This window comes from Melospiza melodia, chromosome 3 (assembly GCF_035770615.1).
Source record: "Melospiza melodia melodia isolate bMelMel2 chromosome 3, bMelMel2.pri, whole genome shotgun sequence".
NCBI lineage: Eukaryota > Metazoa > Chordata > Aves > Passeriformes > Passerellidae > Melospiza > Melospiza melodia.
The window spans coordinates 57,784,839-57,835,566 of NC_086196.1; the positions used below are offsets into that span (position 1 = coordinate 57,784,839).

Genomic DNA, 50,728 nt, shown 5'->3' on the forward strand with positions numbered 1-50,728 from the left:
AAGGTCTCCTAATGGCCCTCTTTTTCTTTTTAAACTGAAATGCATACACTTCTCTCCCTCCTTATTTTTGTGACTTCATGACACTTCTGCAACTGCAGTTTCAACCGAACCACCACTTAATATTTTCTTTCTCTGGGAAATTCTGGAGTGTCTCTCTTCATATTAAATTATTGCTGCTCTAGTAGAGAATAGAAGAGATCCCGTTATATTATGTTCGGTCCATTAAGTCTCTAATTACTTTGATTTTGATATTGAAAAGCTCTAATTAATTCTTTTAATGTGTAATATTGTTAAAGCCCTACAATTGATTTAATACAATTTTAAAGGAAAAAACAGAAAATATTTATTTCCGATGAAATATATAGTAGAATTAAAGGATGAGAATACTTAGATATTACTTAAGTGTAAGAGATGTATAGAACTAATTGCTAGTATATCGTAACCAGGCATTCTGAGTCCAGAAAATTAAATTAAGATCAGAATCTTAAACCTTACAAAAATCTCAGCTGAAACAATTTTATCAGCTGAAACAATTCACAGTGAAAGATCTCAAAAAGCCCAAACACCTGCCTTTTGTATCTGAGTCTTTTTAGTATTTGGCTTTAAAAACACCACATACACTGTCAAAATTGATTCCTTCTGTGTAATTACTGAAAGGCAGTGTTTAATTCCTTGTTTTCAAACTTGCACCCTTGTAATTTGGATAAGTATAACCACATTGCTAAGCATCCTGTCTCTTTAAACAATCCTGTGCTTGAAAATAATCATTACACCACTGCAGCATCTTCTTCATTGTTTCACCTTTACATCCCTGATACATGCCAACAGTATGACCTTCATTTTAACACAGAGCTTTCTTCATCTCAGTATTTGCTTACTTTTGGTGTAGCTTACTGAAAATGCCAGACCACAAGGATCAAGAAGTGCTTGTAGAGGATGCTACTGCATGATCTTCACAACGATTTGAAAAAAATATTATCAAGCATGCAACACCTTCCATTTTAACTTCTTGAGGCAGAATCACAGATACTCAAATGCAATACAAAGGCAAAGGTGGATGCCAACTGGATGCACCAAAGCAGCAGCCACAGCCCAGTGCTGGGGCAGCACAAAGCAGCAGAGTGCTTGTGGGTCTCACACCTAATCAGATATTGACTTATAAACCGGGAAGAAAGGCTGTGCTGCAGGATGCCCCCAGGGAGCCCAAACCCACCTCCAGCTGCGTGTCATTCAAAAACTGCTTTTGGGGTCTTCTCCCAGCTTTCCAGAGCAGACAGTCTGACTCAGTGCTGGAGCCCTTCCTTGCACCCAGCACAGTGTTCCAGGCTTCCCAATTCCCTGGGGAGGGGAATTGCCAGGGCCAGGTACCCCCGTGGGTGCATCAGGCCCCAGTGTGCAGACACCCACATCTGTACAGCAGCCAAACTGGTGCCTGGGTCTGGGGAGCTCCACCTCAGAGCTGCTGCGCTGCTGCAGCTGTGACTCCACTGGCTCCCAACCCAGCCATAACAATTAGACTTGGCAATCATTAACTTAGCTGAGTAACAACATAAGCTTTCTAATACAGCTTGTCCACCAGGTTTTCAACAATCCTAACTGCCTGAAACCTGAGGACATCTGGTACACCAAGCAGCCTAATTTTTCCAGCTCAGCTGAACATTTTCCATTTGCATGCACTTTGCATACATTTTCAGCTGCAGCATCTTCCCTCTTCCCTGCATCTTCCTTCCTGCTTCCTTCTCTATTTGCACAACATCTCAGTGCTTTCTTCCTGTGTTTTGACTTTGCAATCCCTGCATCTCAAGCCCACTTCCACTTATCTCACTTCCAGTCTTTGCTGGTGCCACAGAGCTCTCTTCTTTGGTTTTGCCATCCTGCTCCTTTTCTCACTGTTGGTTCCACTTTCTCTCATCCCCTTAATTGCCTCATGCTCATTTTACCTTGTTAATTGCTCACTCTTGTCTGGCTCTTTCTCATTTCAATAGACGCAACTATTAATACTCTTATTGCTTACAAGCCACCAACTCCTCCATCATTCCCCTCCCCAGCTGGACAGGGGAAAGAAAATACAATGAAAGCTCGTGGGTTGAGATAAAGAGTGGGAGAGATCACTCACCAGCCATTGTTGTGGGCAAAACAGATTTGTTTCAGTGAAAAGGAATTTAATTTCTTTAAAATTATATCAGAGTGAGACAATGAGAAATAAAAGCTAAATATTAAAACACCTTGCCCCTACCCCTCCCATCTTCTGGGTTCAGCTTCATTCCTGAGTTTCTCTACCTCCTCCCCTTCCTGCAGCACAGAAGGATGGGGAATGGGGGTTGCAGCCAGTTAAACATGCACTGACTCTGCTGCTCCTTCCTCCTCAAGGGCAGGACACTTCCCTATTCCCCCGCCCCAGTGTGGATTCCCTCCCAGAGGAGACAGTCCTCCACAAGCTTCTCCAATGTGAATCCTTCCCATGGGCTGCAGTGCTTCATGAACTGCTCCAGTGTGGGACTTTCCAGAAAGTCCTTCAGGAACAGGCTGCTCCAGCATGGGTTCCCTGTGGGATCACAAGTCCTGCCAGTAAACCTGCTCCAGTGTGGGTTCTTCTCTCCATGGTGTCCTCAGGTCCTGCCAGGAGCATACTCCAGTGTGGGATTCCTACAGGGTCACAGCCTGCTTTTGGGCGTCCACCTGCTCTGGCATGGACCACAGGGGACTGCAGGGGGACAGCTGCCTCATCGTGGTCTTTACCACGGGCTGCAGGGGAATCTCTTCTCCAGTGACAGAAGCATCTCCTGCCCCTCCTTCTGCACTGACCTTGGCGTCTGCAGAGCTGTTCCCCTGACATATTCTCACTCCTCCCTCTGGGTAGAATTGTGCCTTTTCTTACTTTCTTAAATCTGTTACCCCATAGGAGCTACCACCATTGCTATGAACTGGCCTTAGCAGGCAGCAGGCCTGTCCTGGAGCTTCCAGGCATTGGCTCTGTCAGACACAGGGGAAGCTTCTGGCAGCTTCTCACAGAAGCCACCCTTGAGGCTCCTTCACTACCAAAACCTGGCCACACAAACCCAGTACAAACATCCACCTCTATTCTCTTTGCTTTGTAAGCTCATTGAAAGGCTGGACTCCTCCTCATGAAACTCCTCCTCCTCATCGGGCCCCTGCCCCACATTCAGTCAGCACTGTTTTTGTGGAAGCCTCAAAATGACCTCCTCTTAGGCAGCTCCAGCTCTCCCCTCCATCTCCCATCACCTGTCAGGCACTTGCCACAAGTCAGCTCCCCCTGAGACGTTATTCTCTCTCATTTGAAGCTCTGCCCTCCCCTCTCCCTTCCCTCACTTGACCACCATGCCTTTTGGAGGCTCCTCTTCATCTTGCTCTCCAGACTCTAGAATGGGTGGTATAAAATTGTGTTCTTGTCCTCTTTCTCATCTATCTCCATGTAATCCCTACCACAAACATAAATTCTCCTGCCAAGCAGCTTAAAAACCCAGTGCTCTATTCAGATTGAGCTCTAAAAGAGAGATCAACCCAACCAAAAGTAAAAGGGTACAGCATAGGTGTCTCTACCTACAATGGCTCCATATAGGCTCCCATTACAGCTAATCCTATAGGAGGTATCTAAAGCCAGCCAGGACAGGCACTCAGGAAAAAGCTGTTTCCTTTCCCCACCTAAAAAGGGAGTCCAGCTGAATGGATTGGTGACTGCACTGTAGACATTTAAAACTGGGCAAGATGACTCATAGACCCTTTTTTCCAAACACATCCTTGCTCAGCTCCCTGATGCCTGCTCAGATAAGCCTTGCTGTCAGTTGAAGCTCAAGCTTGGCTAAACCAGCCAAGTTCATCCCACGGCCCCTCAGCTGCTGGTCAGGCCAAGGTTCACTTATGCCTCTGACAGGGGGGACAACTTTGGTCCAGACTTCTTCTCATGTCCTTATCCAGATCATACCCAAACCTTGAAAGCACTGTTCCACAAATAATTCCTGACATGAAGCCCTTCTGTCTCCATGCGTGGAGCTAAGGCTCTCACCCCTGCTGAATTGCCACTTTGAATTGTGCTTACTGCCAAAGCACTTGTCCTTCCCTCAATAAATGCAGCCCTGTCTTGCACACAATCACTCTACATGTCTTTGCAAAGGATGTGGGTCTGGCTGGTCCTCCCATGCTGCCAGGCCTATCTTTGCACTTCTCCCTTAGCTCCCTGCTCTCTGTCACATCAGATGAGAGCTGACTGTCCTTGCTTTCGAGCCCACCCCAGATCTGTCTCTGTCATGCACAGCCTCCCATATGTGACAGCCAGCTCTGCCATCACCCATCAGGTGGTGACCAGGGCCAGGCTTCCACCTATGCAAATTCTGTCTCACTGACACCCTGGGACTGTGCACAGCCTCCCCCAAGGTCAGGGGCCAGGCTGGCCTGTGCAATCCTCATGGTGGGCTCCTTCTCCGTGACCTGTGCTCTTCTATGATGCCAATTAATAGATCTGAAATGGCAACAGCAGCCACCAAATCACAAAAAAGATTTGCATAATAGTATAAAGAATGGCAACTCAACATTAAGAGTGTGAAAAGTGCATATTATATGGCTCTAAGCAGATATTTACTATATGTATTATGTTGTATTAATTAGTAGTGCTGTATTAACATTTCAATGGTATGGTAAATGTAGTTTTGTAGTTAAAATGCAACTTTTGTAGTCAAAATAGAAACTATGTATGTGGGATATTTTTTTAAAGAGAGGAATGAGGTACTTGCACCGAGATAGCAGCCACAGGGTACCTAAATCTTTCAGAGAACAAGAATTTATTGCTCCATTATCTTCCCACGTCACTCAGCCCTGAAGATGCTGTCAGGATTAAGAGGAAGAAGTTGACACTGACCAGACAGAATCCTTTGTTTGAATGGAATTTATGCATCATGTATGAGGTGTTTTTAAGGGTTAATCCTCTGTTAATGTGTGTCCTTTTTCGGGCTTATGCTGCCCTGAAAGAGGTACCTGGACTGTCCATAACTCTTTCTTTTTATTGTCTCATTTTGGCCTAATCCCAATTGTTCAATGTTTTTTTATATTACTATTTTTAGAACCATTTTATTACTATTAAACTTTTAAAATTCTAAAAACAAGTGATTGGCATTTTTCACAAGAGGCATAGCTGCAATTTAGGGATAATGTATGCTGGAAGAAATTAAATGCCTTTGCCACCCCTTTGATGATGCTGCCACTTAGAAGCATTACACATTTCATAGAGTCATAGAATGGCTTGGGTTGGAAGGGACTTTAAAGATCATCTTGTTCCAACACCCCTGCCATGGGCAGGGATGCCTTCCACGATACTATTTCTTTATCAATACCTGAAAATATAAGTCAAAGAATGTTTTGACCACATTAAAATACATACACTGAAAGGAGTAGCATTAGACTTGTACTTTTGACTTCATATTAAAGTTTTCTCCTTTCAGTGACTAAAAGTGTAACATTATTTTATATTAATTTCTTAGGGTTTTACATACAATTTCTTATTAAAATTAAGAGGAAAACTGCAGCTAAATAGCCTACCCCTTTAAATCCTTTTAAGTGGGTGACCTAATGACTGGCCTTTCAGTATCTGAAGGGAACCTACAAGAAAGATGGACAGGGACTTTTTAAAAGAGCATGACAGGAGAAGGGGGAATGGATCCAAACAAAGAGTGTAGGTTTAGATGAGATCGTAGGAAGAAATCTTATACTGTGAGGGTGATGAGGCCCTGAAACAGGTTGTCCAGAGAAGCTGTGGATGCTCCATTCCTGGAAGTGTTCAAGGCCGGGCTGAAAAGGGCTTTGAGCAACCTGGTCCAGCGGGAGGTGTCCCCGCCCGTGGCAGGGGGGCTGTAACTCGATGATCTTTAGAGTCCCTTCCAACCCAAACCATTCTGTGATTCAATGAACTCCAGGCAGACCGCGGGGGAAGGGGGAGGAGTGGGTGAGCGGCTCCTGCCATGAGACGGACACAAGCAGGCAGGGCCAGCTTTGCCTTCCCCTGCCGGCGGGGCAGGAGAGCAGAGCCGGCCCCACGGACGGGCTCCGCAAGGCGCCGGTCCTGCCGGCCCAGGAACTACAGCTCCCAGTGTGCCCCGCGACAGACAGCATCCACCGGGGCAGGAGCGGAAACGGCGGCCGCACAGCACGCCGGGATCCGTAGTCCAGAGGCCGCCGTCGCCAGCGCCTGGGGCCGTGTCCCGCGCATTTGAAAATTCCCGCGGAGGTTCGCTGCGGATCTCGCGAGAACTCGGCCCGTCCCCCCCCTCCGTCCCGCCCCCCGCGCGGCGGGTGAGCGAGCGAGGTGGGTGCGCGGGCGCGCGGGGCCGGGCCGTGCCGGGCCGGGCCGTGCCGTTGTCGCCGCTGCGGGAGGGACATGCCACCGGCACCGGCACGTACCGGGAGCGCAGGCTCGGCTGGGCTGGGGGCAGCGGCGCGCACAGGAGGAGGCGGCGGAGGTGGCGGCAACGGCGACCCTCGCCCGCCCGTCTGCCTTCGTTCCTCCTTTTCTTCCTTCCCCCCCGTACCAGCGCGTACCGGGCGCTCCCGAGCCGCATAGGCCGGCACCGGCGCTGGCGCAGCGCGGGCCCGCGGGGGCCTCGGGCGGGCCCGGCCGCCCGTCCCTTATGTAAGTGACCCCCGGGCTGCGGCGCCGTGTCCGCCACACGTGCCTCGGCCCCCGGCGGCGGGGGAGGCCCGGGCGGCGCGGCCTGGGCGGCGCACATGGGGAGGCTCCGCCAGCCTGGGGGGCGTGGGAGATGCGGCGGCTGCCGCCAGGAGCTTTCCCTCCTGCCCGGCCACCCGCTCACGCCCTCTGTTCTCGCCCCTTGGGCCCTGTTCTGGGAGGGTTTTTCTTTACTTCTCTCTAATTCCGCCTCCCCCTCCCCCGCCGGGCTTCGGGGTTGTATTCCATGAGGAGGCGGGAAATGCGCTCTGTGCCTAGAGCGGCGAGTGCGGGACGGGGGGTGCGTGCAGTGGGGAGGCCACGGCTCTGGAACAATCCAGTGCGATTTGTGGTGGTCTCTGCACGAAGCAAAACATCGCGAAGCAGAGTTGCTGCTGGCTCAAACAAAAGTGCTCGGTGCCTGCCTTAATAAACTGTGAGCCCACGTCTGGAGCTTCTGCCGACGGAATGCTTGGTGTCAGTCTTTCAGGTCTAGTGATTGCTTCCTCATCGTGGCTGGGGAAATTGGAGGAAACTGAGGGACGTGTTTGTGTCGGCATGGCTGCGCCCCGTCGGGGGTACCGGGCTGAGCGTGGCCGTGCCGGTGCCTTTGCAGGGCCCGTCGGTGTGGCTGGTTGTGCCAGCCTTGGCTGGCAGCTGTCCCCTGCGCTTGGGCACACAGCTCTGTGTCCTGGCGAGGACAGCTCCTCATTCACGTGCTGCCTCAGCTCTCCTTCCTGCATCGATTTGCCTGGGATTGGCTTTTTCAAGCGCGATCAAGCTTCTGTGAATTTTATGTCTTCTGCCTAGTAAGGTGTTGGACAGTTTTGGAGGAGCAGTGGTGACAGGTCTTCCTTGGTGTGACGCTAGTTTGGTGGAAAGAATAGAATCCTTCAGCTGGCAAGAGAGAGTCACCCTGTTGCATGGGTTGCAGGTGTTTCTTTAGTTGTTCTTGTCAGGTTGCTGGTTGTAAAAACCTGTGGGAGAATTAAATGTTCCAAATCCATCTGGATACAGCCTGCTCTAGGTGATGGCTCGAGCATGGTGTTTAGAAGAAGTGACTGTGAGTGATTCTGGCAGATCTTTCTCTTTGATGTGAATCTGGAATTTGTGCTGGGCAGGGCCAGCAATGGGATGGCATACCAGTGTGGTATGCTGGAAATGTTTTCCAAAATACAGTAGTAGAACAAAGGAGCAAATACGGAGATGAGAGATGGCAGCAAGGTCTCTCTTTTGATGTCAGTGAAGTCAGCATGTCCTGTGAAATCTTGTCTTCAGCTGTGACTGACCATATTTTTAGCTTTTTCTTCTGTGAGCCCGTAATGTTGTTGGCCTTTTAAACTGATTTTTGTGGAATATCATCAGTCAAAATTGTCATCTCAGAACTCTGACTTGGCTGTATGTAATTCTGCATGAACACACACTTTCTCTTTCTTTTCCCTCCTTCCCTCTCCCCCCTCCCAAGCTTTTTAATCCAAAAATTTATGACATTTCTGTCTTTGGAAATAGTTCATGGTGCTTGGAAGTTATAAGTTCCTGGGGTGAAAAAGAATGGTCATTTTGGCAACTTGCACACAGGCTGCATTGCTGTAGGATACAGCTGGGAGGTTGAACTCTGGTTTATTCCTGAAAACGGAGTAAGCATGTGACATTTTACCCTAATCTGATTTCTAACACAAGTAAGAATGGGATTGTAGTTATTGTTTCAAAGAGAGCTGAAATGCAGTTGCTGTTGGATATATCTCTTAAGGTTGAGAGGCTTTGTGCTTTTAATGTAGATCTGAGTATTTCCCCTCTGATTTGATTTCCTAGCAGTTCTTGGTTTAACTTAGCAACATGATGCAAGCAAAGCATCCTTATAGAGAGGTCAGTATATGTTGTTCATAATTTGTTATGAAGTTTCTCAACCTTGTTTCATGCCTGATTTCTAAAACCAAAAAGAGGTGTTTAAAATGGTCATTGCCTTACTGGAGCAAAACTGAGCATGCCTGATGCTCTAGTATTTTCATTTTCTACAAAAATGGTTTAGCTTTTGGAGCTCTACTGATTTGATGGTGCTTACTGGTGTTCCTGGATGGATTTTTTTTTTTAGTGTTGTGGGCAGGAGTACGCTGTGTTAACATATGAGCGTTCCATCAGGGAAGAATTCTTTTTGGGATGGTGAGGAGTTAGTTTTTTAAACTGAAATTTCCCCAGTAGAGGATGTTAGAATTTGATTTCCAGTTGAGCCCTACAAGGTTCTGTGCTCTTGTCACAGCAGGTAGGCAGTGTCTCCGGCAGGATGGCTCAGGGTGACTCAAGGAGAGCACGCAGCTGAGCAGTTTCCTTGCATGCCCTTACCTGCCCTACTGCAAGATATTTGCTCACTCTTTTCTTAAAATTATCTTGCTATTATTGTGGTGTATGGTACTAATAATCATATACTTACTACACAGACATCTCCTTTCTTATTTACAAAACAAAAGAAAAAAAATTATTCGCTACAATAATTCTGGAATTTTGTGCTCTTTTCTAAAATTCCTTAGTATATGTTGTCAGAGTCAATGCTTTGTCAGGTTGGAGAAATGGGCTGACAGGAACCTGGTGTAGTTTAACAAGGGAAAGTGCCAAGTCCTGCACTGGGGAAGAACCACCGCAGGCACCAGTGTGTGTGGGGGCCTGCCCAGCTGGAAAGCAGCTTGGCAGAAATGTCCCTGGGACACCCAGCTGGCCATGAGCCATCCCTGTGCCCTGCAGCTGAGAAGGCTGATGGTATCCTGGGCTCATGAGGAAGAACCTTTGCCAGCAGGTGAAGGGAGGTGATCCTTCCTCTAGTAGTGCACTGGTGAGGCCCCAGCTGGAATGCTGGGTCAGGTCTAGGCTCAGCAGCCTCTCAAGATGAGAGATGAAGGTGCTGGAGAGAGTGCAGTGAGGGACCACAAAGATGGTTGGAGGAGATCGGAGCAGCTCTTCTCTGGGGAAAGGCTGGGAGACTGAGACTGTTGAGCCTGGAAAAGAGAAGGCTCTGGGCCTCTCATCAATGCACATAAATACCTGAAGGGAGGGTGTAAAGCAGATGGAGCCAGCAACATTCCGGTGGTGCCCAGTGTCAGGAACACGAGCACACACTGAAACATTTCAAAGATGCTATACCTCAACCAGATGTGTCTGAATTAGTATTTGGTACTATGGGTTACTCCTAAAATATATCCACTAAATTGCAATTAAACTAAGCAAGAATGCTGGTCAGATTGTGAGGCATTTTACTCTGGAGCCCCTGGATACAGTGCAGAAGTTGTCACTTGAAACTGATGGCAAGTACCAAAAGAGAAACTCAGCAAAACTACTGCAAGTGAGTTGTCCCACTTGGAACCTGATCTGTGCTAGTAGTGAATGCTGGCAGAGTGGTCAGGCTGGCTGGCTGCAGTAGTGGCTTTGCCATCAGCAGCATTTTTGTCAAAATGTTGACTTGTGCTTAGTGCAGGACCCTGATTTACCCTTTCTGTGCTTCATGTGCTTGTTGTCCTGCTGGCAGCAGATACAGTAGTACAACCCAGCACTGGTGGCCTGTGTATAATACCTTGAGATGTCATGAAGAGAGCAGTACTGTTTGAACCTGACAGTTGAATTTGCCTTGTCTGTCAGAGGCCTTTTCTATAAGCCAGATGACTTGCAAAACATAGATACTTAAAGTAATTTGTATTTCCATGCATATGGATTATCTCATATTTAGCCACCTGTTTAATCCTGTAAATTAGTTCAGCTCTTCAGTTTCTCCAGGAAAAAAAAATCTGTCTTGACATACTGAAATGTGAACTCTTGTGGAGCACATGTAGGAGCATGAAACTGTCTGAAGTCTAGAAATTTTTTCTCTTAATACTGCAGAGATGTGATAAGGAAAGGCAATAGGAAGGAAGGGACTGGAATAAGAAATATAAAGATTTCAGCAGAGAAAACAATATTTTGAAGTGTTGTGTTATATTCACCTCTTAAATGTATGGAAAAGTACTTCTAATTGATCAGCTATGAAAATCAGTATTACTTGAAAGTTTTAGCAATATGTTTTCTGGAAAAATTTGAGGATGAATTTGGTCAAGAACTTTATATTCCTGAATGCCAAAAATAAGCATGCAAAAAGTAAACAAGATATGGCTGGTCTGTGACATCTACTAGAAGACAGCTGACAAAAATAATACTGTATTAAATCAAGGGAAAGGGCAGAGAGTTATACCTCTTACCGAGAAGCTTTTTGAAATACGATTTTTCTGAGATCACATCTTGCTAACCTGTATGAGTAAGCCTGAACTCGGTGTGTTGTTCTCTTCCCTGGTATCTTGTTTATCCCTCTCTGTCACTTTTTGTTGGTGATCTTGTATGCATTGGAAATGCTCAAGATTCTCCTTTTGCTCTGCTGTGAGATTAAAAACTGTCCCAAGTGCCATTTCTTTTGAGCAAAAAAGAGCTGCAGACGATGCCTGGGAGATTTGTCACTGCATACTGATGAAGCTTGGGTCAGTCTCAAAGATATTTATGGCTGACATGAGTCTCTTTGCCTTTTTTTCTTTGTCTCCAGTGAAGAATGCGAGACCTAACGGCTCAGGTAACGAGCAGTCTGCTGCAGTTTCCAGAGGTGACTGTTGAGGCACTTGGGGAGGATGAGATCACCCTAGACTCTGTGCTGTGTGGGAAGTTTTCTGGAGGTGAGCATTTTTGTATTTTCCTTTAAATTTGGATTTGGTGTGAAGTTGTTACTGTCTGAAGCACAGGGTCATGGCATCAGGTTGGTTCTGTTAAGTAAAATGGATCAGGTGTTCTGACAGTGCTAACAGGATATTTTAACAATTAGAAGCATTGAAAGTGCAACAGCCTGCTCCAGTCCTGTGCTGTTTAAATAATAGAGCTGACCATGCCCTCCTCAGTTCTGAATGAAATGGAAGGCAGTTTTCAAGGAAGAAATAGTGTTGTTTTGGGACAAATTTCTTTTTAGCAGCTCATGTGTTTCCAAGGTATTTAATAGGATGCAGATTGAGGACCCAGTGAGAGTTGCTGAGAACAGCTAAGCAGATTAGGCAGTTGACTTTCTAGGTGATCTGAAGGTACAGCTGGATGCCTCTGGATGTCTGGGCTTCTGTTAAGACCAGGTAGAATCTTACCTACCTGACTGTAGTTGCAGTAATGGAGCTCATCCTTCCTTTGAGCTTGAAGTCCCTCAGTAGAGGAGCAAGAGTTAAACTCTTTGGTGAAACACCACTTGTTAAATTCTTTCTGGGATCAGCTCATGTAAAAGTTGGAATTGCACATGCAGTGCCCATTTTAAGATAATTTCCTGTCCAATTTCCTGCCCAGAGTAGTCTTGTGTCAAGCAAAATTCTTAAACTGGAGCTGGATTGGTTTAGATGGGCTGCATTTGAAGTATGCTTGTATTCCTGTAGATATTTGGGTGTTTTTTAGCAAAACCAGGCCAGTTATGGTGTACAGACTGGAACTCAGTCTATTGTAATCTTTATCCCAAGGAGTGAATGTTCTTGAGAGCAGGACTGACAAGTAGAAATGCGAAAGCATGGGGTCATTAATTTTAAGAAGTGTTGGTCGAGGATTGCAGTGGGTGATTGAAAATGATTGTCCAGGTGTGGGTGGGTTGGCCTTTCCCTCTGTTGCATTTGAGGGAAGGGCAGTGCCCCGGCTGTTGCTGCAGTTGTGCTGCTGGCACTTGGTGAGCGCTGCTGCTGTCGCCCTGCAGGCAGAAGCGGCCTGGCGTGGCTGGCGTGCGGCCCCCAGCTGGAGGTGGTGAACTCGGTGACAGGGGAGCGGCTCTCTGCCTATCGCTTCAGCGGGGTCAGCGAGCAGCCGCCCGCCGTCCGCGTGGTGAAGGAGTTCTCCTGGCAGAAGAGGACTGGGCTCCTGGTTGGCTTGGAGGAAGCAGAGGGAAGTGTTCTCTGCCTCTACGACCTTGGGATCTCAAGAGTGGTTAAAGCAGTTGTTCTTCCAGGAAGGGTATGTATCTTTTTGGGGGAATGAAGGTTTTGTGTTGTTTGGTGCTGCATAATCCTGTTTCATGAAAAGCTCTTGTGCATCTCTTTGTATGACTTATCCTTTTTATATTGCTTTAACATATTGTCAGTTCAGATTATCCAGTCAAGAGAGCCTTGATGTAAAATCTTGGACTTGGCAGTTGCATTATCCTTTGAGCTTACTGATAGTAAAAAAAACCATTGTAGAGCATATAATCACGAAATTCTCCACTTTAAAAAAAAAGGCATTGAAAACCTTTATTTTTTTTCAGACCAAAAAGGAATACTCAAATTGTCTATAATATTCCTTTTCTAAATGGCTAATTTCTGTCAGGAATACTGTCCTTAAAGTATGTCCGACTCCCAGCATTGTGCCGTTAATGACTTTGATACATTCCCATCAATCTCAGACTAGGAAGCAGGTGATGTGGGAACAGAACAGATGTTTCTGTTAACTTAGGATTGGAAAAAAGATTTTAGTGAGTTATCTGTCAGATAGTTGGCAGATTTACTTTCAGTCTGCAGTCCTTGAGTCTCTGCTTGTTGAATATTGTGTTTGTGTAGATGGGATACAGTGGTGTAATGTCAATAATTTTTTCTGCCTTCTGTAACTCAAATTCAAATGATGCTGTGTCCCTGGGCCTCATTAATGTAATGGAAATGAGAATCAGATTAAGTTATCAGAACATAAAGATTCACTGTGTTTTTATCATCTTAGAATCTGCCGCTAATAAATACTTATTTACTACTCAGTTTTCCCTAACATTATTTGGTATGACTTACCAGAGTACAGATCAAAGTCTTTTTAGTAGTAGTAAGCATTTGTGTTAAGTTCTAAAGATACAAGTAATGTCAGTGTTCCAGTGTGTTGTTTTGCTATCTGCTCAAGTTGTAGATGGAAAAGCAGGCTGTGTGCTAGCATGAACTTAAAATAAGTAAATTATGTTTTGGTAAGTGATGTTAGTGTGTTAGGTTTTACTTCTTCTATCTAAGTAAGCTGGGAAAAAGCAAAGGTTAAGAGGTAAGAACTATGTTGCACATTGAATCCATAGCTGTGGAAGTGTTTTGAAATAGAAGCTAGTTCCAACAATCAGTTATGTTAGAGAGTTGTTCTATACCACAAAAACTGATTCAGGAGCAGAGATGAAGCCCCGCAAGAAAGAGTTGGTTGTTGGGTGATGAGGGATAGGAATTTTGAAATAAAGCCAAAGCTGCTCTGAAGGTTTTGCTCTTATGCCCTGAAAGCTCAGAATTACAAGTATGTTTGGTCTGTTGCTTATGTTTTTCTTCCTGTGTCTTTGGTATTGTGTTAGTTCATAGTCAGGACACAGGTATTGCTAATTGGAGTCTTAACTTTCAGGCTGTGAGTGGGAGTAAGGGTAAGCAAAAACAAGAAGATAAAACGTGCACTTGGCTGCTGTCCATGTGTTTTGAATTCTTTCAGAAACTCATATTTGTATATTATGTAATGTATTGTTTGGGGGGGATTGATTTGTATGAATGTTTCTCTGATTTTCAGATTGGTTATTTTTAAAGGTAAAATGTGGTTCTTAACATTACTTTCTGCAGTTCTGTCTTTAATCTTTTAAACCTTTAATGAGCACTGTGTTTTTGGGACTATTTTCTCAACAGGTACAAGTTCTGTTTACAGCTAAGTTGTACAGTTTAATTTAGAGCAACTGCTCCAAGGTGTCAACTTGTTAGTGCATTAATGCAGGATGTTTATTGTGCCTGTGTGAATGCTTTTTAGTGTAAGAATGGATGTTGAGTCGTTCAGAGAATAAATAAATCAGTTAAAAAACCCAGGCTCAGGAGCTTAGAAAGAATTTTGGCATAATGTCTTTGCATGTGTCTGTGAGTGTCTCTCTATGCCCTCTTGATGTGTGTATGAGATGCAACAGGAGACTGAAAATGTTGATGAGTGTGATTTGAATTGGATTCTGAATTAAAAACATGAAGTACATCAAATTGGTTTCTAACAGTTGCATGTTTCAGAACTGTTGCATGGTATTTTCCCAAATTTTCCTGGTTCGTATGAGGCAGAAGGGCAGCATTCAGATTCAGTGAGCTGAGAAAAGTTTTCTTTGTTCTTTCCCAGAATGAGTTGGCAAAGCACTAGGAGAATAGGAAAAAGCAGTGCATAGCATAGTGGAAAAATGTGTCATTTCAGGAGCTTCTGCATGGAAAATTGAAGTAATCAGGGAACATTTTTGGAAGCCTATGCAAAACTAGTAAAGATTCATTTGGAGCCAGTTGTACAATGAGGAAAATAACTTGAACTCACAAGCAACACTTCAACTTCGGCTAATTGCACAGCAAGATTTCTTCTGTTTCCTCTTTGGTCACCAATGCTTAGAACACACGAATCGGAGTAATCAAAATACTTTCATTAGTCCTCGGAGCAGCAGAGAGGATTAAAAATTTAATTTGAATCATGAGAAATCTGAAAGAAAACCAAGTTTACTGAATAGCTAAGGATACTTCTAAGGTTGGAGTTCTTGTGTTCAAGGTGAAAGGTGGATTGTATAGTAGGTGGCCAGGCAAATACAGTCATAAGCATACAGGATAGATACAGGATAGGAGAAAACCTCAGGGACCCTATAAGTTTGGATATTTTTCCCATTTCTGGGGTAAATAAGCTACATAACAAGATGGACTACCTTGTGACACTCACATCTTTGTTTCAGACAAACCTGTGTTGCTGATGTAAAGCTGTCTGCTTTCATGGTGCTGCATTTGTAAGAGGCCAGAAGATAGCCCCTGTTCTTGTGTTGTCCTGCTCCTTGAGTGCAGGAGCCCTGGTGTGCCTGTGTCTCTGCTGGAGCAGTCAGTGTTGTCCTGGGTGTGCTGTGGGTGCTGCAGGGTCTGTTCACCTTGTGCTGAGGTCGTGGGCAGTGCTTGGCCTGTCAGGGAGCAGAGAGAGCTCCTGCCCCAGGCTGAGCAAGTTCTTGTTTGGTCTCTTGCTGTTTGTTTAGGCTGCCTTTTACAGTTTGCCTTGCCGTCTGTAAGAGTGCTGGTGTGCATTTAGAATTTTTGTTGGATATTATCAGTCAAAGTGAGAGCCAGGGTAGATTTTAGTTATTCAGCATCTCCCTCCAACTCTTTCTAGGAATGTTTCATCCCCATGGAAATGGTGTATCTGGTGTACCCCACAGCCACTAGCTTGTATCATTGCAGCTCTGATTTAGCTTACAAAATGCAGGGTAAAGAAGGCCTGGACTGTATCACAGTGCTGATTGATTGACTTTGAGTAGTGGGAGAACTAGATCTAGCTTTGCCTTTATTATTTAAGTCCTTTACACATGGTAAACCTTCTAGCATGTAATTGATTTCATGTCTGTTCTTAGATGCAATTATTTCTAAGTAGGAAATGGAAACTGGTAAGCTGTAAAGACGGAATATGCCATTGAAGTGGAGAGAGCTTTCTTTCTATTAATTTCCTTTCTGCTTGATACAGTAGGGAGCAATGATTTGGTTTTAAGTCTTATGAACCTGTATTTCCTGTCCTGTTTCTGATGTGCTGGTGCTGGCTTCCCTTCTGAGGGTTCCTCCTGGGGCTGTCACAGGCTCTGACTTGAGCGTGCCGTTCCCTGCAGGTGACTGCCATCGAGCCCATCAGCAATGACGGCGGAGCCAGCGTGAGCACGCGGCACCTGCACCAGAGTCTGCGGTGGCTCTTTGGAGTGGCAGCAGTGGCCACAGATGTTGGCCATGTCCTTCTGGTTGACCTTTGTTTGGATGATTTATCTTGCAGTCAGAATGAAGTAGAAGCATCAGGTAAGCTGCAGTTTTTAAACTTGAATTTAGAAGTAAGAAAATGTGTTTCCTTTCAAAACCCAGCTCGTATCCCAGTGAAGATTCCAGCGTGCTGACTGACTGCTGGCATTTCTGACACTGCCCACTGCTGACTGCAGACAGCAGTTTGACATGGTGTGGTTCTGAACTCTGATTTCTGTGATCCAGAAATGGAGTGGCTTAACGCTCCTGCTGATGTTCAGAAGGGCCCTTGCTGCCCACATCCCTTTTTCCCTGTGATTCTTGCCAGCTGGGAGGTAGGAATTTTTCCATTTGAGTCAGTGCAGCTGTGTGATAGGAAGTTGTGTTAGAGGTACCAAATTCCTTGGGGGTGTTCTTCTGTTCCCATCAATGCTTGGGGTAGGCTTTAGGCTTGTGTTTTACAATAAATCTGGCTTATCAAAAGTCCTTCATTTGGGTGAATGAATCCTGCAGTTTGTGTTTTCAGATTGCAGACACTGTTTTGGGTGTTGTAAGAGTGGCTTCAGGTGTTCGTATCCCTTCAAGTAGCTTCCTCATGAGGTCCAATAAAGGAATTTGTCTACAATGGTTACATTTGTACCCTGTTTTGAAATAGGAGAGAGAATACCTGTCCCATTGGAGAGTCCTTCTGTTCTCTGAATGAGTGCAGAAACAGGAATAGCTAAAATAGATGCTGCACAAATGGGCGTTCCATTTGCAGAACTAGATTATATACATTGTATAATCACATCAGTTTAAAATGCAATTGAAGTGGCATAATGCATTCATTTCTTGCCTGCTTTTATGTGTTCAGATCTAGAAGTTGTCACTAGAATTCCTGCTGAAGTTCCACAAAGAAGAGAAGCTGTGACCAGGGAAGGGAGGCATCTCTGTTTTCAGTTGCGAAGTCCTTCAGGAACAGCAGTGTCAACCCTGTGCTACATAAGCAGAAGCAACCAGCTCGTTGTGGGATTTTCTGATGGCTACTTGTCACTATGGAATATGAAAACTCTGAAGAGGGAGTAAGTAGTCGCTTCCACTTGGTTGCATTTGGAGGTGCAGAGGTCTCAATTTTTTGCTTCAGGAAGTCATCCAGTAGGGATGTGATAGAGCTGATTTTTATAAGTCTGTTCTGTCCAGTCATATTTTGTGGACTCAAGCAATGTGTGTGTTTCCCTGAGAGATTTGGAATGATTCACAACCAGTTACTGCAATTAGGGCATCCATTGAAAGGTTTCACTGTATGAATAATGTGATTTTATTGTGATCATATTCTTTAAAGTGTCCATGATGCATCTAGTTAGACATGATAATTCAACAGTTGATCTGTGCCTGAAAACACATTGTTTCCTACATTTCAGCCTTGATGAAATTGGTGGTTGACTCATTCCCGGACCAGGAATATGTGAATGAAAGTTTGTTTGAAAGATTTGGAGATCAGAATAAGGGATATATACATTTTAAGCAATAGTGAAATTTAGAGGTGATTTGAAATCTGCCACTTGAAATACATGACGACATTCAGATAGGCGTTACTTAAGGAAATCTATAGTGCCTCACCAGAAACTATGTATGTGTTGTGGATGCATTATGGATGCATAAATAGACAGTGGGCACATAATTACATGCAAAAAAAAAGATTGTGAAGATGCAATTGAAGTTCAGAAGTTGAGAAGGCAAATACTTAAGAAGTAGTGGCTTGTCAGTCATCAGTTGTTTTAAATGGAAGTATGACCATCTATACTTTGAGGATAAGTATGCAAACTGCTCTTTTTTCCCAGAAGATGCTTCTACCCTTCTACAAACAGCCAGAGCTAGCAGGCTCTCCTTTTTTCTATATTTTTCTTTTAAACCTGTAGGCACCACTCCCAGCTTGAAGGAGGAAGGATTCCTGTCTATGCAGTTACTTTTCAAGAGCCTGAGAATGATCCCCGCAATTGTTGCTACTTGTGGGCTGTTCAGTCTACACAACAAAGGTGAATATAATCCTACCATAAGTCACTGCTTTTTTAATATTTGTTCACATTCGGTTGTTATCTGTGTACTCATTTTGTTTCTTTAACAGTACAGGAGATGAAAAGTGTTAGGCTTACAGTGCAATTTTTTCAGGATATTACATTTGCAAAAAGGGGCTTGACTCTTTACTACCTTGTGGAAGAAGGCAAAGGAAACAGTAGCTATGTTTTTGTACTTGCAGTCTCAAATTATTTCCCTCGTTTCTTGGTGACTGCTTCAAGATTTGTGTGGTATTCCCACCATGATATTCAGTACCATTTAAAGTGGTTTAGGCTGCAGATGCAGAGCAGTAAACATCATAAGCAAGCTACTTAATCAGCACAGCTGTTCATAGACTGACCGTGTTCTTAAGTTCAACTTAAAAGCAGTTTTCATGGAGAATGCTTTATTGTTGTGAGCTGTTTCTAGCAATTCAGCAATTTTTTCGTTCATGTTGCATATTAACGCTTTCCAAAGAAAGGCATAGTTACCATTTGCCCCTGAAGCTGTTCATGTCAAAATTTCCTCCTTTCTGTTTTAATGGCTAAATGTGATCAATTATCATGTTTTGGGAGGCAGTGTTTTTCTTTTCAGCAAGGGCATGCTCTTAAGTCAGTTTCAGCCTAGATCTAATAAAATGATAATGAGAATTGTAAAGCAGCTTTGTAACCAAGTTTTCTCATTTATGCCTTTTTCAGTGAAGGTGATGTTGTGGGTTTACATCTGTTGCAGTTAGCATTTGGTGACAGGAAACGCCTGGCATCCGGACAAGTCATGTATGAGGTAAGACAGGCCAGTATGTGAGAAGATAAAAATAGTAATTTGTCTAAGTAAGGATCAGTTAAGTTGACCAGATTAATATTTACCATGAAAGATCAGTGAGACTTAAGAAAAGTCCTTTGATGAGTCTTTTTAGGCATTCTTTTGTCCATACTTTTCAGAACAAGTCATAGAATCATGGAATGGATTTGGTTGGAAGACCTTAAATATCATGTATTCCAATCACTTGCCATGACTATGGATGCCACCCACTAGATAAGTTCTCTCAGGGCCCCGTCCACTCTGGCCTTGAACACTTCCAGGGATGGGACATCTATAGCATCTCTGAGCAGCCTGACCTCCAGAAACTCACCACTCTCACAGTAAAAAAATTCTTCCTAACATCTAATCTAAATCTCTCCTGTTTTGCTTGAAAACCCCTTCTCCTTTGTCCTATCACTATCTGCCCTTTTAAAATGTCAAAGCCTCTCTCTTTTTTATGAACTCCATTTATGTGCTGAAAGGCTGCCCTGAGGTCTCCCAGGATGAGGTTGGACTTCTGGACTATGAGTGCATATTGCTTGCTGTCCATCAGAACCCCCACCAGAATCCTTCTTGGCAGGGCTGTTCTCAGTCACTTTTCCCAGTCTGTAGTCATGTCTGGGATTGCCCCATTCCAGGTGCAGCACCTTGCACCTGGACTTGCTGACCTTCATGTCCTGAGATTCCCATTGGCCCATCTCTCAGGCTTCTCCAGATCCTTCTGGATGACATCCTGGCCTTCTGTTTTGTCAGCTGCGCCTTTCAGCCTTATGTCATCTACAAACTTGATTAAGGTGCACTTGATCTGACTGTTTGTGTCATTGATGAAGATATTGAAGAGCACTGATCCCCACACAGGTTTCTGAGGGATACACTCAACATCGGTCCAGATAGACTGTTTGCCACAACTCTCTGGCTTGGTCCTTCCAACCAGTTCCTTATCCACTGAGTAGTCCACCCTTCAGATCTGCATGTCTTCAATGTAGGGATGGTGATGTCATGAGGGATTGTAGAGAGACCTTGTAGAAGTCTGGGTAGATGACACTGGTCAGTTTTCCCTCGTCAAGTGTTTCAGTCACTCCATGGCAGAAGATGGCCACGTTGGTCAGACACAGTCTGTCCATGCTGAAGCCATACAATTTTATACTTCAGTGTCATGAGTTCCACCTAGATTCATCTGCAAGGAGCCCTTACACATCTGATTCCTGAAGAGGAAATGGCTGTTACAAATGAAATTACTCTTAATTTAAACATCACATGAATGGCATGTAGGAAGAGAAGACAAGACTTTGAATAGCTTTGTGTTACCAAACTGTAGATTTGAATAAGCTTCTGTCTATCTCCCTTTCTTTCAATATGGTCATATATTTCTCTTCATACATTTCTGATCTCTATTTTATAACCTTGTTTTTCTTTTAAACTCTGTCAGCCTGACTTCAAATACACCTACAGAAATACCTACAATGTCTCTTCAGCCTTGATTCTGAAACTCAGTAGCTGTAAAGATGACTCTTGTTTTGAGTTTTGAATGGGTTGTCTCTTAAACCTACTCTTTAAGCCAGCAAAAGATGTACAATGGTATGATTTGGTCAGTAAAATCTCCGTAAATTTTTAGAACTAGTTGCAGATATGCTGTGGTATAGAATAGATAAAATATAGAAGGGATATCATTAGGTCTCAGATAATCTAACAGAGGCAAGAGGCACCTCTATAATGTTTTATAATGTTTTATAATGTTTAATTCTATTCAGCATTTCTATATGCACGAAATTCTACCAAGATCTTTTTGATGGGAAAGTAATCTTAATTCACAGCAAGTCGTTCCTCCTGTTTGACACTTGTCCTTATATGTTCTCAGTAGTACAAAATGAAATTGAGGTAATCCTTGGATTGTGGTTCAAAGATATTTTTTTAAAATAGGGACTTTGAGTTTTGAATTTTTTGAATGAGTTTGAATTTTATGCTTTTTTCCTTTTGTCTGTAGGAGAGGGCCTTCCTGATTTGGAAGTGTTGCTTTTGAACAGATAAGGTTGGGTGTTGGGAGGAGGTGGTGTTTCTTTAAAATACATCATCTGTCGTGGTGATGAAGTAGAAATACCTTCAAGTGGTTCAACACGTCTGAATATGCCTGTCATATCTTCTTGTGCAGTTTTTAAGTGACAAAAATATACAGTGCTCTAGAGGAACAGAACACCTTGTTTACTGGGAGGTTTTCTGTGTTTGGTTTTGGGGTTTTTTTAAGGGTTTTTGTTGCAGTTCACTCCCACATCTTGTAGTGCTCTAAGCACTTTGGCAGGTTGATAGGAGAAAGTTTCTTCAATCTTCTCAAGCTTTGCTTTTGAATTTCAGTTTTGTTTTATCCTCTTAAAAGAAAATTTTTAGCTAAGTCTTAGTAGTGACAAGGGCAGTACCTTTTACTGTGTGCTGCACTGGGGAAAAAGCAATTGTCTCTGTTTCCCTCATGGCTGCTACTTTTTTCTGTCTGAACAATTTAATGTTAAAATGTGAGACCTTTAATTATTTGGCAGTTATTTGTCTTGGTTGTCTTTTCTGAACAAGATGTGACAAATGTCAGTTTATACCTCAGAGATTTGAAATGTTTCATCAGTCTTTAAAAATGGATTTACTAGAAATTCCACTTGACACTCTTAAAAAAAAAGCACACAAAGTGATAAAAAAGGTTACTGTGTTTGTGACCTGAAAAACCCGTGATGTAGTTAAGGTAAGAGTTGGATCCCTCTGCAGACTGTACAACCAGTAGTAAATTCACAGGCATATGTAGAAAGATTATAACAGGAACCAATCTTAGAAGGCTGTTAAGAGAGCTGAACATCTGCACCCTCTGAGGAGGAAAGACAGGTTCTTCAGCTGGCTTACAGATAAACCACTTAATAGTGTACTTTCATCCTGAGACCTGATAGCATCTACTTCCAAAAAATCCCCACAAAACAATTCTTAATCCATTCCCAAGGGATGCATCACGATAGGATCTGTGCTCACCAGTGGACACTTAAGTGTTGGAATTCTTATTGTGGTCACAGATTGGTCAGTATGACATGATGGCTCTCTTCTGGTTGGTCTTCAGTGACATAAAATTCAAGAGTAGTTCCCATTTGCCAGGCCAAGCTTGAGTAAACAAGGAGCAATTAATTTACTGCTGCTCCTTGTTCACTGAGTATGTGTCATAGGAGCTTAAAACATTTGTCTGCTTACATCACTGCTGTACATCCCAGGAATCAGACCTGAGGCTATGAAACCATGCATTTTTGACTTTATATCATGGTAGAAGTCACAAATGGACCTTTTGGAACATGTGGCACTGTATTTTTATAAACGTGTCAGACTTGAGTCTCTGTTGCCTTCAAGGCTGGTTTAAATCTGCTCAAGTAAGAAAACGGAAAGATACTCTTAAATTAGACTTGCAAAGAGCTCTTTTAGATCATCTCAGCAGCTGCTGTATCTTGCAGATCAGTTCATGGTCCTGGAGCATATCCTTACCTTTGTTCTGCACAAGGCTTGAGTACAGTCTCTGTGTTCGTGTCAGTGTCTGACCAGTGCATGTCCTTTGAACGCTGTCCTGTTTAACTGATCTGGAATGTCATTTCTCAATATCTTCTATGCACTGGAGTTCCTTAACTTAAATTTGCTTACCCCGGTGTGGAGAACCTAAAACAAGCTGCTTTGGTTAGAAGTTGTCTTTGGCAGGAACTATTTGGTATTACTTTCTCCTTCCCCTCTGCACTGAAAGGTGGAATGGCTCTTAATATATGAATGAAAGCAGAAATTTCTAGACATTAAAATTAATGCAGGATAGGTTTATGGCATTTTAGTGCTTTATCTTCTGGAACTGTCTTTTGGAATGGTGAATTTCTTGTTCAGGACATCATCTCTGTTAAAATTGGTTTTAGTGATCAGTTATCCTACAGTGAAGATGAGGTTCTTGGCTTAGGCTTCATGTTAGTTTTTCAAAGAGATGGTTTTGGTTTTGCTTATCTGCCTTGCATACATCTGTTACTTCCAAAATTCCTTAATAAAATAGTGTGAACTGTGCATGTTTGAGAGCAAAGTTTTGCTAAGGAAATGCTAATATTTGAAAATGTGCAAAGCCTTTTCAGCCAATATCTGTTAAAATTTGACACTTAATTCTTTTGAATGTCAGATTTTTCTTATTTGCTATCAGAAATAAGTCCATTAGAAATAAATAAGTTTATTAGAAATAAACAGTACAATATGCATGTTATATTAGATATATACATTCTTTCTTAGTGGATCTCATGAAAATTAGCTTTTTTTTTTTTTTTTTTTTTTTTTTTCTCCCCACACAGGGTTTGGAATACTGTGATGAAAGGTACAGTTTAGACCTCACTGGTGGAATCTTTCCCTTGAGAGGGCAGACAAGCAATACTAAATTACTCAGCTGTCAGACCATAGAGAAATTTCGCAACCATGCTGACAGAGAGGATAACGTTAATGAAGGTTTGTTCTGATGCCCCTGCTTGGTTATTCTGAACTGCATGGTTTGGAAATCTGAGCAATGAATGCTGTTCTGTACCCACAGTCCTAAAGTCTTAAATATTCATCTAGCTGATCTTGCTGAGCTTATTTAAAAAGTAAAATTGTTTGCTGAAGTTATGTGGGACTTTTTTATCCCTCTGAACATCATATTTTAAGGGAAAAAGTAGGCTTTATTTTATGTTGGCTGAGATGCTGGAGCAGTGTATGGGGTCATCTGTATAAGGGTGGTCAGTCAGTTTGTTCTGCCAGTTGTCTGCATTGAACAGTAAGATCCTTCTGTCTCTTGCTTAGGAATGTTACCTGAATATTTTTAATCCTGCTCAAGCCTCTGGCTGCATCCATTTTGTGCCTGGTCACTACTAGTGTTGCCTAGGGCTCAGTATTGGAGCCAGTTCTATTTGATATCTTTTTTTGATGACCTGGATGAACAATTTGATGAGCTAATAATTGTGTATTTGGTTTGTTTTGGAACAGATACAATTTGAAAGAGAGGCAGTATGATAAAAACCTATCACATTGACATTTGCTACTCTGTATATTGTTTTTATCATTCTTAATAAAGTCTTGTGTTTCTTGAGTGCAATAATAGAATTAAGCCAAAATAGAAAGTGATACTTTAAAACCACCAAATATCTCATATTTTCCACAGTAAGAAACAATGTCTTGTCTTTGACAGTAATCTCTCCTGACACCAGTGTATCAATCTTCAGTTGGCAAGTGAATACCTATGGTCAGGGAAAACCATCTACTTATTTGGGAGTGTTTGACATCAATCGCTGGTATCATGCCCAAATGCCAGACTCGCTGAGGTAGGTCTTAATTAAGAGGTTTCAATATCCCTACAAAAGGTTAATTTGAAAATTGCTATTGAGCTTATGCACTTGTTTTCTTTAAGGCCAGAAGAATTCCTTCATGATTGCCCCTATTTTGCCCTGTGGTCACTGGATCCTGTAATAAGCATGACTTCTCCAAACCTCATTTTGGATATTCTGGTACACGAGCGTAGTCTGAGTCGGGGAGTTCCTCCTTCTTATCCACCACCTGAACAGTTCTTTAATCCAAGCACCTATAATTTTGGTAGGTATTTCACTGCTTCTCTTTTGAATAGTAGCAAGCTTTGGTGGAGGTGAAATGCCACTTGAGTGGTTCTCTTTCTTGTTCATTGTTTGTCACATGAAAACCAAACCAAAAAAATGCCCACAAACCTTCTCCAACCTGGTTACTGTGTCCTGACAAGGCACTTAGTCTTGTGAAACATATCTGACAGGCAGCTGAGTTTTGGATTTTGGAGCGTCTGTAACATGGCCTGGGAAGGGGTGATGCTCCCAAAATGAAAAGCCTTTGAGCTGAGGCCCAAAGCACAGCACTAGATAGCTCTCAAGTTTCTAGAGACAGAGAGTAACTCCTTTTTATGGGATGTGTGTAAGTGATGTGAGGAAGGAAAGTGGTGCTGGAGGTTTGTCTTTGCAGACAGCAGTATTTATAAAGCATAAACTGGTGAGAAGGTGCCAGGGTCTGTCAAATGTTCCTTGTTTCTGCAGATGTGACCTGCTTGCTCAGCTCGGGAGTTGTTCACATGACTTGCACCGGCTTCCAGAAGGAGGTGACTTTTTTTACTGTATTGAAAGTGTCAAGAGATGAACCTTTGGTAACTTTTCTCTTGCAGTGCTTTGAGTGTCAGAGACCACTTGATGCTCACACTGCCCATCCACATGCTTAGCTGCAGTCATATCGTGCCAGTTTCATGCAGATGGCACTGTTGTAGGGAGGCATGAGCAGGGATTGAATGGCTGGGAAGGATGGGTGTGGTGGAAGCTGGGGAAATGTTTACTTCTTTGTATGGTGTGGAGTTGGGGTCTTGATCCCTGATGAACTTGAGCATGGAGAGAGTTAAAAGTGATTTAACTGTTGAGGAAGAAATGCATGTTTTTTCTGTCAGCCTTGGCCAAATTCTGATTTCTGAGCCACTGCACAGCTTTTGACAAACTCTTTCAAATTAAGTTCCAGCTCACTAAATATACCCATATAAATCATCTCCTTTACCAATGAGCATAGAGTCTTTCAAAGAATGATTTGAAGTTGTATTAGTTTTAACTTCTGCAGAATGTAATTTGTGTCAATGCTCAGGGAAAAGCAAGGCCTGTGTATTGACAGACAGGCTGGAAAATACTTTCTTGCCTTCAGCATTACAAGGATTTTTAAAGAAACTCAAACTGTTAGTGTCTACACAGCAATATTTACCAAAATTGGTAACCTAAAGCCTGCTGCTACTAGTGCAGCTTTCTGACAGTCTAAGTCTTCTTAGTGATTAAATGCTGTCTTAACCTGTGTGTTTTGATTGATGTTTCAGACCCTGAAGTTTTTGAAGAAATCTGGTCCTTTAATAAGTGAAGCCATCCGTGACAGCTACTCTCGGTGTCTTGTAGCTGGCTTGCTGTCTCCAAGACTGGTTGATGTCCAACCCTCCAGTCTGAGTCAGGTGGGTGTATGCTGGAAAATCCAGAGAGAAATATATGCATCTTGTCTGAAGACTGTAGAGGCTACTAGACCATGATTTTTGATTGCACACTGTTCTGAGAAGCAGGTTTTGACATACAGTTAGAAGAACATTATTACTTCTGCTGACTGTGAGCAGCCCTGAGAGGTTTGTCTTCAGTGTATGTAAATTCCATGCCTGGGTCTGCATGGGGAAGCATTCAATCAGTGCTGGGCACGTGCATCAGAAGGCAGCTCTCCCTGGGAACAGCCTTCATCCTCTTCATGCCCCCAGGGTCTCAGAGCCTTGGGTGCAGGGCAGTAGGGTTGCCCCAATGGTGCTTCCCCCTCAGATGTGCGCTATTACAAACACCGGCTTGCTGCACTAGATGTTACTTCCTTCCAAGGAAGTGCTAACCAATTATAATGGTGCTCTCTACCTGACAACTGCATCACCACTTCCTCTCATTATCCCTTCATCTGGGAATTTCCCTTCCCTGCACCCTCTCAAACTGATCTTTACCTCTGTAGCCTTTGCCTTGAGCTGTGGTAGCTTGATTTCCTCCTCTTAGACTGCCCTCTTGCTGCAGCACATGCCTCAGCTGGATCTCTCAACACTGCTGCATTCTGTCTGTCACCACAGTGGCTTCACACCCCTCTCTCGTGCGTTTTCCATTTTCTGTGCAGCAAACTTTGTTTCTCATCTGAAGGGCTTCATGAAAGAAGGAGCCTTTGTGATGAACAGCCCATCTTTCTCCAGGCAGGGTCAAAGCTGAAGGGTTCAATGGTCATCATGGAGTGGAGAGCAAGCACTAGGAAGGGGAGAGCAGTCTTCCTCCTGCCTTCATCTTCCTGTCTGTGGGATTCTTCAGCAGACTGTGGAAATGTGTCAGGAAAAATAGCACTTCTCTATAGTGTGGCAGCTAAAACAAATTTGGCAAGCAGACCCAGCCCATAGAATGCTTATTTTGCAAGCCTGGTGTAGGCTTTTACATTCTGATTAGATGTTCTGATGTCAACTCTGGTTGGGAAGTAACTTGGGAAAGCAAGAAGTTTTATGATGACCTTTGCTGAATTGTGACTATATTGTTCAGACACTGCATTAAATAGGGATTGCTTTTGAATACTAGGAAGAAAAAATTCAGAATTAGGGTCAAATAACTTGGAATTTTGTTTGGTGCCCTGAGTAGTATTTGGCATGTTTCCTTGTCTGAAACCAGATTTCATAAAAAGGTGGAAATATCCTGTATGTCTTCTAATATGTAGAAATTGCTCTTAAATGTCATGATTTTCTTAGAATGCAAACTTTTAAAATTTGTTTTTAAAAAATAGAGGAAAGGAAAAAATTAAAATTTGTGGCAGGATCATTTCACCTGAAATAAATGTCTGAGCTTGAATAAGCTGCTACATTATTTCCATGTGTGTGCATGCCTGTGCATTATCCTTCTCAGGGACTGCCATGGCATTAGAATACAGTAATTGAACAGCCTGAACTTCCAGCCCATTAGAACTAAAATGTTTCATATCTTTATGGTGCTTAAACAAATTGAAACTTAATGTTTTGGCTGTCAGAGCTGCTTCCTGTCTTGCTGGTCTCAGGAGCTGCTTGGCCTCAGCTTCACTGTCTCCATGCAAACACAGTGGTGTTTGCTCTGTCCCCTTCATGTGTTCCTGATGGCAAAGGGTTGTGCCCACAGTGCATAATGGGTGTTAGCAGGGGATGCTACTGGAAATAGTTAACTAGGACTCAGTGAATGAAGACTGAAACCCTGAGGCAAAGAAATAGAGATTGAAACTAGCCTGCATAAAGTTGAAATGTCAGAGGAAAACATTCCTGTGTTCCTCAAACCAAGCAGCAGTCCAGCCTGTGGGTAGAATGAGGAAAGAGTCAAGAATATGGAAGTAGCTGCATTTGCAGGTGATGTCTGAGTGGGTAACCAGGCAGCAGCAAACACTTCTGTCAGTGGCTCAGGTAGTGTCTGATTCAGAGCTACTACACGGGTCACTGACAGAAGCTGCAGTGTTTATCAAGGTGAGACTGAGAGGAAAAGTCTGCGAGGTTGTGATTTGCTTTTGTCTGTTCTGTGCAGGAGGAGCAGTTAGAGGCAGTGCTGTCAGCTGCTGTGCAGACAGGCTCTTTAGAACTTCTGACGGGATGCATTAAACACTGGACTTCTGAAGGTAATGCTGCTTCCACTGTTTTTATGTTTGTGCTTTGGTTAGAAATCGTGGCTTCATGTCCTTTTTGTTTTCTGTTTTTAAAGAGCAGCCAAGTTCTGCTGTAAATTTACGGTTTGTTCTTGAGTGGACGTGGAACAAAGTGATCTGTACAAAAGATGAACTGGACCAAATATGTGAGTAGTGGTGTGGTGGTTTTTAAAACCTGGAGTCGTTCTTTGTAAAGGATCTTCAGTACTCTGCCAGTGCATGCTGCTGGTTCTTTAAGCGGTTCTTTAAGTCTCTTGTGGCTGTTGAAGTGTTGTAGTTTGGAAGTGTGCAGTTGCTGTGCTGAGTGATGATTCAATGTTTCTCCTTGACAAGGTGTTCCGCTGTTTGATGGCTCCTGCAACTTCATTGACCCGCAGACATTACAGTCCCTCCAGCACTGCCAGCTGCTGCTGAGCAACCTCAGCACAGTCCTGAACTGTTTTCTAGCAGAAGCCCGAGAGCTTACAGAGAAAGGTTGGTGAGAGCCCTGCTGGGCCTTTGGTGTGATTGTTAACTTTTGGAAGGATGCTTGGGTTGTAACTGTGGAGACAGGAGCCATTGTTGTTTTGGATGGTTGGGAGAGAGTCAGGTTGAGCTGGGAGGAGGGGTTTAAATCGGATCAGTTGGGACTTTGATTTAAGCCACTTTGAGTTCAGGGGAGCAGCTTGTTGTGGAATTCATGAGGCTGGGTAGGAGAAGGTACATTGGTTCAGCACTGAGCTGAGTAATCACCTGGGCAGCAGTTGCAGCCACTGAGTGTGGTAATGCTGAGAAGTGTTCCTAATTGTTAGCTAGCAATTGATAGTTGTGTGCAAATTGCTGGGAAATACAATAGAAACTGAAATATGTAATGTATAAAGGAAGTTCCTTTTGGCTTCTGATTTTATCAATTGTTGTTGGCATCTTGAGGGAAAAAGAGGACTATAATCTCTTTTACTAAAATAAAAATCTCTGCTACGTGGAAAACATAGTCTTCCTTCCTTCCTTATCTTGCAGATAAGACTATAATTTTTCATTTTAATCTTTAGTGATTCTGTTTCTCTGTACTGTTTGGTTTTTGTTTTGAAGGGTGAACAGTGGGTTTTTTTTCCTTCAAATTCATAATTGATCCAGGGGGGCAACTACATGTAAGAAGAGTTCCACCATGGTGTTTTATAATTTGTGTTTGCTCTGCTGAGGGGAGCTTTGTAAAAATGAGAGGAATATCCAAAATATCTTATGCCTTTTTTTCAGGTTTTACAGACTTGACAAATAAGCAGATGGTAACCAGCCTTATTTCTTTGTATGCACAAGTGGTGATCTGGTTCTGTCGATCCAGTCTCCTTCCCGAGGGTTTAGGTAAGCACAGAGCCTGTAGTACCAAAGCACTTGAGGTTGTGTGGTTTCTGTCTGTCTGGACCAAAGTTTTAGTTGAAAAATGTAGTCTTACTTCTTTAACTTGCTTTTTATTTATCACCTGTAGATGATCACATGCATTTGTCCAGACCTTTCTACAATTACCCTCTGATTCAGAGCTACTATACGGGTCACCGAGAGAAACTCGAGTGCTTATCAAGGTAAGACTTAGAGGAATTCTCTAGAAAGCTGCCACTGTTAGACTGTGTGAGAGTGATTATTTTTGCAGTTAAAACCCTTTGTCTGCACTCCTTGGCATTACACATAACAGAGCATGAAAGCAAACCTGGAACCCAAAAGGTTATTGCAACTCTTCTCTTGGGTTTGTGCGTTGGACTCCTTGATGAAAAAGTTCATTGTGAGCTAAGGACATCTTTGCTCTGACTCTGAAATCTGTGACATTGAGAGGCTGGAATGAGTGTTCTACTCTGTGCAAGCCCTTGGTCTCTTTTGTTGCAGAGGCAAATGGGATTCTGATTGCTTGATGATTGATGGAATGGTTTCCCAGCTGGGAGAGGAAGTGGAGAAGTTGTGGCGGAGAGATGAAGGCGGCACTGGGAAATACCCACCTGTTAGTTTACATGTGAGTGTTGTGTTCACTGCAAACCCCAGCAGCAGCAGCAGCAGTCTCCTAAAGCCAATGATGGTGAAAGACAGGAGCATTAGAAAACCTTTTCATCTTTCATTTCAGGCCCTGCTGGATCTCTATTTGCTAGAAAGCATTGAAGAAAGCGACAAACATGCAATTGTATCCTTTCCAGATTTTGTTATTAATTCTTCAGTGTGTGCAAAAAAAAGCTTTTCATACTTCTCACCTGTGTGTGGTTAACAACACTTTTAAATTTATGCCTCAAACACAGTGTGACTGAACACATTTATAATAGAATTAAGTCCTTGACAGAAGCATTTTTTAATTTCTTTCTAGATTGGAAGTTTACTGATTTCTTTTTAAAATATTTTGTTGAAAAGTCTCTTCTCCTATGAGAAAACATGTTCCCTAAGTTGAGTTCAAGGTAAAAACCTCACTTAGTTCTTTGCAATTTTAATGCAGTTACTAATATTTTAAGACACCTCTATATGTAGCATAGGACTGCTTGTGAGTATGGTGCCCTAAAATGTACTGTTTCAGAGTAAAAGGGTTTGTAACAGTTGCTTTCCAGTTGCTGATTTTTGCCAAAATCATTTGTTTCCCAGCCTTACTAACAGTTTGGTTTTGGGTATTTTTTGTGTGAAAAGTGCAGGCACACTGGATATTCATTGGGCAAAAGCCTAATTTTTAGGCTGCTGGAACATGCAGAATTACCTTTGTTATTTGTTGGCTAAACCAAGAGTAGAGCCTGGAGAGTAAAAGGGTTAAAAATGGTTGTGGTCCCATGCTGCCTTATTCAGACATGTTCCTAACATGGGATGTCAGAAAGGGAAGATGACACTTTTGAGTGAGGGATCCACATGCAGTTTTAAACACAGTTTCAAGCAGTCAGTGCCAAGTTGCATTGTAAGGGCACCATAATTTGAGTTGGTTGTGTGAAGACAGGAAATGGGGAGAATAAACAGGTGTAGAACTTGTTTTCTTTAATAATTAGGCATTGGATGGTGAAGTGTGTTGCCTGTCCAGCTGGTAGCTTCACTGACAGAAGCAGAAGCCTGGGTTTGTAAGAGCAGTTTATAAACACCCAGTATCTGCCTCTTTGATTGCCTTACAGAAATCCACAAGTGTTTCTTTCTGGAAGTATATTCAGAATACAGTTTTGAGATCAGGACCTGCCTATTGATATAAAGGTTTTTAATAGCTTAAAATGGCAAGATCAATACATTAGGATTTGCTGCTTCCTGTGATGATAATATTACTATGTTTTGCTAAATGTAATGTGATACAAGTTTTTTGTTTTAGTGATTTATTCACCTTAATTAGATACTCTCAGACAATTTACCTGCTGCTAGACATTATGCATTCCTTTCCAAATAAAACAGAAACTTCAATTGACTCCTTTCCAACTGCCTTTGCTATCCCTTGGGGTCTTGTTAAACTGATTCAAGGGTTTTGGCTTCTAGATCACAATGATTATGAAGTAAGTATGAAACAGTTGAGTTGGACACACATTGCACTGCAGAGCTGTAACCAATAACATTGTTTTAAAAATTGATACTTAGGTATAAGGAGCTATTGAAGCATTGGAAGCGTTTTTTTAACACTGGTCTGACATCTTCAGTAACAAGTTATGATTTGAGATTTTGTTTTAACTACTTTAACAGAAAATTGATTGAAACAAAGGAGTAATCAACTTAATGCTTAATATTTGCATTTTTAAAGCTGTCCGTGGTTAGGTTTACAGCAGACAGGTTGGGCACTGTTTCTAGAAGAGTGTTTTAGGTACTTGAAGCATGGAAGCTTTGATGATAACAGGAACATTTGAGACTAAAGACAGCAGGAGTGGCTTTTCAACCTAATAGCTATTCTTCCTGATACTGAATGTTGTTCTTGTCACTGTGCTAATACGACCAATTTTTTTATAGCGCAAGTTACCAAGTAATGTATTTCTTAAAAGCGCTGTCTGTACACGGGGTTTTGTGAACTTAAAAAATCTGATTTGTTCCTCTTAAAGCATTCACTCTGTTCTGGGTGGCTGATATTTTTTCCCCTGCAAATAACTGAAGAATTTTACTGATGTGTCCTGGATCAAGTATTTTGTTATTTAGACCTCTCAGTTGGTCAAACCCACATCCAGCCTTGCTGCAGAAAGTTTTGACTCTTTGTTGCCTGGCTGTGTGTATCTATGGTAATGAAGCTGTTCTCAACTTGTGCAGAATTCCCTGGCCCTGCTCTTCCATCCAGCTACACTCAAGACAGTGTCATGGCAGCACATGAGGATAATCCAGTCCCTGATGTGCCAGGGGGAGCACAGGCGAGCCCTCAGGTACATGCAGATGATGAAGCCGTCCATGTCCAGCAGCAGTGAGGTGCGGCTGTTCCTCACCGTGCTCTTGTCCAACAGGTAAGGAACCTCCCCTCTTTTGGCATTCACATCTTGGGAAATGTGGAGAACTGATGGCACAACTGGGGCTCCCCTCCATTTCCTTTGAGCTTTGAATGGATACCCTCACTGTGGGGCATCTTTCTGGCCTCAGTGTTCTCATTCTTTTCCATGTCCTAAACCTTAACTGTAGGTGCATGGTGGAGGCTTGGGGTCTGTTGCAGCAACACACCACGAAGTTAAACATAGAAGAGCTGCTAAAGCACATGTATGAAATCTGTCAGGAGATGGGGCTGATGGAGGATTTGCTGAAGCTGCCCTTCACAGACACAGAAAAAGTGAGTTTGGAGAAGAAACAAAAAAAACCTTGTCTCTTGGGCAAGAGAAGAGGCAGAATGGTGATGATGTTTGAAATGTGTTATTTCTCACAGGAGTGTTTGGAGAAGTTTTTACAGACCAAATCTGGTGTTCAGAACCATGAATTCCTCTTAGTCCACCATCTGCAGCGTGCCAACTACATCCCAGCACTCCAGCTGAATCAGTCCATGAAGGCCCATCTGTTGGTAAGGGTAGCAGTCCTGCTGTGTGAAATTATGAATTAAAACTTACAGACCACGATGGACTCCAGTTAAAAGAGTTTGTTTGCATCTGAGGAATAAATATGTATCTTGTCTTTTTATTCAGTTCCTCAGATCCCTCTGTCATGTATGGTTTAGGTTATGGAAGTTGTTTGTGTTACTTGTTTCTGTGGAATGAAGAGTACGTTGTATGTCATGTCTCGTATCTGGCTTTTACCTGAGAGCAGTCTAGATGCTCCACAGGTAAAATTTGCCTTATGGTTTTTAGTTGTAAGTTTTGAAGTTGTTTGGAGTTTTTATGTTTTTGGTTTTTTTTTACTAGTCTTCCTTGCACTTTCCCGAAACTACCAGGTGAAATTGATGTGTGGTCCCGGGTGGAATCTAGAATTTGCTGTGGTTCTGTGCAGTGGATTTGTTCTCCTTTGTCTGTAGAGTAAATTTAGGCCTTAGCAGAGACAGTCCTGTGCAATGAACTTCTGGTGAATTGTTAACTTCTTGCTTTGCACATTTCCTTTGTCAGAATGATCGTGATCCTCGTTTGAGAGAGAGAGCAGTAGCCAGAAATTCTCTCTTAGACCAGTATGGCAAGATCCTTCCCACAGTCCAAAGGAAGCTGGCAGTAGAGAGAGCCAAGCCGTACCGTTTGCCTTCATCGGTCTTAAGAGAAGGTAATTTGAGAGAAGGGAACGAGGATGTGCAGCTGGCCATCACTTTGAATGCACAAGGCTGACACTGCTCCCTCTTGCTTTACAGTGCCAAGGCCAAAGCCATTATCAACAGCAACAAGGCAGGCTAATGCAGGAAATGTGCATACAAGAGCAACTTTCATCAGTAAAGTGTTGTCCAAAATTGGAGAAGTATGGCTAGGAAATGAGGAGAAAACAAATACCTCACGATATCATAGGTAAGCAGCCTTTTATAAAAGTTACTCTTAAGCTGCATGTTTGGAGAGGGAGGTGGAGAGAGAGTGAGTTGTAGGAGAAGAGAAAGATATTTCAGTTTGAATTGTGTTAGTTTTTTGGCGGGAAGGTGGACGTAAATAAGCTTTGTTTTGCTTTTCTGCACATATATAACAGCTGACAATCAATTCCTCATGTGCAGTGTTTGGAGAGTTTTTCTGCTATGATAATCTTCTCTATACACATGCACATATTTACATTATGGCAAATGTGTTTACAGTGTTTAAGAAGCTGAAACTCAACCTGTTTGTCACTACCATGAAGCTCTTGGTGTACCAACTTTTATAGACTCATTTGTGTGATCGTCACAGTAATCTTTTACCAGTTCCTGCTTGGTTATTTAAAAATAAGCAGAATTAGTGAGAGTGGAGAAGAGGCTTAAAATTGTCAAGTGATTGTCCTACATGGGATGTAGTTAGATAAACTTGAATTCTGATATGGCTGGGCTTTGAGGGAATAAAAATCGATTATGTTTTCATTTTCCTTCTAGTCCTAGAACTACAGAGCCAGCAGTCAGTACACATCCTCTCCCTAGTGCAGAGTTGCCTGATGCATTTCTTGGGACACCTATTACAAAACTTTCTCAAAGGTGTTCAAGGTATAGTAGATCTACAGACTTTATATTTCAAAATTGTATTGTTTATCATGTATATACATGTGCATGTGTGTATGCTTTTTTTTGATTTACCAAGGATTGTGATGGATTTAGTGTTGCATCTCAAAGAAAAAGTCAACTTAGGGACAAAATTAGGTAGACAATTTGAAATGGTCCCTGCATTGAAATGTATATGAGTTTTCTCCGCTACTGAGAATTAGGTCACTTGTGCAACATAAAATTGGGTATTCTTATGTCAGAGGCAGGGATTTAGGAAATTAGGTATGAAATGTAAAGAAATAATGAAAAAATGCTCCAAAGTGCCTGTCACTTGTGTGTGGGACTGATTGATCACCCCCTGCAGTGAGGTTGTATTTCTTGTTTGTCCAGTCTTTTTGTTCTGCATCATCTGAGATAATCACAGCATGTTTTTTTTTCATTTATTAATTGATGTTCCAGTTTGAAATGTGTATTTTAACAGGTTGCTGGATTTGGTGGTTCGTCCTGTTCCTTCCCGCTCAGTGGCGCAGGAGGAGAGCTGGCAGTCCCCGTGCAGAGCTTCCACTTCTTTTGTGGCATCCAGCCCCCTGAGAACAAATGCACAGCGCTCCAGCTCCCAAAACAATCTGCCAAGAGCATCAGAGTTGAATTTACTGGAAACTCCTCGTGTGGTCAAGGTTTGTATTTTAAAAACTCAGTAGCAACCAACCAAATGAAAAACTTGTGAGGTTTGTTTTAAGTGAAATCACGAAAGTATTTAGTAGAAGTGCTTCTGGATTGAAATTTTTAGTATGCACGTGGTTATTACATACACAGCCCTTTTGGAAGCACTTAGTTGGGAACAGTCTTTAAGCAGGAAGCTTTAATTCTCAGTTGAGACAGCTTGTCCCATAGCTTTGTGAACTAAATTTATTTTTATTGTATGGAACAATTCCATCTTTTCACCTTCTTGTGAAGTATCATCCATACTAATGAACTAACTTCAGCCTCCTCTTTTGAAAACCCTTTCAATACTGTAAAATAATCTGAGATAAGAGCAGCTGAATGCTTCTACATGAAGATGCGTAGGTATTTCTGCAGCAGCGTCACTTCCTCTTGTGTGTGGCTGATTAATTAAGGAAAAAGCTGTGTCTGTTTCTCTGCAGAATGGCTGTCAGATGCAGTGACTGAAAACGCTACTGTGCAGAGTGAAGTTGTGTGCCTTTTATAAGAGTAGTGTAGGAATTGCAAAAATTAGTGGATAGGAGATAACATTGCAGAAAACAAGATGTCATATCCTTGTTTCCTGAAGAAGTAATTTTGAAAAATAGTGTTTATTTTGCTAGCATTACAAAGACAAACGAAGGGAAATAGAAAAAGCATGCATTTTTGTCTTTACAATGTCAGTATTTTTGGGAGAACGGTGCAGAGGCAAAACTTTCTGCTGCTATAAACTCAGTTCACAGTTTAGGGTAATTATATTTTTGTCATTTAAGCACAGTCTTCTATTTTGATGATTTAATTTGTTCTAAATTAAGTGTTTTTATTTCTTTTCCTAGAGAGCTAAAGTTTTGGCCACATCATCTGGTTTTCCTGGGTTTACTCCTCAGTCTATTCTCAGGTCCAGCCTTCGCACTACACCCCTAGCAACTCCCTCTGCATCCCCAGGACGATCAGTTACTCCTCCTCTACGAGCAAAGGAACCTCGAATATCTTTCAGGGAAGAGAGCTCACATGCAAAGTGGACTGTTGGGGTAAGCTGGCCTGCAGTTAGTGAGTTTTGCAGATGGTGCTGTGATTTAATTTAGATTTATCTATATTCCTTACACTGAGAATCTTGATTGTGAATCAGAATGGCAGAATTTGGTTAAAAAAAAAGATTGTGTTATGCTACACATTTTATAACATGGTGTTCTTGCAGGAACATACTCATAATAAACATCAGGGACCATGGTGGGCTTTACTCAGATGTTCAGATTGTTAGTTCACCTTTCAGCTGTACTTTTTCAAATGGTAGTGTTGCAGGAAGGTAAGGAATATAGATGGAGCCACTTGTTTGGGTTTGTTAAATTTTGTAAGTTGAATATCTGGGAAAGTAACAAAAGTCATAAAGATGCATTGACTCTCAACCTGTCATTTTGCAATGTTGGATTTACTTAAATGATGGTGAAAAGAGACTCCTGATGAAGAGAACTGTAGTGTTTTGTTCTCTCAGGCCTAAAGTTCTTGGGTTAGCTTCTTGCCTTGCACCAGGAGTAGTATCCATGTAGTTTTCAAATGCAGTGGGTCCATCTTGACCAGCTGTGGTCCCTTCTGCTCCTGCAGCTGGATTCTGTGGTTCAGCCCATCAGCCAGTTGCCAGCATAATGTGCCCAAATGGGGGGCACAAGAAGGGCATGTGCTGCAATCCCATGTCTGAGCAGCTCTTGTATGTTACAAGGAGCTGCTCAATTGTAACAAGATGTACTCTCTCCTGTATGAAATTCTTACTAATAGTGGCACTGTGGCCAGATTAATTTGCTTGTTCCATGCCACAGGCATAGCTGAACACCAGCATGTTTTAGTCGTGCACAGGTCTTTGTTGAAAGGGCAACCATAAAATAGAGAAATCTTGAGCTAGGGTTTTACTAGGAAAAGCTTTGTCTTCCTGAAAACACACTAGTAAAGCCAGTGAAGAGCCTTCAGAGGGCATTGTGAGCAAGACTGATTTAATCTTAATTCTTCAATGTCATGGAAACTCAATAAGCAATCTAAAGTGTAATAATTTTTATACTCAGCCTTAAATCTAAGATAATGCTAGAATGAGAATTAATTTTGCATTGGTTCACTAAGGGGACATGTGGAACTTAAAAAAATCAGTATTTATTGGGTTTTTTTTTGTTTTGCTTTGACAACAAGCAGACTCATGTTGCTGATCTGAACTTCTATTTTAGGTGACAGAAGATGATAAAGCATTATTTGGAACTTCATCTGAGCAGCATCAAGGCTTGGTAGAGGATGCTTGGTCTGAAAGCGGAACTAAACCAACTCTGTTTACTCTGAGCAGTCCTGGGGAAGATCGTGCTGAATTGCAGGAGTCTTTAGAAAGCATGGCTGGAGATGATTTGGAGAAGATGGATGTCAGCAAGGAAAACAGTAACTTCTCTGTCAGATCAGACCAGACTACTTTGGAGTATCATGATGCGCAGTTGCCTGGTGATTTTGAAGATGATGTCATCTTTATATCTGCTAAACCAGCTAATTCTTCCTCTGAAGCAACTGTTGATGTTCAAGAATTGGAGAAGGAGGAAGAAAGTGAAATGGTTGAAGATAAACCTTTCCAGATAGAACAACCAGATCCTTCAGGGCAAAGAAAAGAAGCAGGTATGTTTCATCATGTGATAACCTAAGTTTCTGAATTTTTTAAATGTCTTCAAAATATTGAATTACTGAAGAGTGCAGCAATTAATGATGAGTTTTCAAGTGCTCTGGGCTTTTAAAATGACCTCTGTATTTTAAGTTCTTTTTTCGGTGTCCTGGACCTTATGAATGTATACTTTCCTTGGCTGACTTTTTTTTTTGTGCAGTTGCAGCTGAAAGGCAACAGTGTGGGAGTTTTGAAAAGTATACACATTTAAAACTTTGGCTTCTGGTTATGTGTTAGGAGCACTTCTATAATTTGCAGGAATTTTTATGTTGTTTGACTGAAGTTATTCATCAGGCTTCTTGTTCTGCTGGAAAGAGCACAGGCCATCTTTGCACTTGAAGTCTTGGTAGCATTATTTTGTTAAGTCCCTACCCTAGATGACATGCATAAAGGATCACTTTAAACTCATATGAGCAGTTAAAAAGAAGTGATGTTGAGTGCAACAGGAAGTCATCTGTCTCTTCATTTTGTAGGATTTGTGGAAGAAACAAGTGCTGAATATCAGACCCTTCCTGAGTATAAGCCAGTGTTTAAAGCTGCTGAGGCTGCAACTTCTGGGGCTGGAAATGAAGGGTGAGCTTATGAAGTAGATACATCTTTGGGTTCACACAACATATAGCTGTTGGTTTTTCTGTGTTTGAAAACTGGTTTTGACCTGGGATTAGTTCTTCCTGTGTTCTTATATGTAAGGGCTTGTCTATTCCATCTGTCTGTGACCAAGAGTAATCTGACATGAATGTCATACATATTGACTAGCTGTCAGTTTGAGCCTTTTTTCTCAAATCATTGCAGACCACAAAGTATGATGATAAAGACTTCATTCAACAGTCCCATACAGACCTTGAGAGAGTTACTAAGCAGATGCTCTGAACATAAGCCATGGAATTTTTTTTCTGAAAATTGTGTAGCTAAAAATGAATCCTGAGATTCCTGTAACTCCAGTGGGTTTATTTTGGAGTTTGAATGCTTTCTGACAGTATTTTTACTTAATTTTTGTTTTCTGTGTGTGCTCAACTAGCATCTACTTGTTTATTGAAAGGGAAGCCGTTTTCTCACCAGGTACTTTAAAAGCTGCAGCTGCTGAGTGATAAAGAATGTCAGCAATGAGAGAACCTTTAATTTCAAGTGGTAACTTTCACCTGTGCAGACTTATGTTCAGTTCGTTCTGAACCTCTTATTGTAGTTGCCTTCTTTCTATAGAAGACAAATAATACATTATTCTGTAATGCACCTCTTACATTATTATCTAGTGTTGGATTGCTGGAAAGAATGTTAAGTACTTGATTGATTGCATAAAATGAGTTGCAAAGTGAATTATGAATTGAGTCACAAATTGATTTATGTTGATAGAGGAATTCCTAATTTTTCTTGTATTTTTTTGTGATTTGAAACTTGAAGATTTACAGTGAGAAAGTAATTTGTAAAGCTCTTAAAGGTGTGTTTTCAAGCTTTATGATGAATTTCTCTCTTTTCATGAAGTGCAACAACCTACCAGGAGTCTGAAATGACCTCTTCATCAGACGAAAAAGCCATACTGGTTGCAACAAACCCACAGCTTGCTGAATCCCCGGAGGCAGACAGTGAATGTATGTTGGAAATGTTCTGTGTGGTGGGGTAGCAGAGCTCCTCAAGTGAAATGTGTAGTTTGCCATACCACTGTAGGTGTCTCAGATAGAAGTAGTAGTAGCATGTTACTGCTAACTTTCATTAAACTGTAGAGAGAACACCCTCCTTAAAGAAAGTCCTTGGAGAAAGTGCATAGTGAATCTTTTTATTCTTGATCAAAATATTGAGATGCTGGTAGAACTTAAAGTATTATAAGGACAGATCAGTATTTATTTTAATGTTGTACACCACTACCAATTTATGTGCCATGGGATGTGCTGCTTGATTTACTATTTTAAAAGATTATGCATCCTCAGTATGCAGACTGAAGGAACTGTCTTCCAGCCACATTTTCCTCTTTTTTTCTCCTCCATGGGCTTGACAACTGATTTTCTCCTCTTTCTTCCTTGCTGTGGGGCTGCATCCTTTACCTGACCTGTAGTTGTCACAGTTTAGACCCAGTTGACAACTAAGCCCCACACAGTCACTCACTCATTTCCCCTGGGTGAAAGGGGAGGAGAATGAGAGAGCGCAAGGTGAAAAAACTCCTGGGTTGAGATAAAGACACCTTAATAAGGAAAGCACAAGTCTTGCATGCAAGTCAGGCAAAACAAGGAATTCATTCACTGCTTCTGATTGTCAGGCAGGTGTTCAACCATCTCCAGGAAAGCAGGAAAATGGGTCATGGGAAGGAAGACAAACACCATAACTTCTAATGTCTCCTGCTTCTTCCTTCTTTCACCTGCCTTTTATGCCGAACATGATGCCATATTTCATGGGATGTCAGTTGGGGCCAGCTGTCCTGGCTGTGTCCCCTCCCATCTCCTTGGGCACCCCCAGCCCATTCACTGCTGGCATGGTGTGAGAAGCAGGAAAGGCCTTGGCTCTGTGTAGGTGCTGCTCAGCAGTAACTAAAACATCCCTGTTATCAACACTGCCTTCAGCACAAATTCAGAATAGAGCAGGACCAGCTACTATGAAGAAAATTACTATCCCAGCCAAAACCAGCACAATAGTTTTACCTTTTGGAGAAAGCCCAATATATGTGGTAGGATGGAGAACCATATTGTTTGCTCTTGCTAGCTCTGTTACTTCTTTTTGCTTAAACTTAGATCATTTATATAAAGGTTAAGATAAAATTACATAAATCTCTTCTAGCTGTGATAAGTATCCTTGACAGTGAGGACATGGTCAGTGCTCCGTCTCAAAATCGCCTTGAGGGCAAGGGTGTGCATGTACCTGAAGAATGTAACCCTGAAGCAGCTGAAGCTGAAGAAGTCCCTGTTTCTAGCAATCCTCCAAAAACTGAGGAAATTAATGTAAGTAAACTATTTTCCCATTTTCTACACAATAGAACAGTTTGCAAATTGAGGCCTGTTCTATTGGCAATTTGGAGGCACTCAAAAATGTGTCTGTTTCTTGAGCTGCTTAACACAAATTAAAAACCTCAGTGTTGTAAGGGCAGATATGTTTTTCTCTTCTGCATTCTCTGTTCCTATAACATGAATGGGACCTGTCAAGACTTAGGCCTTTGAGGGCAAACAAAACCAAAATAAAAGCCTAAACTATTTTTGAAATCAGCTAGGCATTCATTTGATTTACTTGAATTCAAACCTTATTTTACTTTAAAAATAGTTTTAATGTTAAAGACAATAAGAAAGTTATAGGAATGCAGCTGCTTTGTACTGGTAACCAGTTACCAAAGGACAAAAAGATGTGGGAACCAAACTCAGAATTATTTAGGTGCTTAGGTCATTTGTTCCTTCTTAACACACAGAATTCCCAGTAATGAGTGCATTTTGGTGTCAAGAGGTGGAGGTATTTAGTAGCTATATGTTATCTCATGCAATCCAAATGACGCCTCAAAGTGCAGTGTTGAGTTGTTGGATGTGATACCTGGCCAGTGTAAGTGCTACTGTCAGAACTATCATAACTGAATCTTTTAGCATTGGGTACCCAATTGTGTTTTACCCTGTCAGAGGCAGTGGGTCACTCTGCACTGCTCCACAGCCAGAGGGCACTGCAATGCGATGGGCACCCTTGGCCGTGTACACACCTTGTGTTGGATAAGTGCTCCTGGTCATGGGCCGTGGCAAATGGTCAGTTCTGGAGAGAAATACCAGAAACAGAGCATGTGAATTGCACACGGGGACTGCTCTGATCCTTGTGCCTCAAACACATAAACTCTCAGCTGGAGTACAAAAGCACATTGTTTCACATTCAGGGATGGTCTTAAGGGAACTGTCCTCAGTTTCATCTAGCTCAGTGTGAAATTAGTCTGTTTGGTATTGAATAAAGTATTAACAGATATTTTTTAACTTTAGGTTATAGAAGATACCTCAGAACCAGCACCTGAAACATCACCATATAGTGAGCTAGATCCATCAAATGTTCTTCATTATAGCTATGAAAATATAGAGCAACAGTTTGCATGTGATTTGCCTGATAACAAAGATAGTGAATGTGATGCAGCTGAGGGAGATGGCGACCTTTTTCTATCTCAGAATAATTTTACCTTAGTTTTGGAAGGAGAAGAAGGGGAAGCAGAAATGGGAGACCCTACATCAGTAGATGCTTCTAAACCAGATGACACAACAAAAGAAGAAAAGCCTGTGTCCAATTTAGGAAATACTGAAAGCCAGGAACATGTTACAAACTCAGTGTCCACTGTAACTGGTGATCAGGAATCTCAAAATATTGCAGAGTCACTCCCATATGTGCCTGAACCTATTAAAGTTGCCATTGCTGAGAACTTGCTGGATGTAATCAAGGACACGAGAAGTAAAGAATTTACATCTGAAGTTGTAGAACAATCAATCCATGAAACCATAGGTAAAAAGGTAACCAGATTCCAGAAGGCAAAAGCTCCTTTAACACCTGTGCTAGAAGCAGTGGGAGAGGAAACCAGCAGGCATCATTATGGCACTGCTCCACGAACACGCACAAGGGGACGGCTGGGTAGAAGTCTGGGTGTTCTGTCAGCAGACACTCAGCAGCTGCTGAAGACAGACAGCCCTGCTCTGCTTGGCCTGTCTCCTCGGAGAAGTACCAGGCGAACAAAAGAAGCACCTGAGACTCCCAGGCTCCAAACAGAGGAAAATGCTCAAGAGGAGCAAACACCTGTGACACCTGTTACTCCTAGGAGAGGTAGGAAACCTAAACTGTCCAATTTAGAAAAAACAGAGAGCAGCCATTCTGATGGACAAACCTTGTCTGACAGTACACGGCCTGTTACTCCCAGGAGAGGATTAAGGAGAGCAAAGGAAGCTGCATCTGAACTCCAAGAACAGCCTATTGAGGAAACGCCTCTTGCTGAAGGCAGCGTTACTGCTTCTTTCACTTCCAGAAGGACTAAAGGAGGAAAAAGTTTGGGTGGAAGTCCAGAAACTGGCAAGACTGATACTGATCATCAAGTAAAATCAGCCGTCAGTCCCAGTAGAAGTGCCAGAAAGATGAAAAGCTTTAGTTTACAATTTACTGAAGATACTGTCAAGGATCAGCAGGTGCAGCTTAGTGACCAACTCCTTTTACCAGTGCCAAGTAAAAGAGGCAGAAGAAGAAAGATTAGTTCATCAGAAGTTTCAGAAAATTCTGATCTTGATGTGTCTAAATCATCTGTTCCTCAAACAGAATTTAAACTTCCTGTCACACCTAGAAGAAGTGCTAGGAAGGCGGCACAAAACGTCGTGGCAGACCAAGAGTCTGCCTCTTCTCAGGAAGACATACATTCAGGTGTGAAGGTAGAAGCCCTTCATACTCCTAAGAGAAAAACTAGGAGAGTGCCACAAGAGAACCCAGAAAAAGTGGATACTCATGAACAAACTCCTGCAGAGCCAAGTGAGGAGCCAGCCACACCCAGGACTACAGTGAGGACAGGGCGTCGGGGCAGGAAGAGGAGATCAGTGTCAGAGGAGACCTCCCAGGTACCTGAGGGCAGTCCTTTGCTGCTGGAAGACATAAATGCCTCAGGACAAGATCAGACATCCAGAGCTCTGACAGATCGGGTTACAAGGACCAGATCCCGCAGGACTACCATCCATCAGAAACTGGCTGTTGAGAAAAATGAGGCTTTCCTTTTCTCTCCTCCTCTCACAAAGCTGACAAAGAAATTTGAAGGTAGGTGCACTGTGTTTATATGCAAAAGAGGGCATAGCCTCTTCTTTAAACCACTGAAAACAAACTGTGAGGATGGCTTTAAGTATTGTAAAGAATGTAAGCATGCGAAAGAAAAAATTTGCCAAGAGGCAGTTCACCTTTTGGCTGAAGTCTGTGTGACTGCCTGCTTAGTTCTGGTAGAAATAGATTATGAAGCTGATCTAAGCCATGAAATTAAATTCAAGCTATATTTTTGTAAGGAACTTGATTTCTGTCACATTTTGAAAACCAGAGATTATTTGTGAATATGTGATTGCCACCCCTTCCCCCCCAACAGAGATATAAAGGATGTGTGTTTCCGAATTCTGTTGAGTTTTCAAGTTCAGATGAGCTGCATCTTCCAACAAACTGTACAGTTGTTTAATTATATGATTCTTTTTCATGAGTGTATACTTTGTCAGTGAAATTACTGTACCTAGGAGTTTCTTAATTAGAGTACATGATAATATTTTTGAAATATGTAAGGATTGTTGATGCCTCTGGAGTATAATACCTGATTATTATATTTTTGTAGGTGCAGGTAAAATCACTACATTGGCTTAGTTTTGTTTCACTATTTTTATGGTAAAAGAATGAATCCCAAGAGGCAGTTACTGGGAGGAAAATGCCTTTGCATGGAGTGTTTATAAAGCTGATTGAACCTTTATTTTGGGAAGCTATTGTGCTCTTATTTGTCAGCTGTAATGTAATATTACTGTCCCTCATGTATAATGTATGTGCATGCTAACAATGCATTGTCATTTTAGCTGGAAAAACAGACCATCCTGTGCAGTTCCAGGATTTGGACCCGGATTTGTCTTCTCAATTTGTCTTTTCACCCCCTCTTTTGAGGTCAAGGAGAAAAACTGTAGCTAGCATTTCCCGAATTGTGAAAGAAGCAGTAAGTAAAAAGTCCCGTTGTCCCATGTTCTTGATTTAATTCTGTACCATTTTTTGAGATCATGCTTTGCCCTTTTCATTGGAAGCATATCTAAAAAGAGCTTTAAATGAATCAGCTAAAAATTTTATTGTTTTTCTTCATGAAAACTAGATTCAAAACTACGAAAGTCAGTTTTGAATCTATGTAAATCAAGAATTGATAAATACTGTTTTGCTTTTAGCAAAAGGCACAGTGGCTCTCTTTAAACTCGCTTCGTATGTTATCTGTTAATTTCAGAATTTTAACTTTTAGGATGGTAAAATAATTTGATGTGGAAGGTTTGTTTTTGCAAACAAAGGGTACTTTTGGAAATAACTTTGGCATGATTTCGTAATGAAAAAAAATTATTATTCCATAGACGTCTAAGAACTTGTTCATGAGTATCATTTTTGTTGTTTTAACATAGGAGCTTCCAGCTAAAGAGGAAGATGATACCAAATCTATAGAGGCCGGGGTAAAGCAAAAATTGAAGAGAGGTAGAACTCCAAAATCAGAAATGAAGAAAGGAAGCAAGTATGAAATAAGTTCTGAACAGTTATTTGCATTTCTTAATGTGATGGTGACTCAGCTGTTAAGTGCCTAACTGCTTCTTCCCCACTTGGCTGTGCAGGTCTTCTCTCACTCCATCAGCCTGTCCAGCTCAGCCTGCTGGTCTAATAGGCACCTTTCCCCATTCATGGGTATGGTTTGCTAATGGAAATGGAAGAGGGAGGGAATAGAAAAGGGCAGGTGGATACTAATTGCAGTGATGACATTGCAATGCTCTTTCACTGTCTTATTCCACCTTAAGAACTCACGCTCTTCCAGTTCAGCTTCTCATACAAGGTGGGAGATGGCCAGACAAGGAATAAAGGGAATGTGGAAGCCAAACAAACCTGATTTATGTACCTTTTTACCTTAATTCTATCTACAAAGAGAAGACCATGCATTTATTTTTTAATTGATTTTGGAATTCCATGTAGTTTTTTTCCTCTGTTAAATACTCTTAGTACTGAAAAATTGATTTGATGCCTGTCCTTCTTTTCAGAACCACAAAAGATTCTTGGTCACCTCCACCAGTTGAAATAAAATTCATCTCTCCTTTTGGAAGTCCAGTGGATGGAACAAAAACCAAACAGAAAGAAACTACAGAAGCAGCAGGGAAGACCCTAAGAAAGAACAAAAAAAGACTGTCTAATTTTCCAAAGCCAGTTGTGCGCCGGAAGATGCTGTAACTGTTTTTTTTTTTTAAGTTTATAATGTACACCACTGTTTGTAAAGTCATCAAAATTGTGTGAATTAGTAAAAAGAAGAAAAATCATCTAATTTGGAAGAGATAATTTATATAAATTATTGTAAAATTTCATAAAAAGTGGTCTTCAGTAAGTAACTCCATATGGAGTGTGATTTCCTCAGTCAATGCAGTTTTCTATTTTATATTAAGACTTCATACATTTATATAATATGTAAATACAGCTTATTTTAGGAATGTTAAATAAAAATGTATACTTCACAATGTGCTTACTGTCTGATAGCTTTTTGAGGGAATATTGGGTTGAATGACCTGTATTGCTCAGAACTTTTAATGTTGGTTTGTGGGAGTTACAGACTCCCAAAAGTGATTCCAAAAGCTTTTAAAAAGTTTTTTTAGAATTCCTGTAACAAGTAAACATTTTAAATATACTAGTTTTAATTTTAAAATTACATTTGACCTTCTGGAACAAATAATTGGACTTACAATACAAACTGGTAATTCCTTATATTCACGGTTAAGTTGTACTATATTGAAGTCAGAATGTAAACAATTGTGTTTTAAGCTGTGCAATATATTTTTTTTTGTATTTGTCTTAAACTTTGGGAAAGCTGCTCTTTAGTTCATAAAACCAGATCACACCTCAGATGTGTCATTATTTCTTAAAATCTGTTGTCAGCAAAAAGTTAACTGTACAGATGGTGTGATGCTTACAATAGCATATCACATTTAAAGGGATACTACCCAGATACTTTGAAATTTGAGCCAAAATTATTTTCGTAATATGACTGCTACTACAATTGAAATGCTTACTGTCTGTAAACATGCTTTGCAGTATTTGAAACCTGCATATCACAGCACTGAAAATCTGATGGTAAAGCCTATATAATAGTCTGAAAAAGGTACAAAAATGTACAGAAATCTTAGTTACAAACCGTATTTTTGAATAATTATTTCATTAACAGTGTTGGGTTAAGGAGTATATGTCCCTATGAAGTTTCAATTTGTATAAATAAAGTCACAAACCTATTCTTTTAAAAGCAGACATGGAAGTACTATTTTGATGTGCAGTCTTTTAGACAACGGATTATTTTTCTGTATGCTAATTTATATATGGATGCAACTTTGAAGACTACAGAATGGTGGAACCTGATATTAAACTTTTCAATTAGTAAAAACTACTACAGTTATTCAAGACATAAGTTATTTATTAACTAATAGCTTGTACATAGTGATTGAATGTATTAATAACAGACTAAGCTTGTAAAAGAAGATTGCTCTGGGGCTGTGATTTTTCTGTCTCAGAACAGATCTCTCTAGAGAAGCAATTGCATGCACTTGAATATTTTTCTCCTTGGGGAAGTATTCATGACTGAATGAAAGCTTAAAAAAAGAGTCAGAAAGAGTCAGAAGTTAAAAATGTGAAAGTGGCAGTAAGTTGAGACCTTTGAGTCAAGTTAGTAATTATTTTTTCTGTTTACTTTGTACATGAGTGACTATAAATATGGTCAAAGAAGAAAGGGGAGGGAAGTTTAGCAATTTTTATATTCACATTTCTCAGAAGTGCAGTCAGTAGCTCAAAATGGGGTAAAAGGTCAAATTTTCAATATTGGAATAGAATAGAGATGACAAATCTGACTTCTTTTTGTAGCGTGCAAGAGTATTTGTAAAATACTCAGATTATTGTCAAATTGAATTGACTGATGAAATGCTAGTGAAGATTGCTTAATAGGGTTTTGATGCATTTCTGTAATGTATACTTATATATGTATATTTTTTGTATGAAAACTATTTAGAAAAAATGAAAATATAGCATTAGCTGATTTTATTAGTTTTTAGCGTCTATTTTATTTACACCTCAGCTAAAATATTTGTCTGTGCTTAGGAAGAAAGCAAGTAATAGCAAAAGACAATTGGCAATAGATTTAATAACTTCCTAAAAGTTTGCATTTTTCTAGTAATTTTTTACTTCAAAGGAGTTTTAATTATGTGTTGAAATGTTTTACTGTTTTTTCTCTTTTTTGTAACTTGGATTTGGTGCACAGTTGTCCAGTGCAGACCAGTTTCCCCTAGGAGCAGTTTGAAAAGGAGCCTCAGCATAATGTGTAACAAGGAGTGGGCGCAGAAATTTGAGGGACATGGAAGGAAATGGAAGCAAAACCAGATACTGTGACTCTGTTTAGGGGCTGAGAAAAGGGAGAAGCTGGGGAACAGTGTTAAGGCACCAGCTCAAGGATGGGTTTATAACGGAGTGGAGAAAATAGACTTCATGTGGGTGCTCTCTGTGTAGGCTTGCTACATATGTGAAGGATGAGTGGAAAAGATTTGCAGCTGTTTGCACATGGATCTGAGAGGGAGAGAGCAGCAGTGCCAGAGAAGGGCAGGAGGGAGCTGTGAGAGGAGGTGGGATGCTTTGTGGTGGCGGATGGATGCAGAAGGCTGTGGGGGCATAGAAATGAGATTTTCCAGCAAACAGGGTGGGAATTTCACAGGAGCTACAGCTCATTGCTAAATAGAATATTCTGAAGGTTTTCTATAGAAAGGGAAGTAATTCCTTGATTCCCTAATGTTTTTATCCCCTAAAAAGTGCTGGATGGCTAAAAGTTGAAGCCAGATTCTGCATCTGTACCTTTGGGGTGTAACCCCAAAGAAAACTCCACTAGAAGGTTGACCACCTTGGGACAGCGGAATCTGAGCTTTCAGGAAGAATAAAATGGGGTGCAATGGCAGATTTTATTTCCAGGAAGCACACAGCAGGAGATATTAGTGACAGGAGTATGAATAACATTAGGGCTGTTGGAAGGTATTTTGTAAGAAAAGAAATGTTACAGTGGAAATTATTCTCTTGAATTACCTCACTTTCTTTTCTTCAAATATTCATAAGCTAAGGCTGGTGAAAGTATTTGTTCTATGTTATAACATGAAGGAGAGTTAAATCTATTTTACTTTCAATAGACACTCAGTGCTTGAAGTACTAATTGATTCATGTTGACTTTGTTTATTTGCCTTAGTATTTGCACATGTCCAGTGTGCAAATAAGGGCACAGATAACTATTTATTCCCCCATCAGAACTTCTTGTGGAAGGCTACTCTCAGGGTTGCAGTGCAATAAATTTGTTTGCTGCAATTTCATTACTTCCCATGCAACTAATATATAGCAAAGTTGTTGATTTCTGGTGGGGGAAAAAAAAAAAGCTATAGCAGAAAACAACCTACAGGTTTTCATGAGTAGTTAGGCAATGCTTGCAACCAATTAGTCTAGGCCAATCTGAAAATACTGAAATAACAGAATTTTAGGTAATAGGACAGTGCTTGTTGCTTCGTACTTTTGTCTTTTGTGCAAGCTTCAGGGTTTCCATTCCAGGGAATGCTTTTTTCACCAAAGTAGTCAAGATAATAAATTCCTTTGATGTGCTTAAAGATAAATGTTCTGTGGTTCCTGTGGAATTAAAGTTGTTCCTAAAATAAAATGCATTTTCCAGCACTGGGCTGTGTGGATGACCAATATGTGAGGTAGAGTGAAAAATGCAAGTTATGGCTACTGATGTGGCTGTTCAGGTCAGTTCCTCCCTGGCTGTGTCATGTCCAACAGCAGGCATTGATGTGCTGTGCATTGCTGCAGAACTTGGTTTAAACCTGAATTGAAGCATGAATTATTAGTGAATGACTGCTTGCTTGTGTTTTAATACTGCAACTGGGATTTTAATAACAGTGAGAGAATGATGCAGGAGGTGGGTGTGTGATTTCTGTGAAAAGCAACAGCAAGCATATATAATCCCAGGAGTCCAGGGCACTGAAAGACCTTTGCTTTTGACCTGACCTGTTCTGGCTTCTGACCCTGGTGTCTCCCTTAAAGTACAAGAACAGTGTGCTCGTCTCAGCAGGACCCAACAGTTACATGGGCCAGGTAAGATCTTACTCAAAGAAGCAACTAAAATCAGTTTTCACTAATTCACTGGTGTAGACTGGTCTGTTTTTTTATCTCTCCTTATTAACATTCACCTAAGCATAATGCACGTGTCTAGTGTTCATAGGTTTGAAGTCTTATGTAGTGTTACCTACATTTCTGTCATCCTGGAACTGAACACCAAAATGTAGCACCTGCTCTCACCCATAATCACAGAATAAACTGAGTTGGAAGGGACCCACAAATATCATTGAAGTCCAACTTCTGGCCCTAAACCCACCATGTGCCTCAGAGCATTGGCCAGCGTTTCTTGAATTTTGTCAGACTGTGCTGTGACCACTTCCTTGGGGAGCTGTTCCAGTGCCCAGCCACTCTGGGTGAAGAACCTTTTCCTAATACCCAGCCTAAACCTCCCTGACACTTCAGGCCATTCTCTCAGGTCCTGTCACTGGGCACCACAGAGAGGGGATCAGTGCCTGCCCCTCCTCTTCCCTCACAAGGAAGGTGTAACTGCAATGGGGTCTCCCTCAGTCTCCTGAGGCTGAACAGACCAAACCTCAGCCACTCCTCATACAGTTTCCCCCTAATCCCATGTTCCTTGCCCTCCTCTGGAT

The 50,728-nt window shown here is 41.6% G+C and overlaps 1 protein-coding gene across 2 annotated transcripts; it reads left to right on the forward strand.

Annotated features, from left to right (window-relative positions):
- The first annotated feature begins 6,198 nt into the window (after window positions 1-6,198).
- Window positions 6,199-47,388, forward strand: LOC134415903 (protein ELYS-like). 2 transcript variants are annotated; one of them, XM_063151894.1, is made up of 36 exons: window positions 6,199-6,313; window positions 11,226-11,352; window positions 12,393-12,646; window positions 16,260-16,440; window positions 17,234-17,441; window positions 18,279-18,395; window positions 19,113-19,197; window positions 23,541-23,691; window positions 24,407-24,539; window positions 24,626-24,807; window positions 25,272-25,333; window positions 26,081-26,209; window positions 28,296-28,386; window positions 28,470-28,559; window positions 28,747-28,887; window positions 29,647-29,751; window positions 29,876-29,969; window positions 30,268-30,391; window positions 30,500-30,556; window positions 31,731-31,877; window positions 32,614-32,801; window positions 32,974-33,118; window positions 33,212-33,343; window positions 33,879-34,026; window positions 34,112-34,262; window positions 34,808-34,915; window positions 35,394-35,589; window positions 36,451-36,645; window positions 37,825-38,254; window positions 38,771-38,870; window positions 39,777-39,883; window positions 41,061-41,221; window positions 42,227-44,018; window positions 44,804-44,937; window positions 45,383-45,489; window positions 46,004-47,388. In XM_063151894.1, exons 2-36 carry the CDS (start codon window positions 11,232-11,234, stop codon window positions 46,188-46,190), a joined length of 6,753 nt encoding a protein of 2,250 aa, XP_063007964.1. In that variant the 5' UTR covers window positions 6,199-6,313; window positions 11,226-11,231; the 3' UTR covers window positions 46,191-47,388. The 2 variants fall into 2 exon arrangements, with proteins under 2 accessions (XP_063007964.1, XP_063007966.1); XM_063151896.1 differs by lacking the exon at window positions 6,199-6,313 and adding an exon at window positions 6,618-6,637.
- The last annotated feature ends 3,340 nt before the right edge of the window (window positions 47,389-50,728 follow it).

Bases quoted from the DNA above. Each gene is read 5' to 3' on its own strand.
- LOC134415903 (XM_063151894.1), top strand. From the start codon at position 11,232: ATGCGAGACCTAACGGCTCAGGTAACGAGCAGTCTGCTGCAGTTTCCA. The intron at 28,560-28,746 runs GTGAGTAGTGGT...CTCCTTGACAAG, and splicing joins AGATGAACTGGACCAAATAT to GTGTTCCGCTGTTTGATGGC. The intron at 32,802-32,973 runs GTAAGGAACCTC...CCTTAACTGTAG, and splicing joins ACCGTGCTCTTGTCCAACAG to GTGCATGGTGGAGGCTTGGG.